Here is a 65007-nt window from a genome sequence, read left to right as displayed (position 1 = left end):
AGAAAGGCAGAAATTTCTTCCCTGATGGTGGATGGCAAAGTCAATGCCTCAGGCAAGATCAGTGCCTCCAATTCCATCCGAAGAAAGCCAAAGGTAAGATTTATATCCACCAACCACTGGTTTATCCCTTCTTCTTTGCATATCCTCACAAATATTGTTCTCCTGGCTTGCTGGCCAAGCTGGGGATCTCCACTGGAATATTTTCTTACAAGACACATTTATATGTGGTTGGAAGAAACAAAAAAGTATGAACAGCAAGCCATCACCAAGCCTCCAATTGAGACTCAGACTAAGAGAGTCTAGACTGCAAAAAAGTATATATATTTTAATGACATAAGGAAATTTCCACAAAATATAAAAATCCCACAGTTGCCTAAGCATTGGTTTTTGCTTTTGTTAATTTAAAAAATTGTGGTAAATATACATAACATAAATTTAACTATTTTTAAGTGTACAATTTAGTGGCATTAAGCACATTCACAGTGTTGTACAACCATGGCCGTTACCCATTTCCAGAATTTTTTCATCAGCAGCAGCTTTGTGCTCGTTAAACACTAACTCTTCATTTTCTTCTCCCCCCCAGCCCCTGGTGACCTTTATTCTACTTTCTATCTCTATGGATTTGCCTGTTCTGGATATTTCATATCAACGGAGTCATATAGTATGTGGCCTTTTGTGTCTGGCTTACTTCACTTAGCATAATGTTTTCAAGGTTCATCCGTGTTGTAGCATGTGTCAGTACTTCATTCCTTTTTATGGCCAAATAATATTCCATTGTATGTATATAACCCATTTTGTTTATCCATTCATCTCTTCATGGGCACTTGGGTTGTTTCCACCTTTTGGCTATTGTCAATAATACTGCTATGATCATTTGTGTACCAGTATGTATCTGAGTCCTTGCCTTTAATCCTTTTGGGTATATACCTAGGAGTGGAATAGCTGGATCATATAGTAATTTTGCATTTAAGTATTTGAGAAAATTAAATACATGAGGAACCCAAGCATTAGATTTTGTATTTAAAATATATTTGTCACAATTAAAAAGAGAGAATCGAAGTATTTGTTATAGCTGCCATAATAAAGCACCAGAGACTGGGTGGCTTAAAGAGCAGAAATTTGACGTACAAGATCAAGGTGTCAGCAGAGTTGGTTTCTTCTAAGGCTTCTCTCTTTGTCTTATAGACAGCCATCTTCTCCCTGTATCTTCACATGATCTTCCCTCTGTGCCTGTGTCCTAATCACCTCTTCTTATCAGGACACCAATCAGATTGGATTAGGAGCTACCCATATGATCTCATTTTACCTTAATTACCTCATTAAAGGCTACATCTCCAAATACAGTCATTTTCTGGGATAATGGGGGTTAGAACTTCAACATAAGCATTTGGTGGTGGCGGGAGCAAGACTGAACCTACAGGAGGGGTAGAGCCAGCCATATGCCAACTCTTTTTTTTAAAAAAATAAATTAATTTATTTATTAATTTATTTATTTTTGGCTGTGTTGGGTCTTCGTTGCTGTGCGCGGGCTTTCTCTAGTTGCGGCGAGCAGGGGCTACTCTTTGTTGCAGTGCACGGGCTTCTCATTGAGGTGGCTTTTCTTGTTGCAGAGCACAGGTTCTAGGTGCACAGGCTTCAGTAGTTGTGGCTCATGGGCTCAGTAGTTGTGGCTCGTGGGCTCTAGAGCACAGGCTCAGTAGTTGTGGTGCATGGGCTCTAGAGCGCAGGCTCAGTAGTTGTGGCGCATGGGCTTAGTTGCTCCACGACATGTGGGATCTTCCCAGACCAGGGCTTAAACCCATGTCCCCTGCATTGGCAGGCAGATTCCTAACCATTGCACCACCAGGGAAGTCCATATATGCCAACTCTTGACTGACTGACCCAAAACAAATCATGGTAGAGGGGAACACAAAAGATGGTTTTTAAGCTTGATTTCTGGATTTCAGGAAAACATCATTTGACCTTTTCTGATATCTCTGAATTTGTTATTATCTGTGACATATTTCAGTGAGGATTGAGGTGAGTCTTATCTCCTTAAACTTGCATTCAGGGTTAAAGGCTTTTAATAAATACCTTTGCAAGAAAAAAGTGAACCCTAATTGAAGACTCACATCTCCCTTAAGTAAGAAATGTCCTGCAGATTGTGTTCTGCCTTGAACACCTTTCAGTGTCATTTGCTATCCTTCTATGGCATCATTTTAAATAGCTGCATATAGTGCTATTACATGAGTGTACCATAATTTATTTTTATTTTTTTAACATCTTTATTGGGGTATAATTGCTTTACAATGATGTGTTAGTTTCTGCTTTATAACAAAGTGAATCAGTTATACATATACATATGTTCCCATATCTCTTCCCTCTTGCGTCTCCCTCCCTCCCACCGTCCCTATCCCACCCATCCAGGCGGTCGGTCACAAAGCACCGAGCCGATATCCCTGTGCCATGCGGCTGCTTCCCACTAGCTATCTACCATAATTTATTTAACCGACACTCTAGTGTTGGATTTAAAGGAATTTTTCAAATTCTTACTCAGATTCTGTTCTTTCTATTACCACCACCCAATTCGTAGTCTAGGTTGCTTTTTGAGTCACTCTTATATGATTCCAGCAGACTTCTAAAAGTAATCTCCCTTCCCAGGGTTTCCCCCTTCACCCAACATCCTCATGGATGTCTGAAGGATGTTCTTAAGTCACTGCTTTCCTCACATCTCCTGTCAACCCAAGAATGGCTCCACCTTAACTTTGCAATTGGTCCAAACATCTCAGCCCTTAAAAAAAAAAAAAAAAGATTTTCCCAAATCAGCCTCTATTTAACTTTCATCCACTTTCTTCCCAATCTGGGGAGCCAGTCAAGTCTACTTGTAGTCTTAGCACATACCATACTCATTTCTCTGGACCTGGCTGGGGCCACTAGTCCTGTTGGGAATACCTTTTCTCATCCCACTGAATGTTTCCAGTCTCTTCATCTAGGAGGGCCAGCTCATGTGTCACAAGCTTCATAAAGCCCCCTGTGACTACTCTTGTCTGTATGGATTTTATTTTGCCTTTCTTTGAGCTTCTGTCTCACTGAGATGGGACCACATCGTTTATGAAGCAGTAAGAAGTAAGCTTATGTCCCTCCTGGCTAGACTAGAAGGTCCAGAGACCTTGTTGTAAATGTCCCAGTCACACTGGCCATCTGACAGTTCTTTGAACACACTCATTTCTTTCCCACTTCAGTGCTTTGTGCTTGCCGTCCCTCTGCCTGAAATGTCCTGCCTCCAACTCGTCATGGTCAGTTCCTTCTTGACATTCAGATCTAGTTTAAATGTCACTTCCTTGGAGAGGCCATCCCTGACCCCTGTCAGAAATAACTCCATTGTTTTTAGCACAGCGCATTGCTTATTTCTTTCAGACCCTTTATCCCAGGCTGTGCTCAACTCATCCCTTTACACATTGCTTGCCCATCTTCTGCACTTCACCTAACCTCCAGGACAACCTCTCTGGTTCATTTGTTTATCCTGGCACCTACCCAGTCAGGGTGCTCAATAAATGTTTGCTGAATGAATTGGTGAGATTGGATGGAATGGAGAAAGAGAAGGGAGATTGTGAGGCTGTCCCTTGGATTTCTGACTTGGGAAACTGAGCTGATGGCAGGTGGTGCTACTAACCGAGCTTGGGAATTCCAGAAGAGCCCATGTGGGTGGGGGTGGAGGAAGCAGAGATGGTTATTTCTCCCCTGTACTTATTTGAGTTGCCTCTAAACTATTTAAGTAGAATATTCATCCACACATGGTTAAATATATGGGCCTAGAGCTTAGGAGTGATGCTTGGGCACTGTCCAAATAACAATAATAGCCAGCATCGTTAGACATGGTTAACACTTTAAATAACAATAATACCTAACTTTTTTTTTTAAATTTATTTTTGGCTGCGTTGGGCTTCATTACTGCGCACAGGCTTTCTCTAGTTGTGCCAAGCAGGGGCTACTTTTTGTTGCAGTGTGCGGACTTCTCACTGCAGTGGCTTCTCTTGTCGCGGAGCATGGGCTCTAGGTTCATGGGCTTCAGTAGTTGCAGCACACGGGCTCAGTAGTTGTGGCGCACAGACTTAGTTGCTCCACGGCATGTGGGATCTTCCCGGACCAGGGCTCAAACTCGTGTCCCCTGCATTGGCAGGTGGGTCCTTAACCACTGTACCACCAAGGAAGTCCAATAATACCTAACATTTATTGACCGCTTACTCTGTGCCAGGCAGTGTGCTAAGTGCTTCACATACATTTACTCTTAGAACATTTCATATTTAATACAACCCTTGGATACAAAGATACAACTAAGTTTTCTAAGAATTGGGTAAACTGAGGCCTCTCTGCTAATTAGTGGGCGGGCTAGGATTTGAAGCCAGGTGGTCAGTTTCCAGTGTCCCAGCTCTTCCCCACTGCACTAGTGTGCTGGAATAGGCATGCAGGCACACAGAACCAAGCCCATTGCCTTTGAGGAGCTTCTTGTTTCCTTGGGGAAATAAAATAACTCATAACCTACTATACTCAACAGCCTTGCCTAAGGCTTGCCTAAGCCTCTTATCCAAGCCTGTCAAGTATGGTAATTATTTGATTAAAATGACTAGTGTTGGCCTCCACCTCTGATTCCTGAAGACTCACATACATATGACCCTCATAATTCATTCAGAAGAACTAAGGAAGTTAGAAATGCAAAATCCTTTCCACAGATCATCATCTGTTTTGGAAACATGATTCATAACCCTCTTGGGACTGGAAAAGAGGAAACTGAAAGATCACAGTAAAAGTGAAAGAAGATAGTGATGTCTACATCTATTCAAAAGAGAGCAGAAGCAGGGGACTCCCCTGGTGGTCCAGCGGCTAAGAAACCACACTCCCAATGCAGGGGGCCCGGGTTTGATCCTTGGTCAGGGAACTAGATCCCACATGCCGCAAATAAAGATCCCGCATGCTGCAACTAAAGATCCCACGTGCCACAACGAAGATCCCGTGTGCCGCAACTAAGACCTGATGCAGCCAAATAAATAAATATTTTTTTTAAAAGAGAGAAAGCAGAAGGATTTCAATCAGCGGACCCTCAGGGATTCCTGGAATGATGACTGCATTGGATTAGAGTATGGGTTGAGAAACATACAAGTAGCAGAAAGTGTAACCACACCCAGTGCACTCAAATGGTTACTTTGAATAAATGGGAGTAGTGGTCCCAGTTCCCCATGGGCTCTAAGAAACAGGGCTTTGTGCAGACAGTGACTGTGCAGAAGCCAAGCCTCTAATTTTTTAGGGCAACTGGCTTTAAGGGTATCTTTTTTTGTTGTTGTTGTTGTTGATTTTTGTTTTTTGTTTTTGGTGGTACGCGGGCCTCTCACTGTTGTGGCCTCTCCCGTTGCGGAGCACAGGCTCCGGACGCGCAGGCTCATCGGCCATGGCTCACGGGCCCAGCCGCTTCGCGGCATGTGGGATCTTCCCGGACCGGGGCACGAACCCGTGTCCCCTGCATCGGCAGGTGGACTCTCAACCACTGCGCCACCAGGGAAGCCCCTAAGGGTATCTTAATCACCTTCTCTTCACCGCATTGGTAAGGGAGGGATTCCCACCCTAGGGGTATGGGTATGGCTGAACATATGACACCCAGCACTGGACAGCTGAAATTGACATCAGTTCATTGGTCACATATACTCACAGCACAGGGAAGAAGGACACCACACGCCCTGCAGGGTCACATGGGGGTAGCATTTAGGAACAGAATGAACAACCAGAGCCAGTGGGAGGCAAGCTTGCTTTGTAGTATCCGGAGGGTGAGGTGTCCTGTGGTTCCCACAGGAGAATGTCTTTGGCTCTTTTGGATAATTCCATGGCCTGGTGGGGAACGCAAATCCACTATGCAGGGATCAGCAGAAACTGCATCTGGTCCATCTGATGAGGAAGGTTGTTTAACTAGGTGACATTTTCAATCAGACCAAGAAGAAAAACTTGCAGTTAAGCCAAACTAGGCCTTCCTGATTTCACCAGATGTTAAGGCAGCACGTAATATTAGACCTTGATTTTAGGCCTTACTCCACAGGATGGAATGCATCTGTGGGCTCTGTTGACTGCCCCTTGTCTCTAGATTTGGCACATTCTTGACCCTGACCCAAAGCTCAACGAGTGTTCTCATCTCCACCAACTTGGGACAGGAGATATTCTAAAAATCAAGGCATAATGGGAATTCCCTGGTGTTCCAGTGGTTAGGACTCGGTGCTCTCACTGCCGGGGGAGGAGGAGCAGGAGAGGAAAAAGAATCAGTCCATTTTGCTGCAAATCTGGGACATGTGTTTCACAGAGTAGGGAAAGACTGAAATGAAAATTAAAACTATATCTACCACCACTCTTGGCGATCAGAATGATCTTTTAAAAATGAAATATAATCTTACCAGGTTCCTACTTAAAACCCTTCAATGGGTCTCCATTGGTCTTTCTTAAGATAAAGACAAAACTCCTTGCCATGACCTTCAAGGCTCTATGCAGTCCAACCCCTGCCTGTCCAGTCTTATCTCATTCCTTACTTCCCCATACTATTTATGGAGCAGGCATACAGGTCTCCTTTAAATTCTGCAAACCTTCTATGCTTTTTGTCAGCCCCAGGACCTTTGCACATGCTATTGTCTTGGCCTAGAATGCTCTTTCCTCCCCAACTCACATAGTTATCTAGAACTTATCCTTCAAATTTCAGCTGAAGAGCTCCTTCCTCAGGGAAGATTTCTCTGATTTCCCCAAATAGGTCAAGTTCCCCTATTATAGGCTCTCAGAGCATCTTTTACCTTCTTCATCATGATACTCATCATCAGTTACAAGTCTATATTTGCTTGAATTATTTGATTAATGTCCATCTCCTTACATCTCCATGAGATTGGCAACCTTATTTATCATTGATCTCTAGTAAGTGCCTAAAAGAAAACTCCTGTTTACCTATAATCTACTCGTAACACTTCTGACACCAAATGTGCATGGGGTTTTCCCATACCAACCAATTCTCCAACTTTCCAGACACCAACTGGGTGTCTTGCAATTCAATTATGACATTAATTACCTGGAGTTAGCATAGACCCCACAGGTTAAGGGTTCAGTCCTGCAAGATTGCCCCCCACTTCAGACACCAGTCATGTCCAGGGTTGTCACCTGTACTTCTGACCAACTGGTTATAAATTGGGGGTTCCTATAACCCCCTCTTCAGGTTCAGTAATTTGCTGTAGTGGCTCATAGAACTCAGGGAAACACTTACATTTACCCATTTATTATAAAGGATATGTTAAAAGATACAGATGAACAGCCAGATGAAGAGTTACATAGAGTGAGGGCCAGAAGGGTTCTGAGTGCAGACGCTTTTGCCCTTGTGGAGTTGGGGGTGTACCACCCTCCTGAAATGTGGATGTATTCATCAATATGGAAGCTTTCTTAACCCCACAGTGTAGGGATTTTTATGGAGGCTTTATCACATAGTCAAAATCGATTATTAACTCAATTTCCAACCCCTCCCCACTCTAGAGGATAAGGTGGTAGGACTGAAAGTTCTAAGCTTCTAATCATGGCTTGGTCTTTCTGGTGACCAGCTCCCTTCCTGAAGTTATCCAGGAGCCCACCAAGAGTGGCCTCATTAGAACACAAGACAATTCTAAATTCCAGGGGATTTAAGAGCTCTGTGTTAGGAACTGGGGGCAGAGACTAAAAACATATCTTTGTATGTCAAAGTGCCTCAGTGCGTATATGTTGAATGAATGTGTCAGTGAATGAGCTAACTGATTTGGGGATCTTCTGAGAAAAAGTAAAAGGAATACTTCGGTAAACGCGAATTACACGTTATTTTTTTTTATTATCAAAACTGTTAAGACATCTACATTGCCAAGCTAGAATTAGGAAGGGTTTTAAAAATGGTTCCCTCTAAAGAGAGGAATGCAAGTCCATAACCAATGCTACATGAAATCAGGCAGTGTTACAAGAAAGCAGATCTCCAATACAGAGATGAAGCAGTGAATACTGTGCAATTACTATAACAGGAGAATGGATTTAAGTACAAAAAACAGATCTTACAAAATGTGACTTTCCTTGGGATGCCTTTGGCGATGACACTATTTTCTACTGTAGACCAAAAATAAGAATATAAATGTGATGCATGCTGTTGTAGGAAGTGTCAGACATTTTGCACATAGTTAATGTAACACATCACCCTTTCACCTTCTCACCCAGAGCATCTGGGAAAGGTGAAAACAGGTGGATCCAGTGATTATTTGTCATTCCAAATGCTGACTCCATCTGGGGTCTCCACAAGGTGATAGAAACACACTAGGGGGGAAGGCATCAAAAAATAACATATGAAGGCTCAGAGGCTATCAGAATGGAAATCTGTAGCAGTTACATAGAATTCTTGGAGTAAAAAATTTCACTTCTGAAGAAGTCATATATAATTCACTTTTCAAAAATATCTCTGAAAGGTAGTAAAAATGAGAGTTAAATCTGGCCCGTTAACTTGATTCCTGAGTTTAAAGCCAGGTGAAATCCTGGGACCAGAAAAGAAGGTTTTTGTTCATATTATCTTACATTAAAACAGTAGAAAGCTGATGACTTTTAAAAAGTGTCAAAATGGTAAATCTTAGAATATGTATTAAAAACTCACAGATCTGAGGCTTCCCTCCCTGGTGGCGCAGTGGTTGAGAGTCCGCCTGCCGATGCAGGGGACACGGGTTCGTGCCCCGGTCCGGGAAGATCCCACATGCAGCGGAGCAGCTGGGCCCGTGAGCCATGGCCGCTGAGCCTGCGCGTCCGGAGCCTGTGCTCCGCAACGGGAGAGGCCACAACAGTGAGAGGCTCACGTACCGCAAAAAAAAAAAAAAACTCACAGATCCTTCATTAGTCACAATTTTGAATAATGTTCTCTATTTATTCTTTAAAATAGTTGTCGTTAAGAAATAGTCCGTTCTAGTGCCAAAACCTTGAAACGGAAATCCTGCAGGAGGATCCTAAAACCTGCTATTCACTTTTTTTTTTTTTTTTTTTTTTGCGGTACGCGGGCCTCTCACTGTTGTGGCCTCTCCTGTTGCGGAGCACAGACTCCGGACGCGCAGGCTCAGCGGCCATGGCTCACGGGCCCAGCCGCTCCGCGGCATGTGGGATCTTCCCGGGCCGGGGCACGAACCCGTGTCCCCTGCATCAGCAGGCGGACTCTCAACCACTGCGCCACCAAGGAAGCCCTAAAATAACAATTTTTGTTCTGTGGGTTCACTGGGTAGCTCTCACTTGGGTTGTCTGATGCAGTTGCAGTCACATGTTAGCAGGATCTGGAATCATCTGAAGGCTTCTTCTCTCCCATGGGCTTGGATGGCTTGAATGCTGGGGGCATCTCTCCTCTTCACATGGCTGCTTGGGCTTCTTCACAGCAGGATGGACTCAGGATAGGCAGATTTTTACATGGGAGCTTGCTTCCTTCACAGCAAGAGTTTCAAGGGACAGGAAGTGGAAGCTGACAGCATCTTAAGACCAAGACCCTGAAGCTGACACAGCATCACTTTATCATTGGATAAAGTGATCAGAGCTGCCAAGACACAAGGGGAGGAGATATAACCCCTCAGGTCTATAGGACAAATGCCAAAAAATTTGTGCCAAAACTTTTAATCCTCCCCATTCTTTAACCAGGACCCAAGGGTTTGTTGATAGTTGGACATTATCCTAGTCTCACCTCAAAATGAGCTGCTTCATATTCATGTAGCTCTTTATGCGTTAAAAAGAGAGTTTGTGTACACTGTCTCAATTTGCTCTCCTAATATCCCTGTGAAACAATAGATTGGATAATAAGGCAAATGAGGTACAGAGGTTAAAGGCCTAGGATCACACAACTTCCTAGGGATAGAATGGAGATATAAATCTGAATCTCTTGACTCTCAGTCCATGCTGAGGGATTCTAGTTTAGTTGCTGTTTGTTTACTCCGGTCACTTTGCTCTCTGACACAAACAGAGCTGGGGGAGGAGGAAAGCACATTTCCCTGTGGCTGAAAATCTGGACACACATCTTTGCAGGTGAAGCTCAAGGTGCAAGCAAAGGCAATATTATATGGCTGCTCAGCACATCAGTAAGGACTCTTGAAGCCACTGTACTGGCCTTCCCTCTTGGGAAACTCTCTCCGGATCCTCCAGCGGCAGCAGCTGGGCAGGATGGCAAAGTCAGCCAGGTCCTGGGAGCCAAAGCGCCACGTAGTATAGCACCTGTAGGCGCAGTGCCGCAGCTGGCTGTTGGTAGAATCTGCATCCAGCACCAGCAAGGGCTCCTGGTAGTGCAGGAGGAACTGCAGGACATGTCTGGACAGGATAAGCTTCTTGAATGGCTCTGAGGTGGTGATACAGGCACCCAGCTTTTTCCGACAGCACAGCTCCTCCAAGCATCTTTGTCTCTCAGGGAGTTGGGATGGGAGGCACTTTCCGCACTGGCACCAATTCGGGCAGTCACTGGATCTAGGGCTTGCCCCTTCACTGAGCAGTTGGATAGTCTCTGGTTGTCCAGGAATGGGGGGTGGCTCCTGAAGAGACAGAGGCAGCCTGGACAAGTCTGTGAAGTCCATCGGGGGTCTCTGAAAAAGGCAAGTTTCCAAACCCATCAGCACTGACAACCCCTAGGGTTCTAGGTTCTTTAACTTTATTATTAACTTGTAAAATTACATTTAATATTACATTAATACTAGTAGCTATCATTTATTAAATGTATATATCAGGACTGTGTTTTGCAAGCACTGCCTCGTTTAAGCTTTTGGAGAACCTCGTGAGATATGTGCTCTGATCTCCATATTACAGATTTGGAAAGTGAAATTCAGAAAAGCCAGGCCTCAATACATATATCTCTTCGGAGAGCCCTTCTTGCCTTGACCACCTGATCTAGGTAGTTCCCCTTCTCCCAGGTCATTCTCTTATCACATAATGATGTTCTATGTTTGTTATGAGGAAATGATCTTATGAATTGATATGTTTACTTAATGATTCTTCTTCCACATGAAAGCAGGGGCCCTGTTTGCTTTGTTTACTGCCTGCATTCCCAATGCCTAGGACAGTGCCCACACATAGTAGACAGTAAATATTTGTTGACTTAGCTCTGCTTTCTCCTTTCTCACCATGCTCTCTTTTCTGAAAAAATCCATTTGTTATCCTCCAGTGGAAGTTGCCATAATTGCCATCATTTTTGTCTATTCTTTGTGACATATACCTTCATTCACCAGACAAAGAAAGTCTGAGTTAAGTACATTAAAACTGAATGGTTCTTGTACATGAATGTTCACAGCAGCACTATTATAATAACCAAAGGGTGAAAATAACCTAAGTGTCTGTCAATGGATGAATGGATTAAAAAAATGTTATGTTCATACAATGGACTATTATTCAGCTATAAAAAGGAATGAAGTGCTGACAAATGCTAAACATGGATGTTTAGCTAAACATGGATGGAACCTTGACATTATGCTAAATGAAAGAAGCCAGACATAAGAGAACAAATATTGTATGACTCAATTTACATGAAATGTCCAGAATAGGTACATCCATGTATACAGAAATCTACAGAAAGCAGATTAATGGTTGCCAGGGGCTGGGGAGAAGTGAGTGAGTAGTGGCTGCTGAATGGATATAAGGTTTCCTTTCGGGGTGTGAAAAGGCTCTGGAGCTAGATAGTGGTGATGGTTGCACAGCATTGTGGATATACTAAATGTCACTGAACTGTACACTTTATTTTTTTTCCTCTTTAAAAAAATTATGTATTTATTTATTTATTTGGCTATGCCAGCTCCCAGCTGCAGCACACGGGATCCTCGCCGCTGTGCACAGGATCCTCGCTGCAGCATGCAGGATCTTTAGTTGCGGCATGTGGGCTCTTCCAGTTGCAGCATGTGGGATACATCTCCCCGATCAGGGATCAAACCCGGGACCCCCACATTGGGAACACGGAGTCCCAACCACTGGACCACCAGGGAAGTCTCTGAACTTCACACTTTAAAATGATTAAAATGGTAAATTTTAGGTTATGTGTATATTACCACACCCACCCCAACACACAGGAGTTCACTTTATACCCAGATCTGATAAAAACATTACAAGAGTGGAAAAATTTTGGCCAGACTCTCTCAAGAAGAGATGTAAAATTCTTAAATATTAGGGAATTGAATCCAGCAGTAAATACAAAGAATCATACATCGCACTCAAACTGATGTTATTGCAGATTCCTGCAAGGTTGGCTTAATATCTGAAAACCAATCAGTGTAATGCACCACATGACAGAAGAAAAGAAAACTCATTGATTATTTGGAAAGAAGCAGAAAAAACATGTTATTTTAAAATTCAGTATCCATTCATGATAAAAATTCTTAGTAAACTAGGAGCAGAGGGGAATTTTCTTAATCTGATAGAGCATTCTTTAAAAACCTACAGCAGGGACTTCCCTGGTGGTCCAGTGGTTAGGACGTGGCACTCTCACTGTGGTGGGCCGGGTTCAATCCCTGGTCTGGGAACTAGGATCCCGCAAGACGTGGGGCGAGGCCGGAAAAAATAAGAAGACCTACAGCAAGTACTATAGTGAAGTAAAAAACTTTCTTTCTGACATAGGGAATGAGACAAAGATGCTTGGTCTTATCACTTCTATTCAGTATTGTACTGGACATCCTAACAGGTGTAATAAGCTCCTGGAGCTGGAAGAAGCAAGAAAGGAACCTCCCCTAGAGCCTTCAAAGGGAGCACAGCCCTGCTGACACCTTGATTTCAGACTTTGATTTCAGAATTCTGGCCTCTAGAACTGTGAGAGAATAAATTTCTGTTGTTCCAGGTTACCTAGTTTGTGGTCATTTATTATGGCAGCTGTAGAAAACTAACACAGTTAGTGACGATGTCCAGCAGCCAAAACTGATGGGGGGAATGTGAATTAGAACACCACTTCAGGGCTTCCCTGGTGGCGCAGTGGTTGAGAGTCTGCCTGCCGATGCAGGGGACGCGGGTTCGTGCCCCGGTCAGGGAAGATCCCACATGCCGCGGAGCAGCTGGGCCCGTGAGCCATGGCCGCTGAGCCTGCATGTCCGGAGCCTGTGCTCCGCAACGGGAGAGGCCACAACAGTGAGAGGCCTGCGTACAGCAAAAAAAAAAAAAAATGAACACCCACTTCAGAGAACTGTTAGGTGGTATCTACTAAAGCTGAACACACACCTGCCTTATGACTTAGCAGTTCCACTCTTAGGTGCCATACGTTTACTGTAGCAGCATCATTGGCATGAACCCCAAAGTGGAAACTACCCAAATAGGTAGTTCATTCAACAATAGAATGGATAAATAAATTGAATGTTTATAAAATGGAAATTATACAACGAGAATGAACCATTGCTGTACACAACATCATGGATGACTCTCACAAAAATAATATTGAGGGAAGGAAGCCAGACACTCAACAGAGTATGTAATGAATACATACTATAGGATTAAAATTTTAAAAGAATTATAAAAATAAAAATAATTTTTAAATAAAAAAATTCTAGAAGAGGTAAAACTAACCTTGAATACAGGATAATGACTACTTTTAAGGGAAGGTAGTAATTTGGAGGCATAAAAGGGACTTCTGCTAGTAATAGTCACTTTTTAAATCTGGGTGCTTGTCACATGTGGTTTACTTTGTCATCAATTGTGATTTATACACATTTCTAGATATATTTATATTTAATAGTAAGTTTTGGGCTTCCCTTGTGGTGCAATGGTTAGGAATCCGCCTGCCAGTGCAGGGGACACGGGTTCGAGCCCTGGTCGGGGAGGATCCCACATGCCACGGAGCAACTAAGCCCATGTGCCGGTAACTTGGTAACTTGGAACTACTGAGGCCCGTGCGCCTAGAGCCCGTGCTCTGCAGCAGGAGAAGCCACCACAATGAGAAGGCCATGCACCGCAACGAAGAGCAGCCCCCGCTCGCCGCAACTAGAGAAAGCCAGCACGCAGCAAGGAAGACCCAATGCAGCCAAAAATAAATAAATAAATAAATAAAATAGTAAGTTTTCTCTTAAAAAAGAAAAAAAGACTACAGGAATTTGCTGGCTGTCCAGTGGTTAGGACTCTGCGCTTCCACTGCAGGGGACACGGGTTCGATCCCTGATTGGGGAACTAAGATCCTGCAAGCTGCGTAGTGTGACCGAGAAAAAAAAAAAAGACGAAATAACTTACTGGCACTTCTTCACCTTCAACATCTTGCAGACTTCTCCCAAGTAGCCTTTGGTTTACCATCCTAATGTGGGGTTCATCCACAAAGGACACATATTTTAATGTCTAGGAAATAAAGATTAAAAGGTTACCAACTTTAGTTCAGAATTATCACGAATTGCATATCTGAACATATCTAAAGGCAACTGTTATTCCTATTTCCAGATGACAACCTGTTACACAAGCTAACCAAAAACTCTTGCTAACAAAGAAAGAATGATTCCGAGTCTAAAGGTAAATCAGAAATTGATCCCCAAGCACCTTAATTTGTAGATTTAGAGTATCCACAGCTTCCTGCCTAATATCTGTAGGTCCCCCAAGTGCTATGTAAAATTCCTTTGTGGTGTTCCCTCAATTTCAGTTACTCTAGGTTGAATATCTCCAGAAAGTTATACGATTGAATCTTAAATTATTTATATTTTCATTAAATTTCATCCCATCTTGGGCCATGAAATGGTGATTAATTCTAGTTGCAAAGATGAACTTTTACTTTAATTGCAAATACATGTACAACGAACAATGAATTGTGCATTCAGCTGCTAAAAAAGGACAGCAATGTTCTTGGATGAAAGAAAGAAACCCTCTGTTGTTTTTAAATACCAGAGACTTCTCTTTGATTGGAGGAAATCATGGAGTCAATGTAGTAAATTCCAAATTAATCAAATCAAAACCATACAGGTGAACTAAAATTTGACCACTCTGACCACTCCCCCATCCTAGGCTCCTTTCCAGAAGCAATCACTGTTATCACTTTTATTTTTTTTTTTGCGGTACGCGGGCCTCTCACTGTTGTGGCCTCTCCCGTTGTGGAGTACGGGCTCCGGATGCGCAGGCTCAGCGGCCATGGCTCACGGGCCCAGCCACTCTGGGGCATGTGGGATCTTCCTGGACCGGGGCATGAACCCATGTCCCCTGCATCGGCAGGCGGACTCTCAACCACTGCACCACCAGGGAAGCCCCCACTGTTATCACTTTTATGAGTGTCCAGTACCTTTTTTTATACGTATATTACCTCCCCACACACATTTATATGTGTGTGTGTATAATACATGCAGAAAATATACAGAATCTATATGTGTGTATATAAATGGACATATATACATGTAGAAAAAACATAGAATTAGTTTATGTGTATTGTTGCTTTTTAACCTATATATCATACCATATATATTGTTCCATAGTTTGTTTTTTTCCTGTCAACAAATGTCTTGGATATTTGCTCATGCCATTACCTATAACATAGTGGTTATAAACATGGATTCTGAAACCAGCCTGCCTGAGTTGGAATTTCAGCTCTGCCACTTACTAACTGTATGACTTTGGGCAAATTATTTAACCTTCCTGTGCCTCAATTTCCTCATCTATAGAAAGAGATAATAATAGCACCTATCTAGAGTTCTGCTAATAATCATAATCCCATAAACCTACCTGTAGGGTTGTGTGAAGATTCAGTGAGTTAATGCATACGTAGCACTGGAAATGCTATGTAAACGTTTGCTTTTATTATAATCTACCTCATTTTTAAAAACTGGTACCAGGCCTTCCTTACTATGGATTTATCATAGTTTATATCACCATTCACCTATTGGACATTTGGACAGATGCTCCCCTTCACTGTCACAGACAGCACTGTGATGGACATCTGGTACATGTGTACTACGTGGGTACCCATGTGAGTGTTTCTCTAAGGCAGGTATAGAGAAGTGGAAATGCCAGGCTGTAAAGTATGTCCCATTTAAATGTTACTAGATTTACAAATTGTTCTCCAAAGTCATTATACTTTTTTTGCACAACCAATTTAATAAATCTGACAAAACTGACAAATCCTGGAACATAAAAATTTGTTTTCCCTATATCTTGCTTCTCCATTTTTGTGTCTATTCTTCACTAAAACTAAAGGATTCATCTGAGAGATGGTGGATTGGGGTAGATTCCAGAGAATTATCCACCATGGGATTGATTACACCTATGATTTTGGCCTTATTTTTTATTTATTTATTTATTTATTTTGCGGTACGCGGGCCTCTCACTGTTGTGGCCTCTCCCGCTGCAGAGCACAGGCCCCGGACGCACAGACTCAGCGGCCATGGCTCACGGGCCCAGCCGCTCCGCGGCACGTGGGATCTTCCCGGACCGGGGCATGAACCCGTGTCCCCTGCATCGGCAGGCGGACTCTCAACCACTGCGCCACCAGGGAAGCCCTTGGCCTTATTTTTGCAAACTTCTCCGTGGTCCAATGGGCCATACACGTGTTTTAACATCCCATAGACACAGCAAGCCTTACCTGCTTTGGCTCCACAATGGATTCACACTTCTTTCTGTAGTAGTATTCATTGACTGCACAGGGTTCACAGCACTTGCAACAGGGATAAATACGGGATCGACAGCATTTATTTGAGTAAGTGTTGATGAGAAAGTCAATGAACACAGTGGCCTGGGAAAAACCCAGACAAGCACCATGTCAGTGAAACTTCCTTTTGCCAAATCATTTTCATAAAATGTGAGAAAGAGAATCCCTTACCAAACCAAAGTAAGAGAGGTTTGAACCGATGTACACGATCAGCTGGATAATGTCAAATTTTCCTCCCTGGAAACAGAGTACAAAAGGTTACCCGGTTGAAATTCAGAGCAATGCTCTTTTGCTCTAACATGTAATTGTAAGTTCCAGCAGAGGAGGGAGTCTAGTGCCGTGAATTTGACAGATGCATCCAAAGTGTTCACGGCAACAAAGATTAAGGAGACTGAAAATATGAATCCCATTCCTCCTGCTTCTGCCTTTCAGGATGTGTTGAAAACATGGATGTTTTAAACAAATAAGCAGTGGAACTCACACACTGAGAGGAGAACCATTGAAAGTTTTTTATTCCATTCAAGGTGAGGGTTTCAAAAGAGCTTTCCCTAAAAGTGATTTGAGATTACTCTGGAAACAGAGGGAAGGAATGTCTGCACAAACTCTTCCCGTAGATGTCCCTGTGGTTTTTATTCTCAGTGTCTTTGTATCCTCTCACTATATCTCATCGATTCTTGTGCTGCTTATCACCATGTTACATAAATAATACGCTGTCAGACAAGGTATGTGGGCATCTGTTGATTTTTGCATACCCAGCATCCCCTTCTTCTGGAGACAGCATGCCCATTTTCCTTTGGAGAACTGTCTGTGTCCATACTCAGTCCATGTAGTTTGCGGGGAAGGGGCTGGTTCAGGGCTGATGTAAGACCAGCCATTGCGAGTGACCCTGGTCACAGTTCAGCAGTGAGCATCTGGCCCATATTGGGCCAGTCAAAGCCAGTGGCATCTGCTGAGGCTTTTGCTGAGATGTTCTCTTTTCACTGAGGTTGCTAAATTGCTAAGGTATAAGTAGCTGCTGACAGCACTGCATAGAGATGACCCGCTGTGAATGACACCAAAACAGAGGAGAACAAATGTAAGAGATGGAGGGAGGCAGGTTCCTGATGATGTTGTTAAGACATCTGGATTCATGATGCCCGAAGCCTGAAAATTGCCTCTGGATTTTTCAGTTATGTGAACTAAAAAAAAAAAAAGTCGTCTTTTTTCCTAAACCCATTTGAATTGGATTCCTTACAAAGTATTTTGCAGAGGGATTTCTTTCTCTCTCTTTTTTAAGCATCAGAGTATATTGAAAATTGAGTATTAGGTTTTCTCCCCAAGCCCACTCTTGTACTCATTAGATGACTTGTCCATGAACAAGAACATTTCTTCCCCCTCTCTGATCCCACATGCAAGATGCACAGTGCCAGCTAACGACTATGACCAAAACATTCACCCTTTGAGACACTACAGCGATAATTAAGACACAGTCATAGGAACGGAGATGCCAGTGGCTGAATGCGAGAAGAGACTTACGGTGCCAAAAACCAGGATGTCAAAACGGATCCCAAAGGCTTTTATCAGGGTCCGCTTTTCGGTATTATTTTCCTTATAGTACTTGGCATATCTGTAGGAGGAAAAGGAAACATATTTATAAAGATCTCTCTGGAAGTGCTGGTATTTTATGAAAAGAAAAACCAAACCAGTAGCTGTTCTAGTCTTCTTTGTCCGTCTTCTAGCTCTGCTCTGGTTGGCAGAGGAAAGAACACAATCCAAACCCATGAAATTCTCTGTCTCTTCACCTCGAACCAAGGCACCACTTCCCCATGTCACCTTCTCTACTTCCAGCATCACAGGATGATGGAAAGTCTGTGTTTTAGTTTAAGATTAAAATGAAAAATTTTTAACCAATACAGGGTTGACAACAAGAGAAATTAAAAAAAATAACTTCAAGCACTCTGATCATTCTCTAAGAGGGAAAAGTTTAGCTTCTAGAACAAAGAGGGGGAGGGTGAATCTTAGATACTAATGAATGGATTGGGAACAGGTGCCCCTCAGCAATCTGCTCTAACTGTGTTTTCTTAAGATTCTGTATTTGTCTGTTTGGCATCCATTATCACCAGGGCCAAACTAGCGGACAATGTTGTTTACATGCCCCCTGCCATCCAGCTTTTGCAAGTATGTGAAAATCATGTTACAAACCCTCTTGACCAATCCTGAGTCCATATCTCCAGCCACCTTCTGTATCTAACTTTCACACACCCAGCCAACATTTCCCCTGCCCTAACTTGCCCAGGGCCAGGTACCAGACAACCAGAGACCACCCCTGTAGCCCAGAGCCCACCACCATTACTCAAACTAGCCAATCCTAAGCTGTTTCCCCTGCCCTGCCTTTCATTTCCCACAGAAAACACAGTAAAGGCTCTGGGCTGTGCTTTCCCCTTTCTCCTGCTATCCCCTGACCAAACCTGGTGCTTCTCCCTGTGGCCCTGTGTGACCTGGTGTGCCCCACCTCTCGGGAAATTCTTCTTTCAAGGGCATTGACTTCTCTGTGTTACTACTCAGCCACCTTTATAAATTAAGACCTGGGCACAAATCACAGTCACCCAAAATATGCAGCCCTCATCAGTGCTACAGTCAGGGAAAGTGTCATGTTTTGTTTTTCATGAATAATTAGGAAGGCTTAAGCCACATGTCTCACAAAACTTTTAAATCTGACCCTCCCTCTTACCACTTTTGGTGGTTGTTTTTAGGTAAGGACATATATTTTCTTTGAGTTATTAATTCATAATCTATTTACAGGTGTGGGGAGAGAAGAAAACAGATGCTCTGCCAAAGTATAGTTTGGAACATCTGAAATTCTTATTCTTTGTAAACTCACGATCTGACATTGAGATCAGTTAGATATTCTCAGGCACTTCAGTGCCTGTTTCTGGCCAAAGGGGTTTCAGTTTCTTTGCATCTGATTGTTCTCACTCCATGACAGTACTTTCTTCTGCTCTATTAATTGATTTGTTTTTTAAAATACAAAGCAAGCATGCATCACCACTCCATGCCCCAGGGTTGCATTATCTCTCTATGCAAGCTGTTTTGCTGGAAGGTTAACATTGTATAGTAAATACTTGAATTTCTGCTTTCAGGGTCCTTGTACAGTGGGTCTCAAACTGAGGGCAAGAATCACTTGGGAAGTGTGTTCAAAAGGCAGATTCCTGGGCCTCACCCCCAAAGGGTGGTTTCAAAAGGTGTGAGGTGTTTCTAGGAATCTGTATTTCCAGGAAAGGTACCAGGTGGTTCTGATGCAGGTGATCAATGGGCCACACTCAGAACACCAGGCCCTGGGCAAGGATGTTTTTACACTCTGTAGTGGGTTGAATAATGGCCCCCCCCAAAAGATAAGTCCAAGTGCCTAACCCCTGCACCTGTGAATGTGACCTTATTTGGAAATAGGGTCTTTGCAGATGTAAATGAGTTAAGGATCTCAAGATGAGATCATCCTGGATTTAGGGTGGGTCTTAAATCCAATGGCTGTATCCTTATAAGAAAAAGGAAAGGGAGAGTTGAAACGGAAACACAGAGGAGAATGCCATGTAAAGACGGAGGCAGATACTGGAGGAATGCAGCCACAAGTTAAGGACCACCTAGAGCCAGCAGAAGCTAGAAGAGGCAAGGAAAGATCCTCCCTTAGAGACTTTAGAGGGAGTATGTCCCTGCTGACACCTTGATTTTGGACTTCTGGCCTCCAGAACTGTGAGAGATAAATTTCTGTTGTTTAAAGCCATCAAGTTTGTGGTAATTTGTTATAGCGGCCATAGGAAATGAATACACACACACACACATTCTGAGAAGCAGAGAAGCACATCAGGCATTCTATTCTGTGTGGGACTTCCCTGCTTTACACATCTTGTAAATAAACTGAATAATTGAAAAAGGATCTTTTGCCATGGATCTTTTGGTAAAGGACAAAATTCTGCAACGTGATCAATTCCTTCAACTTCCTGTTTTAGAAAGTTATATTTTCTCATTAACCTCATATAACCTCTAACTTCCTTCCCTTTTGTGTGGCTATTTGACAATAACTTGTCCAGTTACCCGTCAGATCTTGACGTTTTATTTTTGGCTAAAGATTTCTTCTGGTGCTTATTCCAGAGAACCAATGCTCTAAAACTTTGTTCTAAAAGAGTATTAACATCACAACCAGTTCTTCAGAAAGCTCAGATCTCTTCAGGAGCTAATGTTCTTAGGCTTAGCTCAGCTACTTGAAGAACATTTGCTAACATCTGATTGGTACATTGCCCTGCATGCGTCTGCTGATTGCTGTAAAAACAGCCTGTGAGGGCAGTCGGGGACCACTGATCCAGGCCTCTCTTTTTGCTAATGGCCACAAACCTATTCAGTAGAGCAGCTGGGAATGATCAAAACATTACCTAAACTAGGAGCTGGTTTCAGGGCCCTGGATGAAATTCCACTGACCCGGAGAAGGCAAAATCCTGTTACATCTTGATCTCAGCCAGTCTTTAGCCAAGGGTCTCAAACACAAATGCCTATAGGGGCCAGATAACAGAAATGAGTGATGCAGCCAGGTAAGAGGCAATAAGGAGTGGTGAGGAGCATGGCAAACCAAGAGCCACATGGCCTTTCTAAAGGGAACCACTGATACTCAGCTCTAGCTGAGTGCTCCCTGTGGAATATGAAGCCAGTGTTGTCAAATGGGTTGATTTTTTTCAAATAGCTTAATTTTCAAAAAAAGTAGGAAGTCCATATTTTTACGTAGAATGTCTCAACTTTCAGAACATTGTGCAGGCCAAAAACAAAAACAAAATTTGAAGCCTGCTTGCCAGTTAATGATGCTGCTTTAAATAAAATATAAATAAAGCCATTTGCTTAAGTGGACCCCTCCAGAACTCAATAAGAGTGCTAGCAGAAGGGTTAGGAAGCAATGAATGTGTGTGTGTGTTTGCACGTGCACGTGTACTTTGGCCTGTACTTGCATGCTCAGATTAAGTAGACACTTTATTTTATTCATTCTCCCAGGCAGCTAGCAACCTGGTTGTAGAAAGAAAATATAGTCAGATGAATCATCTAAGAAGGAAGTATGTTTGGGATGCTAGAAAATATAGTCTAGACCAGTGCTTCTCAGATTTTAATGTGCACATGAATCTCCTGGGAATCTTAAGATGCAGATTCTGACTCAGTAAATTGAGAGTCGGGGCTGAGATTGTACATCATAACAAGCTCCCAGGTGAGGCCCATGTTGCTGGTTCCAGGATCACATTTGAGTATCGAGGGTCTAGATTAGTGATTCTCAAACTTAAGTTTGCATAAGAATAACCTGGAAGGCTTATGAAGACAATCCCCAGAGTGTCTGATTCAGTAGGTCTGTCCTAGAGCCTGAGAATTTGCATTTCTAGAAGGATACCACATGATGCTGATATGGGGACCCGCACTTTGAGAACCACTGGTCCAGACCATTAGTACTAAAAGTATTCACAGAAGCTAATATGTTTGCAAGTTGATTCCCTAACGTGGACTCCTATGTGTACAGTTTCTCTTCTTAACTAGGAAAGCTCAGTCCTCAGGAAAGTGCATGATGCCTATGGGGGTCCTATCCTGTGCTTGGAGAGGCCTTGTCCGGTTGCATTTCCCCGCACCCCCATCACACTATATTGTTTGATTTTCTTTGAAGTATTTATCATCATCTGAAATGGTTTTGTTGGATTTGTTTGTTCTATTGAGGTATAACTAACATATAATAATAAAATGCACAAGTCCTAAGGGTTCAATTCAATGAGTTTTGACAAATGAATACTCTATGTAACCTAGATCCCTACCAACATCTAGAACATTCCATTACCCCAGAAAACTCTTGTGCTTCTTTCCAATTGGTTCCTACTCCTCCTTCCTACCCCCAAACCCCAGCCCAGCAGCCATTGTTCTATCTTTTATCATCACAGATAAGTTTGCCTGTTCTTGTACTTCAAATAAATGGCATCATAGAATGTACTCGCTCAGGTCTGGCTTCTTTCACTCAATGTAACGTCTGTGGGATTCATCTATGTTGATGTGTGTATCAGTAATTTCTTCCATTTTTATTTATGTTAAGTAGTGTTTTATTATATAAATATATCACAATTTATTTCTCCATTCACCTGTTATTGCACATTTGGGTTCTTTCTGGGTTTTGCCTATTATGAGTAAGGATGCTGTGAACATTCATGTGCAAATCTTTTTGTGGAGATATGTTTCCTTTCTCTTGGGTAAATACCTAAGAGTGGGATTTCTGGTTTAGAGGATAGATGTATGTTTACCTTTATAAGAAACTTCCCAACAATTCTCTAATGTGGTTGTACCATTTTACACTCCCACCAGGAAAGTAGGAGAATTCCAGTTGTTCCTCCTCCTTGCCAACCTTTGGAATTTCCAGTGTTTTTAATTTTAGTCATTCTGGTGGGCATGTCATTATATTTCATTGTGGTTTAAATCTGCATTTCCCTGGTGGCTAATGATGTTGACTTGGAGTTTTTTATTATATTTTTGTCTTATATGTATAGTCATGTCCTATTAGGATATATGCTAAGCAGTAATTTGTCTATTTTGTTTACCAATGTATACCCATTGGGGCAAGAAATATTTTTTTCTTCAATATATATTTAATGAATGAAGAATGCCAGTATCAACATCCTACCAGCTTCTTAAGCAAATTGTGTAACCGAGGGATATACTCAGCAACTCTCTCTGAAAAGGAAACAGCAAAAGCCTGCTTTGTGTTTGGAATCAGAGCACAAAATGACCAGCCATAACCACAGTCACAGAACCCTGCCTGATTCCCACAGGAAATGAAAGGTCATGGAGACTGTGTTATAAGCCTCAAACTGAGAGGCCAAATTACTGCTGGCCCAGTGTTGTAGGAACAGGCTGAAAAAATTATCCAGACGTAGGAGGTAACATGGAAACTAAGTTAGGGGCACAAGATCACCAATGGGAAAAAGTCAGGAGCAGAGGACTGAACTGTGCAGAGCATCAAAACAAGAATAGATCAGCACAAAACCAGCACTAGCCAGCTCAAGAGTGAAAATGAACCAGAATTCTAGTGAATTCATAGGGTTGAAGTCCAGAAGCTAGAAGCATAAGCGATGTACTACAAAGAACCTTAAAAATTAGACAAAACTGCAGTGAGGAAGCAATGTTACCCAAGGTATCAGGAGTCTTTAAGATGTTCTTACTGGGCTTCCCTGGTGGCACGGTGGTTAAGAATCCGCCTGCCAATGCAGGGGACATGGTTCGAGCCCTGGTCCGGGAAGATCCCACGTGCCGCGGAGCAACTAAACCCGTGCGCCACAGCTACCGAGCCTGCACTCTAGAGCCCGCGAGCCACAACTCCTGAAGCCCACGTGCCTAGAGCCCGTGCTCCGCAACAAGAGAAGCCACAACAATGAAAAGTCCGCGCACCACGACGAAGACCCAATGCAGCCAAAAATAAATAAATTTATTTTAAAAAAATGTTCTCACCAAAAGGATTTCCAATCAAGATGGCAGAGCTGCCTCACCACCTCCACCACCACCTCCCACCCCACTGCACTTACACAAAGAAGTGCAAGATAAAGTATTTTTTAAAGTCATATCAATATATTATTGAGCTCAAAACAAGGAAGGGCAGGTGCTAGAGATGAGTGGTAAGTGGGGACTAAAGCCACGTGAACCCTAGGAGTACCAGATCAGATTTGTATCTGAGCAGCTAGAGTCTTAACATACTTCTTGGGAAAGGAGCTGAGGCTGCAGATGCCCAACTTAGCAAGGAAGCAGGGATGGGATACTTCTAGTGGAGTGAAGACATCCAGCACCAATAAATTAAACTAAAAACTGGTTTGTAATTGATAGATGCCATACAGTCCTGGCAGGAACAACTACAAAATTAAATTGTGACCCCAGAGGAATGTCTCCATATCCCATGGCACACGCAAAACTTTGCACAAGATCATTTCTGCCGAAGTCCACCAACAAATATTCCAAAACCCCACAAAGAGAAATCCCATCCAAGTTGCTACAGTTCAGTGTGAAAGGGGTTATACAGTAGATTGGACAAAAGGAGTAGGATCCATAAGCTAAGAATGGATCTCACTGAAACAGTAATAGGTGGCTTTGAAAAAGAACTGAATATAAATCCGAGAAATGAAAAATATAGCCATATAGTATTTTTAAAACCTGAAAGCATATGGTAAAATGCTCATAACCTTTGATCCAATAATTCTGTTTCTAGAAACTTATCCTAAGGAAATAATCTGGGATTCAAACAAAGATATATGTACAGAGATATACACTACAGAGTTATTTATAAAGAAAAATCAGAAATACCCCAAATATCCAATAATGGCGGAATGGTGAGAAAATTATGAGATGGAAGGGAAAGGGTGTGTTTTAAGGTCTTGGTGATCTAGGTTAGGATTATGGAGCTTCTACTATTAGCTGTGGGTCTAGGGGAGATCATTTCACCTTTCTCAGCTTTCCCCGGGACACCAATATCTACCTTCCAGGGTGGTTGTGAGGTTTAGTGACGGTGATATAAACGCCTGGGATGTAGAATACCCTCCCTAAGTTGTAGCTAACGTTATCATTACACTCACAATGGAACACGATGATAATTAACGTGATGGTCACAAAGAATTTTGAGTGACCTGGCATATGAACCCCCCCCCAGAATACCAAACTGTAAATGTGATATGATCTCATATAAGCCTCACAAAACAATTGGTTAGACGAAGGAACATTCACCAGAGGGTTATCTTCAATTATCTCAGGATAGAGGAATTATGGGTGATTTTTATCCTCTTCTCTATGCTTTTCTCTGTTTCCCAAGTTTTGTTTTTATCTTACAAAGAGTGTGCAATTCTTTAATAATTCATACAAAAATTCAGTCACTGCCTAGCTCTTAGAGGAAGTCTTTTACATTCCTCTTGTTGCCTTGGCAACCAAAACTAGTCTTGCTGGCTGCTGGGGATACAATTCAGTCAGGCCTGGAAGGTCCCTGGGGATCCAAGGGTGGCCAGTCACTGGGCAAGTCTGACCTGGAGCACTGTTACCTGAAGTTGTAGCCAGGGTACAAGGACTCCTTGGCAGTCTTGTCGTCAAGGCGACGGAAACTGTATTTTGGACGGCAGTGATGGAACCACCTGTCCAGGTTGCAGTCCCAGTAGATCTCAATGCCCATGATTCCTCCCTGGGGAAGACAACGAGAGACAATCTCTAAGTCCCGCTGGACATGGGTTATGCAGCCATCAGACATCTCCCTACATAGTGATGACCACTGAAGGAAAAGTTGGCTTTTGAGGGAAAAAAAAAAAATGCTGATTAAAAATTTCAGAGCCATAGGTGCAGCCCTATCTAACTCATACAACTAGTACTGTGGCAGCTACAAGCGCATCTCCCTGCTCCTCCTCCCACCTGGAACACGCCACCGTTAAATTTATTTTCCTAAAATATAACTTTCAACAAACCACTCCTGTAATCAGACACGTGTAATGTCCACCCCCCAGTAAAGTTTAAGCTGAAACTTGTTAGACTGGAATTCATCGTGCTCCATCACATCTTCTCTGCTTATCTCCCAATACACCCCTGGAGAAAGCTCTTATTCTGAAATCTCTATGCTTTTCCCTAAACACACTTTGCATTTTCATTTCTTTTTTTAAAAAACAGCTTTATTGAGATACAGTTCACATACAGTTCGCCCACATAACTTGTGCATTTAACAGTTTTTAGTATATTCACGTATATGTGCAACTGCCACCACAATCAATTTTACAACATTTTCATTACCTCCAAAAGAAAACATGTAAACTTTATTTACCACCCCTCTCTCAAGCACTAAGCAACCACTAATCTACTTTTTGTCTCTATAGAGTTCCTTATTCTGAACTTTCATATGAATGAAATCATATAATATATGATCTTTATGTCTGGCTTCTTTCACTTAGCATGATGCTTTTAAAGTTCATCCATGTTGTAGCATGTGTCAGTACTTCATTCCTTACTGTGGTGGAAGAATATTCCATTGATTGAGCATACCACATTTTGTTTATCCATTCATCCTTTGATGGACGCTTGGGTTGCTTCCACCTTTTGGTTATTATGAATAATGCTGCTGTGAACATTTATGTACAAGTTTTTGTGTGAACATATGTTGTCATTTTTCGTGGGTACATACTTAGGAGTGGAGTTGCTCGGTCTGCTTTGAATTTTTAAATCTTGGCCCTTGACCTTTTCTCCCAATGAAATGTTTCTTCCACTCACCTCTCTAGCTAAATCCTCCTCATCCTTCAAGACCCAGCAAACATCCTTCCCCACCCACTCAGCCACCCCTGTGCCCCTCAATTCATGGTGACCTTTCTCCTCTAAACTTCTAAAGAATCTGTTAATCTCTTACCTATACTTGGTACTTCTTTTTTTCTACAAACATGTTTTTGAGTACTGACTATCATATTTCACTGAATCTTAGACACCATTGCTTGTAAGACACATAGGGTTTTTTTTTTTTTCTTAATGTTCCTCTAAGAAAAAAATGCTGTCAATTAAACTGTGAGACTCCATCAACTGAAAGCACTTCCTGATTTGGAAACTATTAAAAGTGAAAAAAAGGTATGTCTTTGAATAAATGAACTTAGGCATTTCAAGACAGTATGCTAGATACTGAGGATACAGAAATGAGTAGCAAGGAGGCTCTGACTTGGAGAAAGGGGAAATAATACAGAATAATCACAACTGCCATTTTTTTGTCTGGCACTAAGCCAAGCACTCTACATATTACAGTGAATATCTAATGCCTTTGTCACTTGGCATCCAGTTTGCCGCCTTCTGGGAAAACTACCTGGAATTTCCTTGGGGAAACACCTTTCCCAACTCTCAGTGGTTTGAATGGGGCTATGTCCTCTCCAAGCCCCAGGAGTGGGCACATGACTCAAGCCTGGCCAATCAGGACAGTGCTCCCTTCTGGACCTGGTGATTGATTCAGGATAGATATGTGGCCCAAGGTAGACCAATCAGAGCTCTTCCTGAGACATTTTGCCAGAACCATAGGAAAAGAAGTCCTCTACTGCCTGGGACCACTAGCTATAGAGTGTGAAAGTCTAAAGCAGCATTGTCTAATAGGATTTTCTGCGATGATGGATATATTCTATATTCATGCTGTATAGTACAATAGCCAGTGGTTATTGAATGCTGGAAATGAGGCTGGTATGACCAAGGAAATAAAATTTTAATTTTATTTAATTTTAATTAAGTTTAAGTCACTTCATGTGACTTGTGGCTACCGTATTGGATAGCACAGTGCTAGAGCTTTGGTGGCTTTGCTTTGACATGTGGAGAATATGCCTGAGAATGACATCATCATTAAGGAAACAATCAAGAGATGAAAGGAGTCAGATTCCTGAAGACATCATTTGAGTTCCTGGAGGCAGCTATGCCTAAATCTATCATACTCTTCATTCAATCAACAAATATTTATTGAGTGTCCATTATGGGCTGAACATTACACAAGAATGAACCACCCCCCCCCAAAAAAAAAAAAAAGCTAAATGTCCCTGCCATCATGGAACTTACATTCTAGTCAGGGAAAATAGACAACAGACAAATGGGTATGTAAAATATATAGTATGTCAGATAATGCTAGGTGCCAGGGATAAAAATAAACATGGAAAGGGCCATAGGGCATGCTGGGATAGAGGTGGGAATTGTCGCTTTAAATGTAGCGGTAAGGGAAAGCTTCACTGAGCTTATATTTGAGTAAATATTGGAAGTAGGTGTAGGAGGCAGCTAATGCTATGTCTGGGACAGACTGTTCCAGGCAGAGGGGAACAGCAAGAGAAAACTCCCAAGGTAGGAGGATGCCTTGGGTATACTAGAATGTTCATTTTTCTTGGTCTTTTTACGCAAGTTAATATGGTTCCTTTTTTGCTTAATCCACTTGAGTTTGGTTTCTATTATTTGCCCCCAAATTACTTTTTGATTTAGTTTTTGCTTACATCATTTGAGTTGGATTTCTATAACTTGCAACCAGAAGAATCCTGACTAATCCAAGTGTGGTAGTCTGAGTAATGGTCCCCCAAATATTCCTAATCCTAGGTCCTAATCCCTGGACCTCTGAATATGTTACCTGAAATGGCAAAAGAGACTGCAGATGTGATTAAGTAAGGATCTTGAGATGAGGAAATTATCCTGGATTATCTGGGTGGACCCTGTGAAGACACACTGGTCTTTATAAGAGGGAGGCAGAGCAAGATTTGACACAGAATAAGAAATCAATGTGACCGCTGAAGCAAGATGCTGTACTGCTGGCCTCAAAGCGGGAAAAAGGGGCTGTGAGCCAAGAAATGGAAGGAACGCGGTTCTAAAAGGTGGAAAAGGCAAGGAGATGGATTCTCCCTTAGAGCCTCCGGAGGGAGCATGTCTCTGCTGATATCTTGATTTTGGCCCAGTGAAACTCATTTTGGACTTCTGACCTCCAGTAGTATAAAAAAAAAAATGTGTTGTTTTAAGCCACAAAATTTGTGGTAATTTGTTATAGCAGGCACAGGAAACGAATACACTGAGTGTCTCTCATAGAGTTGTTGTGGGATTAGATAAGGTGATACAGGAAAAGTCCTTGTCACCGTGCATGGATTTACAAAATGCTCAATAAATATGAGCATATTATTAAGACCCAGTGGTCCAGCCTCTTGGCCATTTGTCATCCTCCATCCCTTGACCCACCCCCCCACATCCCACTGTACAAAGACGTCACCAACCTGAATTGCCACATCTGAAAAATTATCTCCTGTTTCTTGGAAGATATCTCCTAGTCGGAAAATGGGACACTGTGGATTCTGAGTCTTGTGAAAGGTGCAAGTGACGTTTATATCCGGCAAGATGTTTCTCCTGCACATAATGGAAAGCAAACAAACAAACATCTCTATTGAAAACTGGGATCCATCTCTTTCATAAGAGTGAACCAATATGGTACCCGGGCATCATGAGGGCCTCCAATGATTCTGCCTCCTGGGATTTACACCCTTGTGTATTCTCCTCTCATATCGTACAGTGTTGGTCTCTGTGACCAATAGTATACGACAGAAGTGATAGTGTGTCTCTTCTGAGATTAGATTATAAAATACAGTGGCTTTCATCTTGGTTACTGTCTCACTTTCTTGCTCTTTGGCTTGGATCTCTTGCTCTGGGAAAGCTGGCCACCATGTCCTAAGGACACCCAAGCAGTCTGAAGGAGAGGTCCACATGATGAAGTACTGAGCCCTCCTGCTGACTGTTGTGTGAGCGAGCTTGGAAGAGTATTCTCCAGCCCCAGTCCAGTCTGGAGATGAGAGCTTGACTGCAACCTGAGAGACCCTGAACCAGAACCGCCCAGTGAAGTCATACCCAGATGTCATTCTGGGATGCACAGAAACTATGTGAGAAAATTAAAGTTTGTTGCTTTTAGTTTCTAAGTGTTGGGATGATTTGTTACACAGCAGTAGATAACTAATATAGCCAGACATTCTGGGTGCTTACGTGGTGTAGTTGTGTCTGGGGAAGTCAATATTATTCTTGATGAGCACAGTGAAGTTTTCAGCAGTGCCCAAGAGCGCAGGCCTGAAAGAGAGGAATGAAAAATGGGGATCAGTGACTACAGGGACCAAAGGAGTCAGTGGGCCAATGGACCAGAGGCTCTGGTTTCTTGCTTGGGTCAATATGATGGATGAAGAGAAATGCAATCCACTGGGAAAAACCTTCCAAAATTCTCCAGCTTCTCCAGGAAGAATTTCTCCCTTCTTAAGACCCCTGTGGAAGGAATTCCCTGGTGGTCCAGTGGTTAGGACTCTGCACTTCCATTGTAGGGGGCACGGGTTCGATCCCTGGTCAGGGAACTAAGATCCCGCAAGCCACGTGGCATGGCCAAAAAAACCACAAAAAACAAAAGAGACCCCGTGGCATTTACTGTAATACTTCTCACTCTGATATAATTATATGTTTAGTTATGCATAGTGGTATGTTGGTAAACATTTAATAACCAGCTCTCCAGGAAAACAAAAAGCCCTGATATTGTAGGAGTTACTGATTATTGTGGTATAAATACTCCCACCCTAGCTGATTTCAAGCTACCAATAGAACATCAGTGAACTTGGAGTTGGGAAGGGATGAGCAGAAACGGCTCAGAGCTCGTACAAGCCAGCTCCAGCACACTCCTGTTTGTATCTTTCACAATAGGCTTTGTGATCCTGCAGGGCTGAGACAACTTTCTCATCTTGGCATCCTCAGCCTTTAGCACAGGGCCACACATATATAATTGACTCTATCATTCACACTCTAGAGGCTCTGAGTAGTGTAAAATTCTCCATGAGTGAGAGGAGCCCAAATTCTCGACTGCTGGAAGGTCCACCCACCATCCATGCATTCATTCATTCAACAAATATTTATTGTACTGGGCATGGGGCTGAGCACTAGTGATGTAGTGATGAAAAAGACAGTCGAGGTTTTTGTCCTTGTGGGGTTGACAATCTGTTAAAGATGGAGAGAACTGGCTCCATAAAAAGATACCACTGTTGCCTGACATGCCTGAGTAGGCGGCAGATGTTTATTGGGAGAAGCACAGTCTAAAGGTGGAGGGTATTTGGAAGGGGACATCAAGAATGATCTGCTTTGGGGGACTTCCCTAGTGGCATAGTGGTTAAGACTCCACGCTCCCAATGCAGGGGGCCCTGGTTCGATCCCTGGTCAGGGAACTAGATCCCACATGCATGCCACAACTAAGGACCCCGCTCGCTGCAACTAAGACCCAGAGCAACCTAAATAAATAAATAAATAAATATTAAAAAGACAAAGAAAAGGACTTCCCTGGTGGCACAGTGGTTAAGAATCTGCCTGCCAATGCAGGGGACATGAGTTTGATCCCTGGTCTGGGAAGAACCCACATGCCGCGGAGCAACTAAGCCCGTGCGCCACAACTACTGAGCCTGCGCTCTAGAGCCCGCAAGCCACAACTGCTGAAGCCCATGCGCCTAGAGCCCGTGCTCCGCAACAAGAAAAGCCACCACAATGAGAAGCCTGCACACCACAATGAAGAGTGGCCCCCGTTCACCGCAACCAGAGAAAGCCCACGTGCAGCAACGAAGACCCAATGCAGCCAAAAAAAAAAAGAATGATCTGCTTTTTATTCCAGGACTTCCAGAGCCCAACTTTGGCTCTATTGGAGATACAACTATAGAGAACACTGTAATTTTTGCCTGTCCAGCAACAATTCCCCCTTTGGCAGTAGCACCTCAATTTTCTCCCTTTGGGGAAGCCAGGTCTCTTCCACTCTCAGCCCACTCTCATCTCCTGCCCATCCCTACAGCTCCCAGGGCGGGCAAGTGATCCAGAGCTGGTTAAACAGTGTAATCTAATCCCTTGACTGCAGTGATAGGTTCATAGATTGTCACATGGCTTAGGCCACTGAGAACATTACAGGATTTTTGTGGGAACTGTTGGGAAAGAAAAACTCATTTTCTCTAGGATTATTAGTAGCAAAGACAGTGTAAACCTGGAGTGCCCCAGACCACAGTGTAAGGAGAGCCAGAATGGAAGAAAGAATAGTTAGGGGCTGGGGAGAGGAGGAAGGTGGAGGAAAAGAGAGAGAAAATCTTAAGACATCATTTGAAAGCCTCGATCAAGCCATGCCTGAAGCTAGTATTTCTGGACTTCTCATTTACATGAGTCAAAAACACAAGCCAAAAATTAACAGTCCTTTTTATCTGAAGCCCGTTAAAGTTGTTTTTTTTTTATACTTAAGCTTTTTTAAAAATTTATTTATTTTTGGCTGCATTGGGTCTTCGTTGCTGTGCGCGGGCTTTCTCTAGTTGCGATGAGCAGGGGCTACTCGTCGTTAAGGTGCGTGGGCTTCCCACTGCGGTGACTTATCTTGTTGAGGAGCAGAGGCTCTAGGCATGTGGGCTTCAGTAGCTGTGGCTCGTGGGCTTTAGAGCTCAGGCTCAGTAGTTGTGGCTCGCGTGCTCTAGAGCTCAGGCTCAGTAGTTGTGGCACATGGGCTTAGTTGCTCCACGGCATGAGGGTTCTTCCCGGACCAGGGCTCGAACCCATGTCCCCTGCATTGGCAGACGGATTCTTAACCACTGCGCCACCAGGGAAGCCCCCCAGTTAAAGTTATATTTGTCCCTTGCACACACAAAAAATCTGATTTACGACAGATTCCTGCTATATGCCAGACCCTTTGCCTTTAGAACATTCTAAACCCCACACTTCCTGGGCAATACTCTAAGAATCAAAGGACTACAGGATCCCCTTTACTCCTCTTTCATGACACTTATAATTTTCTATTATGAATTACAGCCCTCTGTACATGTGTCTTATCTCTTCTATCGGTTTGGCCAAAAAGTTCGTTCGGGTTTTTCTGTACGATGTTACGAAATACCCAAACAAACATTTTGGCCAACCCAATATTAGATTGTAAGAGCCTTGGGACCTGCTGCATATCTGGGTCTTCTTGTATTTTACAAAAAATTTAGCACTGCCTCCCTTGTGTATGGTTACATGTAAAATAAATATCTAACACCTACTACATGGTAATGGATGTGTTGGACGAACAATTAAATGAATCATCTTAGTAATCCATTCGTATAACATCTAAGAAACTAAAGTTCCAGGAGTTACTTGCCCAGGGTCATGTAAAATTGCAGCCCAGGGCCCAGAACATTACAGATACACAGTATTTATCTGATGAATGAATGGTGGCAGAGCCAGGACTGAAAACCACAGGCAATCGAGAAGCCTCTTGCCTTGAACTAGGGACTCCTTGAATGTAGGCTGATGTCCCACCCAGGTCCTGAACATTCATTCGGTGACAAAGAAACTTCCCTGACCTACAAATGAACCAGGGTTGTGCCATTAACAATTGAGGGCCGGACTGGCTGATACTGCCTAGTGCTTCCCATCCTGACGTAGGAAACTTTTGCCTGAACCTTCTAAGAAGTCAGTTTGGGGAAGTCTTCTCTTTGCCCCAGAGATGCTGATAGTGTGGCCCTGAGTCACATTTGTCTTGAGCTGCACTGTCCAATATAGTCCAACATCTCCTAGGCATTTGTGGCATGTGTGACTATTTAAGTTAAAGTAAAGTAAAAATTCAGTTCAGTTGTGGTAACCACATTTCAGGTGCTTAATAGCCACATGTAGCTAGTGGCTACCATATTGGATGGTGCAGGTACAGAGCCTTTCCATCATTGCGGAAAGTTCCATTGGACAGTGCTGGTCTAGAACCACCACATGTCTAGGGGCAGATCATCTGTGTGTGTGTTATTGGGCATTTACTGTGTGCCAAGCACAGGGCTCACTTTGCAATCACTGTACAAGTATTATCTCATTTAATTCTCACAACAGCCCAGTGAAGTAGGTGCAATTATTATCCTCATTTTATTTTTTAATTTTTTGGCCCCGCCGAGTGGCACGTGGGATCTTAGTTCCCTAACCAGGGATTGAACCCGTGCCCCCCTGTGTTGGAAGCTCGGAGTCTTAACCACTGGACCACCAGGGAAGTCCTATTACCCTCATTTTAAAGACAAGGAAACTGAAGCTCAAAGAGGTTAAGCCACTTGTTCAAGGTCACACAGCAAGGATGTGTTAAAGCCAGGATTTGAATCCAGCTCTCCTTATTCTCTGCTGAAATGCAGCCCTCCCAGTGGTTTCTGAGATTTAACATCAAGTTCTGCCCCTTGGGCCTGACCTTTTGTGTTAAAGAGAAGAGTCAATACAGGGGACCACCAAATCTGTATGTCACTATGAACATTTAACTTAAGAAAACTGCCCTCCCCTTCCATTCCTTTTCCTTCCTTTTCTTCTCCCTTCCCTTCCTCTTCCTTCCTTTTTCCTTTTTCCCCTCCCTCCCTCCCACCTTCTCTTCCTTAATCACTCAGTACAGACACTGGCAGTCTGAAAGGATCCTGCTGTAGCACTGGAGGAGGTACCTGGGGGTGCCCTGGAAGGTACTGGGACAGCCAAGGGACAGGGGCACCCAAGGGTGCTGAAGGTATTAGCTATTTACCAGTTGGTATGGAATGATTTCAGTATTTTAACAACTATCAGGGGCCTCCCAGAGACCACTAGTGTGCCTGGCACAGGAGCCACCAAGCCAGTAGGCCCTGGGACTTGAGGGGACGGTGCTGAGAAGGGAAGTCGGAACAGTGCCTGGCAGAACCTCATCTGCTCAAAGCTGAGGGCCACCGTGTCTGTCCCCTCCCTACAACTCACTCTGGGGCCTTTTCCACTGCCTCCACGGGACACCAGGCGGAGACTTCACAGGTCTTCTGCTTCCCTTTATACTCTATACACCTGCCGGTCTGGATTCCTGTGGGGGTCAAGGGGTCGTAGAAGCACAGGTATGAAAGAACGGGTGGTGGTGGGGGGGAGGAAACTCCACTCAACTCAAGCAAGAGACTATGTTTTTCAACCCAAGCAGTTTCAGTTTCCATGAAACCCATCCAAACCACAAACTTACATAAGAAAAAACAAGCAAGCAACACATAGAACAGTAAGCTTTTCAAAAAAGGATCAAAGAGAACACAGAAAGACCATGGATGCCGTTCGATTTTTTTGGTTTCTTTGCAAGAAAAGATGGCTGAGGGGGGGAGCTGAACAGGGTATATTCTTTTGCCTCGTATAAATGGACTAGAACTTGGCTTCTAAACAGGCATCTGAGTCCCTCTAGGTGCATACAGCATGTACCAGGATGTACAGAGCCATGGAGTAAGCATGGCGCATCTTCCTGGAGTATCGGTGTCATTAACAAATTTTTGAGGGGAAAATTAAATAGTAAATAATATTAATGACCTCTCCACCAACTCAAATGCATATGTATTATGGGATGGAATTGAATATTCATATGCTTTTTTGTGTACAGGTGTATGATAAACAATGATGGTTTTTACTTTTTCTTTTTTGTGGTAATTTTTTTATTATGTGCCTTAAGTTAAAACAAGAGCTTTGGAAATTCTGAAGGTTAATATTGTCCCCAGGTGCCCTGGGGGTACACATTCATCCTTTTCAACCTTTGGGGAAATTCAAGAGGAAACACTTAGAACACTCAGATGATGCTATAGGCCATTCAGTTTTTCTATCAATGAGAACCCTGAAGGGGCTAATTCTGCGAGGTTTTCAGGAGCTGCTCTCACTGGGAGTTAGAGTCACATTCATAGTCAGCAGCTGGTCCTCTGGGTTCAGAGTCGAGGCATGGGGCAGGTACAGGCTCATCCATGGCCTGGGGAGGGTGGACGAAGGCCGCTGAGAGCCACAGGCTAAAAATCTGGGCATCTCGAATGTCACCAAGATTCCAGACCATCCACCCACGGGGTCTCAGGAAAAGAAACAGAACATACCTTTGCTCTTTGGACCCATCCATCCCTTTTTACAGCCCCGGTCAGAGGAACAGAGCGTCCCGCGGGTGGGGTACTGCAGAGAGAAGGACAAGGTAGTGAGGAATAAGCATCGTGTGTCCCTGCGATACAGAAGGGCAGATGTCTATGTCCACACAAAAGCTTGCACATAATGCCAAGAAAACGGAGCAGCCCAAATATCCACCAGTAGATGAATGGACAACTAAAATCCAGGACATTCATCCAGTGGAATGTTATCTGGCTGGCCACAGATAGGAATGAATGAAGTACTGGTACCTGCTACAATGTAGATGAAACTTGAAACATGATGGATGCTAGGTGAAAGAAGCCAGATACGAAAGACCACATATTGTATGATTCTGTGTATATGAAATGTTCAGAACAGGCAAATCCATGGACAAAAGGGTGATCAGTGGTCGCAGGGGCTGAGGGAAGCGGGAATGGGAGTGACTGCTAATGGATATGAGGTTTCATTTTGGAATAATGAAAATGTTCTGGAAACTGATAGTGATAATGGCTGCACAGCTCGGCGAATATACTAAAAACCACTAAATGGTACACTTTAAAATGGTGAATTTTATGGTATGTGAATTACATCTCAATAAAAAATAAAAATTAATGAAATTCTAAGAAGCGTATGCCAGGGGCCACTTTCGGGGACAGCCCTTGTGTTGGAGAGCAGGGGGCCTGGTTCAAGCAGCCCTGTGGCTCCAGAAACAAGTGAAGCGGACAGGCACAAAGTCTCAGCAGGAAATGTGGAAAGAAAGGACTCCAGCCAGCACTCTCTCCTGGCCTGAGAAAATGAGGTCAATCAGCTTTCCATAAGAGCTGAGGACAGAATGAGGAGAAGAAAAATGAGATGACTTGGTTTATGCATACTCGGCTTCCCATTTTTCAGGGACCAGGTTTACCGGCCCGTCTTGGGGAAACCAGAACCTCTGTGAAAATAGCCTCTTCTGTGCAATTTCACAGAGCTTCAGGGGAGTCCCCAGGCTTGGACCCAGGTACAACCAGGTTCGGCAATAGCTGCACCCTTTTCTAGCTGCGTGGCCTCAGCCAAGGAACTTTGCCTCGCTGAGCCTCAGTTTCCTTCCCTGTAAAAGGGGAATGAACAGATTTGTCTCATATGGTTGTTGTGAAAATTAAATGAATTATGATGAGAAAGGGTTTAGCACATGGCTCTTGCTCAGTGAACGTTTCCTGTAGTTTTCAATCTCTTTCATGTTCTCTTTTCTTCCCAAGTTGCTTTCTTCCTGTTACCCAGCATGTCCTTGGTTTGCTGCCCTTGTGACCTCCAACTACACTATGAACCATTTGAATACAAGGCCTGGGTCATATCTTTGTAGTTTGAGTGCCTGATACATAGTGGGTCTTGATGAATGTGGAATGAATGAATGAATGAACAAATGATCATTTACTGTGGCTCATGGGAAGCTATGTTATTTTGATTATTGACTGGAAAGAAATCTCAGGAAAGAAGATAAACTGACTCTATTTTACTCTCCAAAAGAAATTCCAAAATTAAAAGAAAATAAAGACGTGGGACTTCCCTGGTGGCGCAGTGGATAAGACTCCGCACTCTCAGTGCAGGGGGCCCGGGTTTGATCCCTGGTCAAGGAACTAGATCCCACATGCATGCTGCAACTAAGAGTTCGCATGCCGCAACTAAGGAGCTGGCGAGCCGCAGCTAAGACCCAGTGCAACCAAATAAATAAATAATAAATAAATATATATATTTTTTAAAAAGACGTTTTAATCATCTCTTTTTGTGGTTGTCACATGCGTTGACGATGGCCACAAATTCTTTGTTGCTCTTGCCATTGGGAGGTAGAGGGTTTCCCCTTCCCTTTGAAGCTGGGCTGGCTCTGACCAAATAACCAACAGAAGGCAGTGGAAGTAATGCTGTGTCAGCTCTAGTACTGAGCCTGGGAGGCCTGGAAGCTTCTTTTGGTTTGGGGGAACCTGAGCTGCTATGAGGAAGTTTAGAAAGACTATGCGGAGAGACTCTGAAAGGAGGAGAAGCCTTGAGAGTCCCCGGAGAGGAAGAGAAGGCCAGCCATCCCGGAACCCCAGCTGAGCCTCCGAATGGTGCTAGCCCCAGCCGCTATCCGACTGCAGCGCCGTGAGAGATCCCATGCAGATCCCAAGATCAGCAGAACTGCCCAGCTAAGGTCAGTCAACCACTGAACTATGAAAGCTCGTAAAATGCTTGTTGCTTTAAGTCCACCAGGTTCAGGGTAGTTTGTTATGCAGCAATAGATAATTATAACCAATGTCTCTTCATTTTGGTGTACCACTGGGGTTTGGCCATATTTACTGAGTCAAGCCCTGTCCTTGACTTCCACCTCTTGATCAGAGTTAGGGTGGGTGTCAGTATGCAAAGAGAGGAGGCGAATATCCCATTAGAGCAACCCAAACCAGCTTGGGTCACAGGTTAAAATCCCAAGAGTTACATAGCGTTCTCTGGGCTGCTGTTTGAGTTCCAGTCAGTCTGAGTGACATCCTGTCTGAGAAAGAGTAACTTGTCATTCGAACCGTCACAGCTCACATTTATCCAGTGCTTACAATGTATTATGCCTTGTTTCCAGCCTGTCACAGAGATTCGCTCATTTGTTTCAAAAATCCTAAGAGCTAGGTTTTGTAATTAGCCCCATTTTGCAAATGAACATATCAAGGCACAGAGTGGTGAAGTTACCTGCCCAAAGTCACAAAGCTAATACGTCAAGTATTAAACCATTTACAGTCTAGCTCCTAAATCCAGGCTCTGGGCTACCCTAACTGTCTTCCTTACCAGTCTCAGTAACTTGAAAAGTGCTGTGGGGGACTTCCCTGGTGGTCAAGTGGTTAGGACTCCGAGCTCTCACTGCTGAGGGCACGGGTTCAACCCCTGGTCGGGGAACAAAAATCCCACAAGCCGCAGCAAGCCAAAAAAAGAAACGAAAAGGAAAGCATCTGTGCAAAGTACCACAGGGGTGGAGGGTAAGTAGCAATTCCAGAGTATGGGAAGCAAAACTGGCCCCAAACTGGCCCCAAACTGGACACAATTTTGGATGCTGCTGGGAAGGGAGGTGGGAGGGAGTGTTTAGTTGGACTGATGCCTGCTACTTCGTTAGAGTAGCAGGAACATTTAAGGGGAGATGGGGGCAAGATAAACATAGAGAGGTCTACTTTTAGGGGAACGTCATTGAGATAGACACCAAGGGAATGTTAGCTTGTTTCCAAGTTTAGGTAGAAATGACGCCAAAGACTGTAATGAGATAGAGCTTATCCACCCTGATCTCTCAGACACTCAGAAATCTAGGCCTTGTCACCAGAGTAGGCTGACGAGCAAGACCCACAGGCAAGGCTGGTCTTCCCCACAGGCTGGGGACCTGCTCAATATTGCCACAGCGTTGTGCCCCTCAGTTGGGACGGTCCCTGGTAAAGCGCAGGTGAGTTACTCGAGAGGGGAACAGCAGGAGTGTGTTGCCTAGACAAATTTTGCTATAGACAAACTTACCAGAATAGCTAGTTATCACTTTACAGAGCAGAGAGCAGGACTGGGATGGGACAGAATAGGACCAGTATGTTTTGATAGGGAAGAAAGTTTTCCAGAAAAAGTAGGGGAAGGTGGAGAGTACGGAGAGGGCAATGCTCCCATGTCTCCCTCCTTCACCACTACCCACTCCCGCCTTCACCACTACCCACTAGCCATGTCTCCCGCCATCACCACTACCACCCATGCAGTCTGGGAAAGACTGCATGGGTGGTAGTGGTGACGGCAAGAGACATGGGAGCATTCCTACCTGATATAGAGCCTAAAACTCTAAGAAGTGGGATGAAAAATCAAACTTGATTCCCAGGCTGGCCCTGCAGGCAGTTCACAGTGGACCGTGGCAGAAGCTGTGAATGAGGACAACTGGATTCTAAGCTTGGCTCTGCCTCCAGCAAGCTGTGTGACATTGGGGAGGTCACTGAACCTCTCTGATCTTTGTGCTGACCTGTAAAATGGGGCTGGGAATGCTGTTACCCCCCTAAAGTTCAAGTGAGGCTCCACTGAAACATGAGGTGCTGTGCAAAGGCCAAGGATCCCTGTTGTCATGAGCTGCACAGGGAGTGAGCGATGGAGAAAGGGGGCCTTGAGCTGCACAGGCTCCTAGTGCTGGAGCTGGAGACCCAGGGGGACAGATCAAGATCTGGTGGTTACAGAGGGAGAACTACAACATCTTCTCGCCCTTTCCACCCAGCCCAGATCTACACCCCTGCTTTGTAGCAAGCAGAGGCTCAGTAAATATTCGCAGGCTCCAAAACACGCCTGGTGTCAGTTTCCATTTCCTCTGACCTGTGTCTCTTCCAGGAACTCTTGTCACCCATCACATCTTACCTCAGGACACAACCCTTGCTCTTGGCCTTCTATCTTGAGAAAGTTTGTCATCACAAAAAAAGAGTTCCCCTGCAGAGAAAAAGGAGAGAAGGCAAATGTAAAGCCCTTGAGAACAGAACTACTTAATCATAGTAATCCAGCTGGCCAAGTGCCTGGGGGCAAACCTTTCCACTCTTCTAAGTTTCAGTCTAGAAATCAGGGTCTGGAAGCAACTGACAGCCCTGAGGCCTAATAGCAAAGCTGGATGAGCCGCCCTGCTGAGCTGAGGGAGAGCAGAGGAACAGTTCAAATTGATTGAGCATTGGTTTTCCATTCCAGCCTCAAAAGCAGCCTTTTCATTTTTCGGACACAGTGAAAACCCATTAAGTTGAAATTCAAGAGACCTGGGGAGGCAGAGGTGGAGGTGTCACCTCCATCAGAATGCTGTTCAGATTATCCAGGACTTTAATGAAAGGGCAGTAGGTCATCCCACCACCTGGGAAATAGCTGGAGGTTTTAATGACCCACTGTTAGAGACAAAAACGGATAGCAGCTTGGCTTTTATGGTTTCGAAAAGCTTTCCAGCTCCCAAGGGCTGCCAACGTGCCCTTTTGTCCCTCCAAACCCCCATCTGTTCTTTTTTGTTCTCAACCCCACTTCAGTTTCTCCCTTTTGAGAATTCTACTTTCATTTTCTCTTCTTGCAAATTGAGACAATCTCATGCCCTTTCTTTGTGAGCCACACCCTTCCTTTCCCTTGTGCAAAACTGTACCCAAGAGTGTTTTTCTGGAGACATTTTTGTTGATAAAATGTCACACAAACAATATAGAAGGGCTGGTCCCCTCTAGGCAGAAAGTTCTTTACCTTTCTGGATCTAGGCAAAGTTTGCTGACTTGATGGCCCTGCTTCTGAAAAACTGTGTATAAATCAAGTGTGAGTGAATCAAATCATGTTTTCAATGCATCAGGACACACTGCTATTTTGAGAAACCCTGTAGGACTTGATAAAGCAAAGAATCATCTCCTTCGAGTTGCTGGATCTGACCCAATTTTGTAATTTTTAGGTTTTCTCAGTTGGGATTTTCACAGAGCTTTTTAAATGGGGCCAGTGTTTTTCTGGAGTGAGGCTCTAGGTCCCAGGAAGGGGTGCGAGGTCCTGGGGACAGTGACCAGGGACGAGTCCTGGGAGGATGCTGATAAGTGCTCACCTGCAAGGGGACAGTGTAATCTGCCGTGTCGAAGACATTCCACACTACCTTCTTCAGTCCGTTCTCCATAATCTCCTTTTTCACCTCTCCCACCCCTTTCACCTTGGCATGCACAGAACTGATGACAGGTTCTTTCCATTGGTACCGCTTGTCATTCACCAAAGCAAAGCTAAATGGCAGACACAGAAAAGCATCAATGGTTTTCTCAAGTGAGGCACAGTGCATTGGTTTTGGATGCAGGTTCTGAAAGTCACCTCCATTAAAATCCTAGCTTGCTGGGTGACTTCGGACAAGTGACTTGCCATCTCTGTGACTCATTTTCCTTACCTGTAAAATGGGAAGAATAGTCATACCTACCTCATAGGGTTGTTGTGAGGATGGAACGAGATATGCATGCAAACTCCACAGCGCTATATCTGGAGCATGGTGAGCTTTCACTACATAGAAACTATTGGCCCCAATACCAACTTCTAATATTGCCTAATATACACCCTAATTTATAGGTTGCCTTCTCAAATACCAAAGTCCACCCCAGGTTGGTCCACCAGCTTTGTTTTGGGGCTCAGTAACACATTAGCATCTTTTTAAGGGTGTGTCCAGCAGGTCAGCCTCCTGTTTTCCAGAAACACCCACCTGATTTACAAATAATATGGATAATAGCAGCTACCCTTTATTGAGCACTTAATACATGCTATGTGCTCTGTATGCATCCTCTCCTTTAATGTTCACAACAGCAATAGGAGATAGTTACTGTAATCATCACCCTTTTGTAGATGAGGGAATGGGCTCAGAGAGGTGAAGGAACTTGCCCAAGGTTACACAGGTAGTCAGTGGCAGGACTGAGGTCCTTGATTGGTCTACCTTATAGCCCAGAGCCAGACCTCTTAACCATGTACTGTACTTGTACCTGCATCATGTGGCTCTGCCTCTGGTTTCCTGCCTTTTGATCCATTCATTAGCTGTTAATATCTTCTTTAGAATATGAATCTAAATTATATGGTGGGGGAAGAGAGGGAGAAAGTGGAATTGATAACTAAAAATGGTAGATTCCATCCCCATTTATCTCTTTTCCCTGTCTCCCATTGCCCTGAATAATTGAGTTTATTTTATGTTTTATTTTGGGGGGGTTTTTTGGCCATGCCGTATGGCACATGGGATCCTAGTTCCCTGACCAGGGATTGAACCCACACCCCCATGCAGTGGAAGCATGGAGTCTTAACCACTGGACTGCCAGGAAAGTCCCTTAAGAGTTTATTTTAAATGCTTTGTTTATTCATTTGGCAGGTACCTATTTTGGTCTCTTCCCTCTGCTCAGTCTCTGATATCTGAATGATATTAGGAAGTCTAAGCCAATGGATGCCCTCTATGAGCTGACATTGGGAAACCAAGACACAGTGGGCCAAGGCTTGGTCCCAGCTGTTCTCAACCTTGGCTGTACAGTATAATTACTTAGGGAGCTTTCAAAATTGCAGCTCCCCAGTCTTATCCCTGGAAACTCTGATTCAGAAGGTCTGGAGAGTTAACCATGTACCTATATATTTTTCTAAAGTTGATTTTAATGCACTGCCAGGGTTGAGGACCCCTGGGACACTCACGGAAAGACAGGTCACATTTGGCAATATGAAGTAATGTACATTTGAAATGCATTCCCCACGCCCCAACAATTCCACTCTTAGGTACATGCCCCAGAGAAACCCTCAAACATGTGCCCAAGGAGTCATATACAAGAAAGTATAAAGTTGTACTATTTGCAATAGGGAAAACTGGAAATAACCTAAATGTCCTTGAACATTGAATGGGTGAATAAATTGTTGGATTCATCCAATGGGATGTTCTGCAACAGTGAAAATGAATGGAGAGCTGCTTGTATCAATATGGAAATAACATAATATTGAGTAAGCAAAGCATGCCACAGAATGAGAGAAAGTTTAAAGAAATTCAAAAAACATTATATACTTAAACAAATACCTGTCCACGCATATTCATAGCAGCACTATTCACAATAGTCAAAAGGTGGAAACAATCAAAATGTTCATTAAAAGATGAATGGATAAACAAAATGTGGTCTATCCAAACAATGGAATATCATCTACCCACAAAAAGGAATGAAAGGATGCACATGTTATACTGTGGATGAACCTCAAAAAACATTGTGCCAAGTGAAAGAAGACAGACACAAAAGGCCACTTAGTGTATGATTCCACTTATATAAAATGTCCAGAATAGGTAAATCCATTGAGACAGAGAGTGAATTTATGGCTGCCAGGGGCTGGGGGAAGAGGTAAATTGGAAGTAACCGCATAATGAAGTTTGCGTTTTGGGAGATAAAAATGTTTTGAAACTAGATAGAGGTGGTGGTTGCACAGCATTGTGAAGGCACTAAATGCCACTGACTTGTTCACTTTAAATCGTTGATTATTATGTTCTATGAATTTCACCTCAATTAAAAAAAGGAAACAGGAAACTTCCACAAGCCTCTTAGATAGATAGCCTCATCCATCAGAGGGCAGACAGCAGAAGCAAGAACTATAATCCTGCAGCCTGTGGAACAAAAACCACATTCACATAGACAAGATGAAAAGGTAGAGGGCTATGTACCAGATGAAGGAACAAGATAAAACCCCAGAAAAACAACTAAATGAAGTGGAGATAGGCAACCTTCCAGAAAAAGAATTCAGAATAATGATAGTGAAGATGATCCAGGACCTCGGAAAAAGAATGGAGGCAAAGATCGAGAAGATGTAAGAAATGTTTAACAAAGACCTAGAAGAATTAAAGAACAAACAAACAGAGATGAACAATACAATAACCAAAATGAAAACTACACTAGAAGGAATCAATAGCAAAATAACTGAGGCAGAAGAACGGATAAGTGACCTGGAAGACAGAATGGTGGAATTCACTGCTGCAGAACAGAATAAAGAAAAAAGAATGAAAAGAAATGAAGACAGCCTAAGAGACCTCTGGGACAGCATTAAATGCAATAACATTCGCATTATAGGGGTCCCAGAAGGAGTAGAAAGAGAGAAAGGACTTGAGAAAATATTTGAAGAGATTATAGTCGAAAACTTCCTAACATGGGAAAGGAAATAGCCACCCAAGTCCAGGAAGCACAGAGAGTCCCATACAGGATAAACCCAAGGAGAAACACGCTGAGACATGTAGTAATCAAATTGGCAAAAATTAATGACAAAGAAAAATTATTGATAGCAGCAAAGGAAAAATGACAAATAACATACAAGGGAACTCCCATAAGGTTAACAGCTGATTTCTCAGCAGAAACTCTACAAGCCAGAAAGGAGTGGGATGATATACTTAAAGTGATGAAAGGGAAGAACCTACAACCAAGATTACTCTGCCCAGCAAGGATCTCATTCACATTTGATGGAGACATCAAAAGCTTTACAGACAAGCAAAAGCTAAGAGAATACAGCAACCCCAAACCAGCTCTACAACAAATGCTAAAGGAACTTCTCTAAGTGGGAAACACAAGAGTTCCCCAAACAAAACACAAATGTTTTGTTCCCACAAAAACCCAAAACAATTAAGAAAATGGTAATAAGAACATACATATCAATAACTACGTTGGACGTGAATAGATTAAATGCTCCAACCAAAAGACACAGGCTTGCTGAATGGATACAAAAACAAGACCCATATATATGCTGTCTACAAGAGACCCACTTCAGACCTAGGGACACATACAGACTGAAAGTGAGGGGATGGAAAAAGATATTCCATGCAAATGGAAATCAAAAGAAAGCTGGAGTAGCAATGCTCCTATCAGATGAAATAGACTTTCAAATAAAGAATGTTGCAAGAGACAAGGAAAGACACGATATAATGATCAAGGGATCAATCCAAGAAGAAGAAATAACAATTATAAATATATATGCACCCAACATAGGAGCACCTCAATATATAAGGCAACTGCTAACAACTATAAAAGAGGAAATCGACAGTAACACAGTAATAGTGGGGGAATTTAACACCTCACTTACACCAATGGACAGATCATCCAAGCAGAAAATTAATAAGGAAACACAAGCTTTAAACGACACAATAGGCCAGATAGATTTAATTGATATTTATACGACATTCCATCCAAAAGCAGCAGATTACACTTTCTTCTCAAGTGCACGCGGAACATTCTCCAGGATAGATCACATCCTGGGTCACAAATCAAGCCTCAGTAAATTTAAGAAAATTGAAATCATATCAAGCATCTTTTCTGACCACAACGCTATGAGATTAGAAATGAATTACAGGGAAAAAAACGTAAAAAATACAAACACATGGATGCTAAACATACGTTACTAAATAACCAAGAGATCACTGAAGAAATCAAAGAGGAAATCAAAAAATACCTAGAGACAAATGACAATGAAAACACGACGATCCAAAACCTATGGGATGCAACAAAAGGAGTTCTAAGAGGGAAGTTTATAGCTATACAAGCCTACCTCAAGAAACAAGAAAATCTCAAATAAACAATCTAACGTTACACCTAAAGGAACTAGAGAAAGAAGAACAAACAAAACCCAAAGTTAGCAGAAGGAAAGAAATCATAAAGATCAGAGCAGAAATAAATGAAATAGAAACAAAGAAAACAATAGCAAAGATCAATAAAACTAAAAGCTGGTTCTTTGAGAAGATAAACAAAATTGATAAACCATTAGCCAGACTCATCAAGAAAAAGAGGGAGAGGACTCAGATCAATAAAAGTAGAAATGAAAAAGGAGAAGTTACAACAGACACCGCAGAAATACAAAGCATCCTAAGAGACTACTACAGGCAACTCTATGCCAATAAAATGGACAACCTGGAAGAAACAGACAAATTCTTAGAAAGGTATTACCTTCCAAGACTGAACCAGGAAGAAATAGAAAATATGGACAGACCAATCACAAGTAATGAAATTGAAACTGTGATTAAAAATCTTCCAACAAACAAATGTCCAGGACCTGATGGCTTCACAGGTGAATTCTGTCAAACATTTAGAGAAGAGATAACACCCATCCTTCTCAAACTCTTCCAAAAAATTGCATAGGAAGGAAAACTCCCAAACTCATTTTGTGAGGCCACCATCACCCTGATACCAAAACCAGACAAAGGTACTACAAAAAAAGAAAATTACAGACCAATATCACTGATGAATATAGATGAAAAAATCCTCAACAAAACACTAGCAAACAGAATCCAACAACACACTAAAAAGATCATACACCATGATCAAGTGGGATTTATCCCAGAGATGCAAGGATTCTTCAATATACACAAATCAATCAATGTGATACACCATATTAACAAATTGAAGAATAAAAACCATATGATCATCTCAATAGATGCAGAAAAAGCTTTTGACAAAATTCAACACCCATTTATGATAAAAACTCTCCAGAAAGTGGGCATAGAGAGAACCTATTTCAACATAATAAAGGCCATATATGACAAACCCAAAGCAAACATCATTCTCAATGGTGAAAAACTGAAAGCATTTCCTGTAAGATCAGGAACAAGACAAGGATGTCCACTCTCATCACTATTATTCAACATAGTTTTGGAAGTCCTAGCTATGGCAATCAGAGAAGAAACAGAAATAAAAGGAATACAAATTGGAAAAGAAGAAGTAAAACTGTCACTGTTTGAAGATGACATGATACTATACATAGAGAATCCTAAAGATGCCACCAGAAAACTACTAGAGCTAATCAATGAATTGGTAAAGTTGCAGGATATAAAATTAATGCACAGAAATCTCTTGCATTCCTATACACTAATGATGAAAAATCTGAAAGAGAAACTAAAGAAACAATCCCATTTACCCCTGCAACAAAAAGAATAAAATACCTAAGAATAAACCTACCTAGGGAGACAAAAGACCTGTATGCAGAAAACTATAAGACACTGATGAAAGAAATTAAAGATGATACCAACAGATGGAGAGATATACCATGTTCTTGGATTGAAACAATCAATATTGTGAAAATGACTATACTACCCAAAGCAATCTACAGATTCAATGCAATCCCTATCAAATTACCAATGGCATTTTTTACAGAACTAGAACAAAAAATCTTAAAATTTGTATGGAGACACAAAAGACCCCGAATAGCCAAAGCAGTCTTGAGGGAAAGAAGCATTGCTGGAGGAATCAGACTCCCTGACTTCAGACTATACTACAAAGCTACAGTAATCAAGACAATATGGTACTAGCACAAAAACAGAAATATAGATCAATGGAACAGGATAGAAAGCCCAGAGATAAACCTACGCACCTATGGTTGACTAATCTATGAAAAAGGAGGCAAGGATATACAATGGAGAAAACTGAGTCTCTTCAATAAGTGATGCTGGGAAAACTGGACAGCTATATGTAAAAGAATGAACTTAGAACACTCCCTAACACCATACACAAAAATAAACTCAAAATGGATTCGAGACCTAAATGTAAGACCAGACACTATAAAACTCTTAGAGGAAAACATAGGAAGAACACTCTTTGACATAAATCACAGCAAGATCTTTTTTGATCCACCTCCTAGAGTAATGGAAATAAAAACAAAAATAAACAAATGGGACCTAATGAAACTTAAAAGCTTTTGCACAGCAAAGGAAACCATAAACAAGATGAAAAGACAACTCTCAGAATGGGAGAAATATTTGCAAACGAATCATCGGAGAAATGATTAATCTCCAAAATATATAAACAGCTCATGCAGTTCAATATTAAAAAAACAAACAACCCAATCCAAAAATGGGCAGAAGACCTAAATAGACATTTTTCCAAAGAAGACATACAGATGGCCAAGAAGCACATGAAAAGCTGCTAAACATCACTAATTATTAGAGAAATGCAAATCAAAACTACAATGAGGTGTCACCTCACACCAGTTAGAATGGGCATCATCAGAAAATCTACAAACAACAAATGCTGGAGAGGATGTGGAGAAAAGGGAACCCTCCTGCACTGTTGGTGGGAATGTAAATTGATACAGCCACTATGGAGAACAGTATGGAGGTTCTTTAAAAAACTAAAAATAGAATTACCATATGATCCAGCAATCCCACTACTAGGCATATACCCAGAGAAAGCCATAATTCAAAAAGACACATGCACCCCAATGTTCATTGCAGCACTATTTACAATAGCCAGGTCATGGAAGCAGCCTAAATGCCCATCGACAGACGAATGGATAAAGGAGTTGTGGTACCTATATACAATGGACTATTACTCAGCCATAAAAAGGAACGAAATTGAGTCATTTGTTGAGACATGGATGCATCTAGAGACTGTCATACGGAGTGAAGTAAGTCAGAAAGAGAAAAACAAATAACATATATTAACGCATATGTGTGGAACCTAGAAAATGGTACAGATGAACCATTTTGCAGAGCAGAAATTGATACACAGAAGTAGAGAAAAAAACGTATGGACACCAAGGGGGGAAAGCAGTGGGGGGTGGTGGGGTGGTGTGATGAATTGGCAGATTGAGATTGACATGTATACACTGATGTGTATAAAATGGATGACTAAAAAAAAAAAAAGGATGACTAATAAGAACCTGCTGTATAAAAAAAATTAAATTAAAAAAGGAAAAAATATTTTTTATAGATATAGACATACGTTGTAGAAGTATTAAAACAAACATAGAGGGCTTCCCTGGTGGTGCAGTGGTTGAGAGTCCGCCTGCCGATGCAGGGGACATGGGTTCGTGCCCTGGTCTGGGAAGTTCCCACATGCCGTGGAGCGGCTGGGCCCGTGAGCCATGGCCGCTTAGCCTGCACGTCCGGAGCCTGTGCTCCGCAACGGGAGAGGCCACAGCAGTAAGAGGTCCGCGTACCGCAGAAAAAAAAAACAGAAAAAACAAAAAAACATAGAATAACAAACACCAAATTCAAGGGGGATATTTATAAGGGAAGATGAAAGAGAATGGGATAAAGGCTAGGTTTTCAGGGAGCAAAAACTGGGTTAGTAATTAAGTTTGATGGTCCTACCTGAGTGTTTATTATTCTCGATATATTTTCGTATTTCTATAACATTCATCAAGAAAGCTCATCAAGAAAGACGCTGGGTTGGCCTTCCCTGGCCTTCCAGTGGGTAAGACTCCACACTCCCAATGCAGGGGGCCTGGGTTTGATTCCTCGTTCGGGAACTAGATCCCACATGCATGCCTCAACTAAGAGTCTGCATGCTACAACTAAGAGTCCGCATGCCGCAACTAAAGATCCCACATGCCAAAACGAAGATCCCACGTGCTGCAGTTAAGACCTGGTGCAGCCTAAATAAATAAATATATTTTTTAAAAAATGAAGACGTTGGGGCCAGAGATCCAGATTTGAGATCCAATCAGCATATATGAGACAGAGCTATTCAATGTAATTCCATAGACAAATACAGTAATACTTACTCAACAATATATTTCAGTCTAGCATCACAACGTGCACATGTATGTGCAATGTTCTTTTGTGCTGGATGCTGCAACAGCCTCCCAGTATAACACTGGGTCAGTTTGGCCCTCCATTTGGGAAGCTCAGTCTCTCATATTCATCCCAAAATGCACAACATGTTATAGATCAGCCTTAATGGAATCCAACCCTCTCATAAATCAGAAAACTTGCCTTTATATAATAATGAACATATCATTTTAAGAATTGGGGCTTCCCTGGTGGCGCAGTGGTTGAGAGTCCGCCTGCCTATGCAGGGGACACGGGTTCGTGCCCTGGTCCGGGAAGATCCCACATGCCACGGAGCAGCTGGGCCCGTGAGCCATGGCCGCTGAGCCTGCGCGTCCGGAGCCTGTGCTCCGCAACGGGAGAGGCCGCAACAGTGAGAGGCCCGCGTACCACCAAAAAAAAAAAAAAGAATTAAAATGCTTCAGAGATGCGTCAAAGGGAAAAAAAAGGAAGAGAAAGAGTTTGCAGTATCCTGCCCTATGGAAGGAACATTCTAATGACTGTCCCAGCAGCTCTCTCCTCACCTGCTTGGTGACTCAGACAAGCCATGCCACCTCTCTGGGCCATGGATTTAGTCCCTGAATGAGGGGATAACTGCCTGGCTCCCTAATCCCTATGACCTTTTGTCTCTAAGAAGCTACTATTCTCTGCATTCTGAAGAGGGCAAAACCACTGGTCCCTGGAGCGAACAGGGCAGCTGGGGTTTCAGCCGGGCCTTGTAGGACGAGTAGAGAGCGGGGAGAGGAAAGCTGAAGAGTCTGGGAAGGTGGAAGAGAATGAATGTGATAGAAACCTGGGTCCTCACACACCAGGCTGGCTGAAGAGGAGAGCTGTAGAGGGGCAGAGGAGGGAAGGATGGAGAGTGAGGTCATCCCAGGGAGTCCTCAGTGGCACACTGCACCTGACTCACCAGATGTAGAGCAAGGTGCCCACTATGAAGAGCTTCTTCAGAGTCCCAATCCATAAGTTTTCAATGACAACAACTTTCGCAGACGTATGCTGGCATCTCAGGTGGAATCGACTGTAAGCCATGGTAAGAGAGTCCTCAAAGCACCACGAGGAGGAAGTGCCTCTCAGCAAAGCCTGACTTGCCCTCACAGAGCTCACTGAACAAAGGTAACACTAGAGTGAAAGGATGTGACCTGAAAGTGAACTACCCTTCCATCAGGTTAACTGACGCTTACACCGGGGGCCAATAGATATTTTCGTGGGCCTCCAAGAGAACTATTGGTCCTGCACCCTCTGTGCCTCATGGAGAAGTTGAGCCTGCATCCTCTGTGTCTTATATTTAAAATCCCAGGAGAAGAATCTGATTATGTCCAACCCTGATCCATTCAGCTGTAGGCGGAGGTCAGGAAAGGGCCAGGGGCAGCCAGAGATGCACCGAGAAGTAAGTGGAGGAGAGCCTGCATCCCCAAGGCAAGTTAAATGCCGGTTGTGTTAGTTTCCCTTTGCTGCTGTAACAGACCATCATGAACTTTGTGACTTAAAATAACAGAAACATTTTTCTCTTAGTTTTGGGGGTCAGATGCCTAGAATCATTCTTACAGGACTAAAATCAAGGTGATGGCAGGCCTGGTCCCTTCTGGAGCTCCACTAGAGAGTCTGTTCTCATCTATTCCAGCTTCTGGAGACTGCCTTGGTATCCCTGGGCTCACAGCCGCATCACTCCAGCCTCAGCTCCTCTTGTCACAGCTCCTTTTTTTGATTTTGACCCTCTTGCCTCCCCTTGATAAGGACTCTTGTGATCACACTGGGGCCACTCAGATAATCAAGAATAATCTGTCCATCTCGAGACCTTGAACTTAATCACATCTTCAAAGTTCCTTTTGCCACAGAAGGTGACATATTCACAAGTTCCAGAGATTAGGACATGGAGATTTTGGTGTGGGGCGGGGAGGCATTATTCAGCCTGTTCTACTCTGCCCCGCCTTTCCTTGAGCTAGCTAGTGAGAGGGTTCAGTTTCTTGTAACCCACAGCTTGGCTAAGACATCACCCGCCCTTCTAATACACTTTGACTATTGCACTTCTTCTCCACCATCTAGTATACCTGGAAAACCCTTCCTTTTCATACTTCCCAAACTATGTCCCCCTCATTCAAAAAACGCCTACTGCAGAACACAATACTTTCTACGCATCCTACTGTATGGAGAGCAGAGAGTGAGTCCTAACCTATTAGTTAACGTTTACCAGCTAGAGGAAATATAATGGATACATGTAAAGGCATTGAGCTCCAAAACTCAGTTATGCATATACAGGCCATGGACCACCCAGATTGGCAGAGGTTTAACTTAGAGACCCAAAATTTTAAATAACTCTAAACCCATATTAACCAATGTTATGTTATATCATCTAGAAAACAAAACCCAAAAAACTAGTGTTGTCTAAAACTTTGGTGAGAGAAGTAGAATATTCCACATGAGGGTGGTGATAAGCCAATGCCCTATGCCCTAATTAGGCAGCAAGCAGTGGGAGCCCCGAGTTCAGGTCTTATAAGCCACATTTTTTAAGAGAATCCCTTTTGCTGTTGTAAAAGTAGAAGTTTCACAGAAAAGCACAAAGAACATGAAAAGGTTCCAACGTTCTCCCTCCCAGAGGTTTTCACTGTGGAAACTTTGAGAGTATCTTCCAGATGTCTCTTTATGCCCCCACCTAGACACACAAACATGGCCATGCTCTACATGCTATTATATAACCTGCTGTTTTTACTCAATAATATGTTATTAACTCTTTCCACAACAGTATTGATAAATGTATGATAAAGATAGATCTATGATATGTAACCACTTTGAATAGTTACAGAGTATTCTAGTATTCAGGTTGGAACATATGAAATTGCCCATTTTGTAGACCAAAACAGTAGAATATTGGCAATTTCATACGGTTCAGCCTAAGAAGTGAATTGTGAAAATTTGCCAGCTGGTCTCTTACTGATGGATATTTAAATGGAACTTTTGTTCATTTTTCCCACTTATAAACATTTTTGATAATCTTGATATAGCTTTTACTACATGCCAAGCACTCTTCTAAGTGTATATTAATAATAAATATTAACTCTTTCAATCCTAACCTTCCCAAAAATAATCCTGTAAAGAAGCTATAGTGTTACCCACACCTTATAGCTGAACAAACTGTGGCACAGAGAAAGTGCGCCCAAGTTCACATAGTGCTATAGACTGAATGTTTGAGACCCCCCAAAATTCATAAGTTGAAACCTAACCCCTATGCGTTTGTATGAGGAGGTGGGGCCTTTGGGAAGTGAATAGGTCATGAAGGTGGAGCCCTTACGAATGGGATTAGTGCCCTTATAAAAGAGGCCCCAGAAAAACTTCACCTCTTCTTCCATGTGAGGGTACAGCAAAAAGATGACCATCTATGAACCAGGAAGCAGGTTCTCACCAGATACCATATCTGCTGGTGCATTGATCTTGGAATTTCCAGCTTCTAGAACCATGAGAAATAAATTTCTGTTGTTTATAAGCTACTCAGTCTATGGCATTTTGTTATAGTGGCCCCAGTGAACTAAGACACATAGTAAGTAGCAAAACTGGCTCCACAGCTTATGCTCTTTTGTGTGCTATTGTAAATGGAATTGTCTTCTTAATTTCTTTTTTAGATTGCTCATTGTGGGTGTATAGAAACACAATGGATTTTTTTTTTTTTTTTTTTTTTTTTTTTTTGCGATATGCGGGCCTTTCACTGTTGTGGCTTCTCCTGTTGCGGAATACAGGCTCTGGACGCGCAGGCTCAGCGGCCATGGCTCACGGGCCCAGCCGCTCCGTGGCATGCAGAATCTTCCCGGACCAGGGCACAAACCCACAGATCTTAACCACTGGACCACCAGGGAAGGCCACAGCAGTGAGAGGCCCGCGTACTGCAAAAAAAAAAAAAAAAAAAGAGTAGCCCCGCTCGCCGCAACTAGAGAAAGCCTGCACTCAGCAACGAAGACCCAACGCAGCCAAAAATAAATAAATAAATGAATAAAAGAATATTTTCACACCTGAGGTAAATTCACACCTTAAAATAAATTTCTGGGTCAAAGGATGTGCACATTTTTTATCTTGATTCATTTTGCCAAACCACAAAATCTTGAAGCACTTCCTGTTTTCACCAGCAAAGCAAGAGTGCATGCACCACAACCCTCAGAATGGGAGAAAATATTTGCAAACGAAGCAGCTGACAAAGGATTAATCTCCAAAATATACAAGTAGCTCATGCAGCTCAATATAAAAAAAACACAACCCAATCCCAAAATGGACGGAAGACCTTTCTCCAAAGAAGACATACAGATGGCCAACAAACACATGAAAAGATGCTCAACATCACTAATCATTAGAGAAATGCAAATCAAAACCACAATGGGATATCACCTCACACCGGTCAGAATGACCATCATTAAAATCTAGAAACAATAAATGCTGGAGAGGGTGTAGAGAAAAGGGAGCCTTCCTGCCCTGTTGGTGGGAATGTAAATTGATACAGCCACTATGGAGAACAGTATGGAGGTTCCTTAAAAAATGAAAAATAGAACTACCATATGACCCAGCCATCCCACTACTGGGCATATATGCTGAGAAAATTCAAAAAGACACATGTACTGGGGCTTCCCTGGTGGCTCAGTGGTTGAGAGTCCGCCTGCCGATGCAGGGGACACGGGTTCGTGCCCCGGTCCGGGAGGATCCCACATGCCGCGGAGCGTCTGGGCCCGTGAACTATGGCCGCTGAGCCTGCGCGTCTGGAGCCTGTGCTCTGCAACGGGAGAGGCCACGGCAGTGAGAGGCCCACGTACCACAAGAAAAAGATACGTGTACCACAATGTTCATTGCAGCACTATTTACAATAGCCAGGACATGGAAACAACCTAAATGTCCATTGACAGATGAATGGATAAAAAAGATGCGGCACATACATACAATGGAATATTACTCAGCCATACAAAGGAATGAACTTGAGTTATTTGTAGTGAGGTAGATGGACCTAGAGTCTGTCATACAGAGTGAAGTAAGTCAGAAAGAGAAAAACGAATACTATATGCTAATGCATATATATGGAATCTAGAAAAATGGTACTGATGAACCTAGTGGTAGGGCAGGAATAAAGATGCAGACGTTGAGAACAGACTTGAGGACACAGGGGGGGAAGGGGAGGCTGGGAAGTAGTGAGTGAGTAGCATTAACATATATACACTACCAAATGTAAAGTAGTTAGTGGGAAGCAGCCGCATAGCAGAGGAAGATAAGCTTGGTGCTTTGTGATGACCTAGAGGGGTGGGATAGGGAGGGTCGGAGGGAGGCTTAAGAAGGAGGGGATATGGGGATATATGTATGCATATAGCTGATTCACTTTGTTGTACAGCAGAAACTAACACAACAATGTAAAGTAATTATACTCCAATAAAGATGTATAAAAAAAAAGTGTGCATGCACCACCTTTTAAGAGAGCCTTGACAAACGAGAATGTGGTTATGTGGGGTTGGCTGAGATAGTAAAGGGTCTGGATACTGTGTTAGGGGGACATAGCCAGAGGGACTGGGGCTATTAGTTTGGAGAATTTGAGAAATATAATAGCAGACTGCAGCCATTTGGAAAGTGTCCAGTAGAAAAGGGACCACAGGGTAGAACTCTAATCAAAGGGAAAAATTAGAGGGAGTTAGATTTGGGTTCAATGTAAGGAAGAAATGTCTAACAATTAGAACAGTCCCAGAACAGAACAAGCTTTCCTTGTGGTTGCTAGTTGGTGACGACAGCAACGATGATGATGATGATGATGGTGTCGATAACGATGACAACGTGATGATAATTTTCATTTATCTCATCATCTCCTTTTCTCTCGAGTCTCCTCTCCATCTGCACTTCAACATCATTTCCCATTTTAAAAATAAACCCTCCCTCGACCCCACATTCTTCTCCTTCTACCACTTGATGCCCCTCTTCTCCTTTGTAGCGAAGTCCCTTGAAAAAGTGAGTCACCACATCCATTTCCGCATCTCCATTCACTCCTCTGCTCACTCCAGTCTGGCTCCCCGCCCAGCCCCAGAACTTCTATAAAGCTTCTCGTGCCAAGTGAACAACACCACCATCGGTAAATCCAATAGACACGCCACAGACCTGGCAAACTCTCAGCAGCATTTGACACCAGTGACCATGCACCATCTCCCTGCCTCCCCTTCTTCCCTCAGCTTCCCAGAATCCACATTCTCCTGACTTTCTTTGGTTCTCCACGTTCGCCCTTTCTGAGAATCCTTTGGAGACCTCTGTGCTTCCCATCATTTAAAGGTTAGCATTCCTTAGGGGTCTGTTCTAAGCCCTCTTGCCTTCTCACCTACATCCTCTCTTGCTGGTCAGTTGCAGCTACTTCCATATTTCTAGTTACCATTTGTATGCTGGTGATATATAAATCTACACCTCCAGCTCCAGATTCATATATCCAGCTAAGCATCTGTGTTTGTGTGTCCCATAGATTTGTCAAGCTCAGAGCCTTCAGTTCTGAATTCATCTTCCACCCTAAATGGGCTTTTTTTCCTCACATTTCCTATCCCCATAAGTTCTTCCACCACTCTTCAATTGCCCAAGCCAGAACATGGCACACACCCTGATTCATCCTTTCCCTCATTCCCCCCATCCATTCAATTGTCAAATTTTTTTGTTTTATCTTCCTAATGTTATTCAAAACAGTCTACTTCTCTCCTCTACCACTCCTCAGACCAGATCACCAGATCACCATTAACTCTCACCTGGATGACCCAATAGCCTCCTACATTGTCTCCCTCCCTCCGTTTGTACTCTTACCTCCTCCATTCTCTGCAGTACTTTAGTGGGAGCTTGGACTCTGGGGTGAGATACTTGGGTTCAACATTGGCTCTACCACTTACTACCTACATGACTTTATGTAAGTAACTTAGCCTTTCTGAGTCATCATTTCTTCTTCTATAATTAGGGGATATTAATATTATATTGGTCAGGGTTTCTAGTTCTAAACAACAGAGTTCACTCTGCCTAGTTTAAGAAGAAAGATTGTCTAGAAAAGGCAAATCTATAGAGGCAGGGAATAGATTAGTGGTTGCCTGGGTCCAGGGGGTGGAAATGGGGAGTGACTGCAAATGGGAATGAGGGATCTTATTGGGGTGATGAAATGTTCTAAAACTGGATTATGATGACGGTTGTACAACTTGGCAAATTTACTAAAAATCATTGAAGTGTATGCTTAAAATTGGTGATTTTGTGATATATAAATTTATACCCCAATAAAGTTGTTAAAAAGTAAAGGAAGAAAGAGATTTTAAAGGACATTAGGCAATTCTTACAATCTCTTGGAGGACCAAAAACCAGGATTGCTGAGACACTACACAGCCAGGAACAACACCCAGAGAGCAGGGACTGTTCCAGAGAAAAGACTTGGCCAGCCACTGCTAAGCCCTAAGGTGGGAACTCATGCCGATAATGTTTGGGAATGAGTGCCAGAATCTTAGTCACTGCCATCCCCAATGAGCTGAATGCCTGGGGCTATACCTCCTATAGTAGGCTGAATAATGGCCCCAAAGCTATCAGGTCCTAATTCCCAGAATTTATAACTGTTACCCTATTTGGGAAAAGGGTCTTTACAGATGTGATTAAGTTAAGGATTTTTAGATGGTGAGATGATCCTGGATTATCAAGGTAGGCCCTACGTGCCATCATATGTGTTCTTATAAGAGAGAGACAGAGGGAGATTTCATGCATGCGCGTGCGCACACACACACACACACACACATATACAGGAGAAAGTTTTGTGAAGGTGGAGCAGAGTCAAGGATGCTGGCCTTGAAGATTGGAGTGATGTGATCACAAGCCAGGGAACACAGGCCACCCCCAGAAGCTGGAAGAGGCAAGGAAGGATTCTCCCCTGGAGACTTGGAGGGAGCGTGGCCCTGCCAACACCTTGATTTTGGCCCAGTGATACTGATTTTAGATGTCTCTAGAACTGTGAGAGAATAAATCGTTTTAAGTTACCAAGTTTGTGGTTAATTGTTACAGCAATGACAGGCAACTGACAACTGGGCAAGAGAACAATTACAAGAGGTCCACATACTGCTTATTCAGACATTTAAAAGTCATAACAGACTTTTTTTTGTATAAATTTATTTATTTTTGGCTGCGTTGGGTCTTCGTTGCTGCACGTGGGCTTTCTCTGGTTGCGGTGAGCAGGGGCTGCTCTTTGTTGCGGTGTGTGGGTGGTTTCTCTTGTTGTGGAGCATGGGCTCTAGGCACGCGGGCTTCAGTAGTTGTGGCGCACGGGCTCAGTAGTTGTGGCTCGCGGGCTCTAGAGCACAGGCTCAGTAGTTGTGGCACACAGGCTTAGTTGCTCTGCAGCATGTGGGATCTTCCTGGACAAGGGCTCAAACCCATGTCCCCTGCGTTGGCAGGTGGATTCTTAACCACTGCGCCACCAGGGAAGTCCCTAAAAGTCATAACAGACTTTAAAATGAAACGTGTTTTTTCATCTACCCAGACATACCTTCATTACAACCTGGAAGGCCCGATTCAACTTTAGAATTCTTGGACTCCTCAGAATTCTGTGCCAGAACTTGGAAGCATTGGTTGAAGAGGCCTCTGACCCTTATCCCTTAGCCCACCCCCCTTCTCATCTCACTCTGGCTCCTCCCAGCTCTGTGAGGGCCTCGTGCACCTATGTATGGATGCCCTGCACTGTATGCCTAAGCCCCCTCCACACCCTCCACCTGCATTCAGCTGCCCCTTGGCCATCCCTTGATCTCAGGAGCATGCCCCTGGGTGCTATGGTCTCCTCTCAAGAGGATAAATCTGTGAAAAGGTTAAGGGCCATTTGGGAAGAGAATTCTGGGGTCCTACATACCGAGCATGGTGGGATGGGGGGAGTGCATCCAGTGCTCTGGATTGGCACATTCTGCCCCTGAGGCAGCAGACTTCTAAGGGGACACCCATATTTCCTGTATCCTGGCATACACACCCTGCCTAATCCCCCAAACTTTGAGTATGATGGAAATGCTTCCACAATTAGATTATACTATACAGTTGACCTGAATCTAGCAAGATCATCTGAGTGGGCCTGACCCAAACACATGAGTCCTTTAAAAGCAGAGAATTTCCTTTGGCTGGTCCCAGAAGAGAGGTCAAAGATTTGAGGCATGAAAACATTGTATCATCACTGGCTTGAAGATGGAGGGGGCCATATGGTAAATAGTGCAAGTGGTCTCTAGGATCTGAGAGTGGCCCCTGGCTGACAGAGCTCTGAATCCCATGACGGCATGGGATTGAATTCTGCCAACAGGAAGAATGAGCCTAGAAGTGAATTTTCTCCCAGAGTCCCAAAGTGAGAACTCAGCACAGCTGACACTTTGATTTCAACCTTGTGAGACCCTGAGCAGAGCACCCAGTCACGCCAGGCCCAAACTACTGATCTACAGAACTGTGAGCTAATAAGTGATGGTGTTTTAGGCCACTGAGTTTGTGGTAATTTGTTACGCAGCAACAGAAAACTAATACAGCCCCACAGGTTCCTCACTCCATGGGGAAGCTTGCAGCTAGCAGAGGGCCAGGGTGGGGTCTCTAAAGTGTGGGGTCCAGGAAGTGGTCCCTATTGTGTAGGTCAAGGCTGGTACTGTCCCCATCCATTCCTTAAGATGAATTCTGCTCATGCCCAGCACCCTATGCTATTTCCTGTGTACCAAAGTGTTGTTGTATGGTGCATATGTTTGAAAAGCTTGGGTCTCAAAGGTGGAGGTGAAGGAGTTGGCTTATTTTAGGGGACATGTTGAGTGGAAAATGTTCACAGGTAGGGAGGCAAGATGCTCATGCTATGAGAAGCGTGTGGGAACAGAAACTGACTGAGGGAACCCCATTCTCACGTTTACTCTGGGGCACCCAACTGCTGAATCATTGCACTGTTTAAATTGTGCTCTCTCTCCATGCTCCTGTGGAACATGTACAACTGAATTTGAGGGAATTAAATGCTCGTAAGAAAAGATTCCACCATATGAAAGAAAAATATCATTATAAGGTGTTCTCATAATAATCTGTTCATATATATACAGCAATCTTCTTTTAAGACATTGCATGCTAGACCCGAGAATACCAGGAAGCCGCATCATAATGTAGAATTGTGACATATGATCTATGTATTGATTCATAAGGGAGAATTTATTAACTATATTCTTTATTATCCATTCTGTGATATCTGGTCTAAGTAATATGTCTTTAGAATTTTAATATACATGCATATTATTTAATATTTGTTGCATAGAAAACATATGACTCAAATAATGATAATCCTAATAATATCAGATGGGGAACCAAGGCTCATAAAGGCGAAGGAGGTTTTTTTTTTTGTGGTACACGGGCCTCTCCTGTTGTGGAGCACAGGCTCCAGATGCGCAGGCTCAGCGGCCATGGCTCACGGGCCCAGCGGCTCCGCGGCACGTGGGATCTTCTCGGACCGGGGCATGAACCCGTGTCCCCTGCATCGGCAGGCAGACTTTCAACCACTGCGCCACCAGGGAAACCCGGCGAAGGAGTTTTGAATCCACATTTCCAGATCTGAAGTCCCAAGCTTGGGCATGATTACCTTGAGGGTCAAAGGAGAGAGTGTATATGAAAGTACCTATTATATTCAAAAAGATTATTTTTAAAAAATAGCTACCATTTGTGAAGCTCTTACCCTATGCTAGGCATTGATAAGAGCTTGTCGTGCCTTTTCTTGTATAATTATAATATGTTAAGTGACTTGATCAAGGAAACTTAGCCAGGTTTATGAAATAAGTTGCTTTAACTTTTAGCTGGTAAACTGCATTGTCTCTCTAATAGATGCAAGTTATCATCATCATCACCACCATCACAAAGAACAAGGGGGCATTAGCCATTAGGGAAATATGAATCAAAATCACAACGAGATACTCACTAGGATGCCTATAATCCAAGAGACAATAACAAGTGATGATGAGGATGTGAAGGACTGGAACATACATTGTTGGTGGGAATATGAAATGGTGCAGCCACTGTGAAAAACAACTGGGTAGTTTCTCAAAAGATTAAAATTAGAGTTTAGGAGCTTCCCTGGTGGCGCAGTGGTTGAGAATCTGCCTGCCAATGCAGGGGACGCGGGTTCGAGCCCTAGTCTGGGAGGATCGCACATGCCGCGGAGCAACTAGGCCCATGACCCACAATTACTGAGCCTGCGCATCTGGAGCCTGTGCTCCGCAACAAGAGAGGCCGCGATAGTGAGTGGCCCGCGCACCGCGATGAAGAGTGGCCCCCGCTTGCCACAACTAGAGAAAGCCCTCGCACAGAAACGAAGACCCAACATAGCAAAAATAAATAAATAAAAATAAATAAATAAAATAAAATAAATAAAATAATAAAATAAAATTAAAGTTTACCAAGCGATCCACCAATTCCATTTTTAGGTACATACCCAAGAAAACTGAAGACATGTTCATACAAAAATGTGTACACAAACGTTCACAGCAGCATTGTTCATCATAGCTGAAAATTGGAAACAACCCAAATTTCCACCCAAAAGTGGTATATCCATATAATGGAGTATTACTCAGCCAAAAAAAAAAAAAGGAGTGCAGTAGAGATACATATTCCAACATGGATGAACCTTGAAAACATAATGCTAAGTGGAAGAAGCCAGACACAAATGATCACATATTGCATGATTCCATTTATAATGAAATATCCAGAATATGCAAATCCATAGAGACAGAAAGTAGATCAGTGGGTGCCTGGAGCTGCAGGGGAATAGGAGGATTGAGAGTGATGGTTAAGGGATGAGGGAGTGGGTTGGTGTTTTTTTTTTTTTGAGGCGATGAAAATATTCTAAAATTGATTGTGGTGATGGTTGCACAACTCTTTGAATATAGTAAAAACTACTGAATTATACACTTTAAATGAGTGAGTTGAATGGTATGTGAATTATATCTCAATAAGTTGTTAAAAAAAAAAAAAAAAAAGAGCAAGGAGGGTCTTTCTGACCCTGGTGAGGACCTAAAGTTACATTTACAGGTCTGGTCCTATTCCTCCCCCTAAGCGGTGATGACTCGTGTAGATGCCAGCATTATCACCAGGCGTGCCCTGAATCCTTGACTCCTTCCTGGGAATCCAGGGTGTTGCCCTGCATTTTCCCACCTGCCCCAGGCATGCCCTGCCCAGCTCACCCCAGCAGTCCTGGGTTAGAACCCAAAGTGTCACCCTCCTTTCTTGTGGCTTCTCCCTGCAGGAAACTGGCATACTTCCTCCCGCCTGCTGCTTCCTCCCCTGACTCCCACTTCTCCCCAGCTTGCTGTGAGCCTCATGTCTCAGATTTTAAAACCACAGGGAATTCAGGATGTGCACAAGAAGCTGGACCTTGAGGTTTTCTGTGCTGCCAGCCACTGCAGAGATTTAAAGTCATCCCCACAGCCCACTTACCTAATGTAGGAAAAGAACAACACATGGAAGAACCATTTAATGGTGCCATAATTCATGCTCTGGATCCGGATGACTTTGTTTGTCTCATACTGGAAAACATCGTTCCAGCTGCAACAGGCTGTCATGGTGAGAGGCTCGCTCTCCACTCGGGGCTGGACCAGGGCTCAACCCTCCCAGACCGGCCACAGCAGACCCAACAGTAAGAGGAAAATGAAACGTCCTTATTCTTAGCAGGAACCTTTAAGTTTGAATTCCTCCAGTGATGTCAGAGTCGGGGCGGGCACTGGCAGCTGCCCAAGATGTGGCTGAGAATAAACAAGAAAAGCCAAGTCCTACAGGCCCAGCTGGCAGATGTCCCCGCCCCAGCTGGCCTCCCCCGGATGCCTGCACAAAGATGGTGTTCAAAGGAAAGGCATTTTAAGAATTCTGCCTTATCCCCTTTTTCCTTTCACTTTTTTGGGGCTCATGTCAGTTGGGGTAAAGGGGCAGCCCTTCAAATGTCAGGAGACCCAGAGCTTCCACTGTGCCTTAAGAAAGAGCCTAGATCTTTCCATTGCCTCAAGCCCCACTCAGAGACTGATTAGTTCATTTCTACAACCCTTTATTTAGCCCCAGATGTATGTGAACACTGGATGAATGAAGGTCTCCCCGCTCCTCCCTCCCTCACGTCCTCACAACACTCTGGTCTGTAGAGGAGGAATTAGATTTGCTGGGGGCTGGGTTTGGGGGAGGACTTTATTTCTATGCTGGATATTTCCTGCCTGACCCTCAAGATCCACTTTCCACTCTGCTTCATTCCCTCGGGAGGTCAACCCATGACCTAGCCCAATCAGCCTAAGAAACAAACCTGCCATCCAACAAAATGAGGTTGGTTTATTGACCCATTCAATGAGGCAGTATACAAACAAAGGGATAGAATTATCATCAGATTCTGGGGAAGGTGGAGTTTAGATCAAATTTAAATGAAATCAAGTTTTCACAGGTTCAAAGCAAAGCAGTTTTATATAAAACAGTCAACTTTAGATCTGGATTGCAAAGTGGACCCAGGGCCCTGTTTCCTTGGAAGCAATAAAGCTAAGATAGATGTTGCTTGTTGTTTCCAGAAACCCAATATCTGAAGTTCTGCACCTGAGCTGCAAATCGAGGCTGCCTCTCTGTTTCAAGGTGACTTAGATCCTCCAGGCAAAACAGGAACATTTCATTCTTACAGATGCAATTTCAAATAGCAAAGTTTGTGATAGTCTATGATTTTAGAGGGTGATGTTTCTCAGTAAGTAACAAAGTAGCAGTCACTCACTCAAAGATGGGGGCTATTATCACCTTACAGCTACACAGAAATACTGTTTCGTGTTCCCTGTGCTGTGGACTTTACCCATTTCTGCTCTTCCTGTCTGTGGAATGTGGTTAAGACTCTGCGCTCCCAATGCAGGGTGCCTGGGTTCCATCCCTGGTCAGCCCGCATGCCACAACTAAAAGATCCTGCATGCCACAACTAAAAGATCCTGTGTGCCACAACTAAGATCCCACAGGCGGCAATGAAAATCCTGCATGCCACAACTAAGACCCACCACAGCCAAATAAATAAATAAATACTAAAAAAAAAAAGATGGTCTCTGGGGAGGGAACAGGGGGATTAGTCAGTGTCAAGAGACTTATCACCTTTCTATGAAGTTTTCTCCACCATATGTATGCATTACTTAAAAAAAAAAAAACAAACACACACACACACACACACACACACACACACACTGATAGATTTTTAAAAGCTATATCTCCAGACCAAACCTGCCTTTTGAGCTCCATACCTGTGGTCTATGAACCTGCAGACCTAAATATCCCGCAGACACTTCAAATCACAACTTAAAAACGGAACATTTTCCCATAAAATAATAGTGTGAGCAAGGACTAATTAGAGCAAAAGAGTGGAGACAGTAAATGGGGTCTACATTTCCTGTTAGCTTGGCTATGTGAGAAGAGGGGTAAGGGAGATTTTTTAATGGGGGTCATAGAGTCAAGGGAAGATTGGTGTGTGTGGTTAAAAAAACCAAAAAAAAAAAAAAAAAAAAACCCAAAAATAAAATCAGGGGAGAAAGAAATTACTCAAAATGTGATCTCACAGCAATTGTCCAGCTATTTACAGGAGGTCGGTGGAGGGGAGGGGATGTGCTATTCTAACTTTTCATATTTAAAAAGATGTGTAGGGCTTCCCTGGTGGCGCAGTGGTTGAGAGTCCGCCTGCCGATGCAGGGGACACGGGTTCATGCCCCGGTCCGGGAAGATCCCACATGCCGCGGAGTGGCTGGGCCCGTGAGCCATGGCTGCTGAGCCTGTGCGTCCGGAGCCTGTGCTCCGCAACGGGAGAGGCCACAACAGTGAGAGGCCCGCGTACCGCAAAATAAATAAATAAATAAAAGATGTGTAGCTGTTTGAAATGTAATAGAATCATCGAAAGTGAACAAAATCAGCTACACAAAAGGGATATTCAAGTCACCGTTCTGTTTGTGTTGCACACATTTTGCGTTATCGTAGAAATGCAAAGATAACTGGATGCCCTTTGAAATAACTCAACTGATAACTATACCATACCAGCACCGGGCTGATGCTTGGTTCTTTCTCCCAC

General features: G+C 43.2%; 1 protein-coding gene across 1 annotated transcript; it reads right to left on the bottom strand.

Annotated features, from left to right (window-relative positions):
* Nucleotides 1-8878: 8878 nt before the first annotated feature.
* Nucleotides 8879-62671, bottom strand: P2RX7 (purinergic receptor P2X 7). The gene is made up of 13 exons (XM_067700901.1): nt 62388-62671; nt 41505-41673; nt 40319-40387; nt 35938-36010; nt 34814-34910; nt 30089-30169; nt 29332-29461; nt 25636-25772; nt 18098-18188; nt 16754-16819; nt 16517-16666; nt 14197-14298; nt 8879-10592 (listed from the first exon to the last, which is right to left on the bottom strand). The coding sequence occupies exons 1-13, from the start codon at nt 62510-62512 to the stop codon at nt 10095-10097; spliced, it is 1788 nt and encodes a 595-aa protein (XP_067557002.1). The 5' UTR covers nt 62513-62671; the 3' UTR covers nt 8879-10094.
* Nucleotides 62672-65007: the final 2336 nt, after the last annotated feature.

The sequence above is a fragment of the Pseudorca crassidens genome, chromosome 12 (genome assembly GCF_039906515.1).
Source record: "Pseudorca crassidens isolate mPseCra1 chromosome 12, mPseCra1.hap1, whole genome shotgun sequence".
In the NCBI taxonomy this organism is placed as follows: Eukaryota; Metazoa; Chordata; class Mammalia; order Artiodactyla; family Delphinidae; genus Pseudorca; species Pseudorca crassidens.
This window is presented reverse-complemented; position numbering and strand designations above follow the sequence as displayed.

Excerpts from the sequence above, each read along its gene's own strand:
- P2RX7 (XM_067700901.1), bottom strand. The coding sequence starts at position 62,512 with ATGACAGCCTGTTGCAGCTGGAACGATGTTTTCCAGTATGAGACAAAC. Across the intron at positions 36,011-40,318 it reads AGCAAGGGTTGTGTCCTGAG|TACCCCACCCGCGGGACGCT; the intron begins GTAAGATGTGAT and ends TTCTCTCTGCAG. Across the intron at positions 16,820-18,097 it reads ACATCCTGGTTTTTGGCACC|GGAGGAAAATTTGACATTAT; the intron begins GTAAGTCTCTTC and ends CTCTGTTTCCAG.